Source organism: Cinclus cinclus, chromosome 3 (assembly GCF_963662255.1).
Source record: "Cinclus cinclus chromosome 3, bCinCin1.1, whole genome shotgun sequence".
Classification (NCBI taxonomy): domain Eukaryota; kingdom Metazoa; phylum Chordata; class Aves; order Passeriformes; family Cinclidae; genus Cinclus; species Cinclus cinclus.
This window is the reverse complement of record NC_085048.1, coordinates 44,995,763-45,056,710: the sequence shown is the minus strand read 5'-3', so window position 1 is coordinate 45,056,710 and position 60,948 is coordinate 44,995,763. Positions and strand designations below refer to the sequence as shown.

The following is a 60,948-nucleotide window of genomic DNA, read 5'->3' as shown; positions in this document are numbered from 1 at the left end:
TCTACAGTTTTTTAACTCGGTAGTTGCACGGGAACAAGGCTGGTCAATATCCAGTTACCAGCAGGATGGTGCTTGTGCAAACAGTGCATGGAGTTTTTCAGGCACACAAGGCTGCTGGGATGGGAAAGTAACCAGGAACAGTGCAGTTAGTCCATGCTGTTGTGTGACAGTGGAATTACTCCCTAATTCAGCATTACAGACTTGGCCTAAAAACACTTAAGCTTCCTGTTCACTCACAAGGGCCTAACTTGTGTAACTCACTCTTTGAAAGACCAGAACTTCTTGCAGCCAAACAACCCAAAACCCACAAAACCAACCCTTTCCTTCCATCTTAACCATCTGGGATTGTCTCAGCTTCTATTCTGCTGTCAATTAAGGCAATTACTCCTTTGCTATCCTTTGTAATAGTTGAGCAGTGATTGGATTTACAGTAAACAATATAGTACAATTCAAAATGCAATTAAAGACTGATCAATGGGATAAACATGCCTTTATTTTTATGCACCCAAAAAAGAGAGCAGACAGGGCATCAAAAGGTTATTTATCCCTCCTGCTGCAAACTTGCCTTAGTTTTAAATGAATACTGCAAGAGAATGGGAATATCTGAACACTGATACGACTGCACATTAAAATACCAAATGGTAGGAAATATTTTATATGGACACTGCAAGACAGAAAAAATGAATAAAGATTAGCAGAGTTTTTATAAAAAGATTTATTAAAAATAAGTTCTTTAAAGAGAAAAAAGTGTGACATATATACATTAAATTGTCAAAACCTTAATGGGGCTTATAATACAAACTATTCCAAACAAAACAAGAGACAGTCACTTTTTTTTTTAATATGTCATGCTTATTGGAACAGAATAGCATATGGGAAGACAAAAAAGCAACACACAGCACAAAACAATTATGAGGAAAACCCTGAAAAGGAAGACTACTTGCAAAGGTGAGAGTGATCCTCATGATTCTACAGACAGAAACTAAGACTGTGAATGGCATTCTCTGTTGAAAGAGTTCACCTGACAATTGCTAGCTTCGAATTAATTCTTCATTTCCACTGTGAATTAGCAAATCTCAGCAAGTGAATTTGTGCTTATCTTTTCCAGCTCTATTGCAGTAGGTACCAAAGATTTCTTCTTAGGAAGAAAACTACACAATTGCTGGTTTTCTCTTTAAACTCTCTGACAGCCAGAACCACAAAGTAGTTTTTCTTAAAATTATTTTATTTTACAAGACTGTTTTGCACAAGCAGAGGCAAGACAAACTGGCACACAATTCTGCATGCTTCAGATGACCTCAACTTCTCATTCCCAGATTCCATATTTAGAACTATAACCTTTCACTTGAGTCTTCTGAATTTCCTGGTGTTTAGTGCATATATACAGTGATCTGAGAACTGCAGTATTACACATGACTAGCCATCCTTACAGGAGAATGCACCCTAATCTCAGATGTATGCAGGACTTGCACCTTTAGGTCTCTGTAGCATCCTCTTTAGTCCCACAGTTTAATCAGACCATCCCAGCCGCATGTGATGACTTTGGAAGTTTCGTGTGGATGCCACACTGCACCGATACAGACTTTGTCATGTGCTTTTAACCTGCTATAGAGTTTTGTAGTCTTCCAGTCCCAGATGTTTAGCTTCCCATCTGCATCTCCAGATATCACATAGCTGTATTAACAGGAATAAAATGAAAGTTGTATCATGTGTGCAGACTGCTTGTATGCTATTACAAGTAGCAACTGAGCAACAGAAAAGAGCTTCCCCCAGGGAGCTTCCCATCTGATACAGCCTGCAAACATTCCTACCAAGGAATTAGCATTCATGCTGTGCTCTAAGAGCACACAAGTCCTGCAGAAGGTGATTCATAACTGCAAGGTAAATGTGCTAAGCAGTGTGATTATACCCTGCACTGTGTTACTGGAACCCAAGAGAAAGTGCCACAAGTTTCCCAGTTATTATAGTAACTCATCTCTCATGTACATAAAGTGCTAAAGGTACGGGCATATTACTAAGCCAACAGGAAGAGAGAGATGATTCTCAAACAGCAAACGAGGATACCCACACCAGACCTACAAATTGGGGAAACTGGATGAGTTCAAATCCCAGATACTCTAGACAAGTGCACAGTGTAGGAACAGACTCTGCACTGCACACCATGTGCAAAAAGTTGGGAGTCAGATGTGGAAGCCTCTCCTGGTCCTACTGGATGCTAAGAGTAAACTTCCTGTTCTGCTGCTTGGCAAGGGAGCTCTGCCTGATGTTGAGCTAACAGGATGACTGTGCATTCATGAATGTTGCAGGGGATTCAAGAAGAAATTTAGTGTCTGTACTTGCAAGTTTTAAGATGAAGTTCATTCCCAGAAAAACTTACCTCATATCAGGTGAAAAATCCACTTGACAAGCATAGCCAGCTACCATGTGACCTTTGAAAATTTTCTTTTTGTTTAATCTGAATCTGTTCTGAGCTCCAAAAATCAAGATTTGGTTATCCATTGACTGGCAAGCCAACCATTTCCCTGTAAATGCAGTAAACAAAGGTGGTGTCAGGGTGATGCATCTGAAGAAACAGACCCAACTGGGATGTTTTTAGAGATTTTGGCAATTTTTCTTGCACTGTCTTAATCCAGATTTTCATTATGTAGCAGGGTTCTGGGCAACAGTTGATACTGCTTCTGCCTGGTACAACTGCCAACAATTGAAACATGTTTGACAGGATTTGAGATGCCTACTCCTACAAAATGCACTCAGGACTCTACTAAAGCTCTGACTGTTCCAGCTATGTGCTGCATCAACCCCCCTGAATTGTTAAGTTTTTAAGATACTGTGTAATCTTGCTGGTGCACATAATCATGTAACTCAGAAAGGGGGAAAAAAATCCATCTGGCGGCACTCTACTTGATCACCTGTTTTGTGGGTACTCTAAGACAGTCACCCCCACTTTTCTTAATTGGAAAATAGGGCTAAGATAGACTGAGGAGTTTGCAACTACATAGCATTCTCTGCCTTAATGGAATGCAATTAATAAAGATATTTTAGTGAAAGAAAAATCTAGACTTTTCTAATCATAACTTCATCTTGTTTTGCATCTTGGCAGTGCATTAACCCCTGCCTGAGAATCCAGTGAAGATGATGTCCTACGGAACACCCAGAACAGAGACCTCTGTCCTGAGCTCTGCCTATTGTCACTGCCTTTAAAGTGTTTTATGCAGTGACAACATAACATTGGCTGTGCAACAAGTTCAACAGCCTCTACTCAGCGTAATGGAACTGTTAACAGCAAATCTGGCAACATTGTAATAATGCTAACACTAAAGCTATTTAAATTTGGCCAAAAGAGATAACAGAAATTTTGTCCTATTGGAAGGACTTTCACTGATTACTTGAGGTACAGAACAATTATCCTTCTTCAGCATGATTCTAATTGAGGAATGTAAACACCAGTGAAACATTAACATAAAGAAACAGTGAGATAATTTGGGATTTCTCTTATGCAAGAATTATTTGGACTACATTCATAACAGAATGGAACAAGATCGCGTACAACGTTTCTCTTTTAACAGTAGCACCACAAGGACTGCTGGACTTACTTAACACTTTGCCACCATTGTCAGTTCCCTTTATTGCTTCTCTTAATATTTTAAATATAGCAAAGAGCACATGGTAACTCTATGGAGAGTCCTTTTGCTTTGTCTGGATGAAGGCCTGATTTAAAACTGATACAGTTACCCTGATATAAATCCTCGTTTTGACATACTTGTTCTTTAGAACTTTAAATCAAAACAAGATTCAGTCCAATCTTGGAATAAGTGCAGAGTGACTGGGGGAGGGGATTAGTCTGAGATGAAATGAGGATGCAACACAGCAACATCATAAAGATACAATCAGTAAGAGGTGCCTATGTAAAATAGGTCTAAGAAGGCAGTAAAGTGTTAACCTACCATTTGGAGACAAAGTCACAGCTGGCATGGAATGCATACTTGGCTCAGCGATGTACTTGAAGTCTACAGGAATGTCCCTGCAAAAGGAAGAAGTATGTGTTTTATGAAGACATGGAGATGTTCCAAAAGCTGCTTCAAGTCAGCTGATTTATGTGGCAACTGAACCATGGAGAATGTATGGTGGCATCCAAAGGAAGAATAGGCAAAAGCTCAAAAATATTATGAATGTCCACCCAAGAACTCCAGATGTGGAGCCATCTACAGCATAACCTCTGAGAGTGTGAATTTACCCCAATCAAATGAGCCAGAGTCTAAATTAGAGTCATAATTTTAATTGTTAAGAGCTAAACTGTAACACAGTTCCTTTATTGCCTCCAATATAACTGCAGCTCTTACAAAGTTCCTCTTTAGGTAGCAAGAACGTACTGACAATATGCATGGAGCTTACTGGAACATATTATTGACTTGAGTTTGTTTTAACTCAAATATTTCTGCCTTTTTAAAAATTCTAATTATTTTTACTTTTTTTTAAAGGAAAAGAAAACAGGATTTTCTCTCTCTCTCATCTCTCTGACATGCCCTTTTCCTCCCAATCTCCCCAGCTGGGATGCCAACCAATTCCAAATATTCAGAGCTGAACTGAACACTGAACTCCCCAGCTCAATTGCATAAAGACTGTGCCAGTGCATATTCTTAACATACACTGTCCTGTACAAAGGCCTAGGGTAAAAACAAGGACAGTCTAATCCTTACTCTGCAGAACTGCCATTTGGCTTTGACTATATAAATTGAATTACTAACGGTGTGTGCATATTCACAGTATTCCTCATATCCTGCACTGGAAGACTGGAAAAAAGGGAAGGCATGGACATGGCTTTCTCATTAAGCAAAAGAAACCTCCAGCAGAAAATAGATTTGATTAATGCATTCTGCAGAAAACACATGCAAAATGTTCTATAGCAACATTAATTAAATAATTAATACAAAGGGGATGTTTATGACTTCATTGTCTAATTCACAGAGCAGAAGGGCTGCTGGGATGCTCTCGGAGCAGAGAGCGTGGGTGGCTGCCTCGTCCCAGCTGCCCAAGCCTTGTTGGATGGCAATAGAGTCAGCATTAGCAAGGTAATTACCATCCTGCTTTATTGTGGAGGAAGTTATTTCCCATCATCTTCAGTTAAGCAACACACACAGGGGCAAGCAGGGTGAGAAGCTGCCTGTTATCAGGAAGCGACACAAATGCTCCTGTGAGTTAAAATCATTTATTCCTCAGAATAAGAAGGGCAACCCACTTAATAAACTCCATGGATAAAAGTAGCACTTTAGGCCAGGAATAATGAGCTTCCAAACAGGCAGACCTGAGACTGCTGTTGGGCAGCAAATCTGTGAAGAAGTAACTAAAAATCCACATCATCTCTGAGGCTGATCAACACAACAGCACGGGAAGTGCAGCCCCTGTGCCACATCCTACCCAAAGAGCTTCCAGCTCCATTTGCAACAGGACACAAGGTTATTGCTGCAGAAAGGCCAGGCCCTGATCTACTCCCACCACCCAACACTCCTGCAGACCAACAACCTTCTGGAGTCCTCAGTGCCAGGTACAACCAATCCCACTGGAAGCCCCATTAAAGTCTCATCTCAGAAGATGCATCTCCAGCACTGAATTTACTGCAGACAGAAATTTTAATGCAGCACCGGTTGTTTTGCCTTCTTTTCCTTTTACAAATGAAGGCAGGCTCACCTACTAGAATTTATTCACAACAGCTCTGCTTTCTGTTGATACCTATCAGGCACACTTAGGACAGCAGCAGGATATGCTGCATTAAACTGTTAGGATGAATGAAGAGATGCATTTTGCGTTTCACACTTGATTCCAGTCAAATTGCTAAATAAGTAATGTCAGCCTGCTCTCTTAAAAAAATTACCAACACAGATACTATCATGGTTGCCCAACCTCAAAACTCATGCAATATATTTGTTTTTTTGTGACAAATATTTAAAATGTAAATATTTTAAAGTCCTTTCCCCACTTCATAATATTTCAAAAGCCAACCAGTTTTAAATACCAGAAGTGATAACTGCTAGCCAAGATTTAGAAGTGTTATACACTGGGGTTCTGATGCAACTTCTTCCCCAGGCAAGAAGTAGAAAAATCTTTTTAATGGAAGAAGGGAAAAAAAAAACAAGCCAGTCCAATCCAGTTTTGGGACCTACACATCATGAAGATGTCTCTCAGAAGACTACACTATCTCTACCAGGAGCCATAGGCAAAAAGGCCCACTGAAGGGCACAGCTTTACAGAGATGACAAGCTTCCCAAGCCTGTCAGCATAACAGCTAAACTACCACTGCACAGTTCTTGCTTTGCCGGCTGACTTGGAGGTAGAAAGAAATAATGGCCTCCAAAGTTAAATGCCCAAATAATTTCACTGCTTATCCAAGCAGGATCAGATGCATACAAAGCAAAGACAAAATAACATTTTGCATTTCTAGAAGAGAGAACACAGCATATGACACCCATGTCAACTTTAATATCCCAATCACATGAAATGCAAAAGCAGGCAGATTTTCAAGTGCTCCCATTAATATTCCTAAATAAACTATGTAATCTACAAGAGTCTGTACTATACTTGAAGCCCGAACTTTCAGCAATCAACCAACTGCAATTCTATGTACAGCCCAGTGAAATCTGTGTCGGGATGAATTCTTGGGGAAAGGAGATTTAAGTTCTCAGGAGTTCCTCACTGTGATGAAGTCTGATGGGCCATCCCATTACCAACTCTGGCCTAGACAAAGTGTTTACAAAACATGCTAGAGAATTCCTCTAGACAATTGAAATTAAGGAATTAGACCAACTTCTAATTACTACCTTTTAAGGCCATACTCGGGTCATAATTACTTCCACTTTGTTTCTGTAGGATACTGAAGAAACATTGTGCTGAAGAACATATGAAGAAAAGTGCCAAAAGGTGCAGTAACCAAATCACTGCTAAGTAACTAATAATTTTTCTTATCAACTTAAGAAAAAGGGATTTGAGAAATCATTTGCCATGGAAGTTTCTGAGTTCAGAAATCTTCCATAATTAATGCATTAACCTAGTTTTAAGGCACTTCAAAAATCTGGATCTTGAAATTATAGAAATACGCTTACAGACCAATGAATATATATCATGACAGGTTATGGGGATTTTCAAGTTATGCCCAGGAAGATGGCATTACATTTGCTCTTTATAAAACCAAAGAATTTCCCAACAACTGTATTACAAAATATTGCTTAGAGTCAAGTTCCCTACAATTTCAACAAGGGAAGTCTTTCTTCAGTATACAACAAGCTATTACAATTTTTTTTTCTTCATAAGGAAAAAAACTTCTGTTACTGAAACAATCAGGTTGCGATGTTCCCATGCCAGAACCTTTTTGCCTTTCCTGCTTTTCTCCACAGCCTGACTAAATCCACCCACTTCACTATTTATTTCAGCCATCACACAAAGCTCATAAAACAAGGGCAATCCAATCTCAAGGAAATAACAGATTTGTGTGAGCAAGATCATCCTCCCACTCAGCAAAGAGGAGACATTCCTTAGCAGAAATGGTATTGTAAAGATTTTCCTTTAAGGAGCTCAGTAACTGCATGGGTTTACTTATGAAATACTAAACAGAGGCTTTCTTGGAGTGGCATATGGTGACAGCATTTTATGTCTAGCCTAAGCCTGGGTTCCCAGACTTTGGTCATTCCCACTGCTACTGGCAATGACATCAGCCGATCACAGACAAGCTGAGGATTTAGCTGGCTGCTTGGGTAACATTCCAATACCACAGACTGGAGTCTCTTGTCTAGGCTGCAGGAAAAAAAAAAAAACAACAAAAATAAAAACCAACCAAAAAAAAAAAAAAGAAAAGCAAGCAGCTAGGAAGGAACTGATTAGTCACAGAACTGTTGTACTAGTTGTCTGTATTATGCAACACAGCTTTGTATGTGGGAACAGCAAAAGGAAATTAATACCTCAAGATATTAGACTGATTATTTCAAAAAGAAATTCTCAAATCCTAGAGAAATTTGAAAGTATTAAGTTCGAGATCTTAGTACCTAGAATTTTGCAAAAAACATTTCAGATAGGAGTGGTCTGTTTTCTCTACAGGTTAAATGTTAAAACTTGGAAGCCATTTCAAATATTTGGTGTTATTTTTTCTTGGAAAGACTCTCCTTTTTCTGTCATCTATTGTATTCATACTGTGTGTATCAATTATTGCCAAAAAGCCAGACTAACAGAAAACCTTAAAAAAAGCAACACAACTCACTGAACCATTTCAAACATGGGCCAAGTCATACTTGGGACATCCAACTTCAAAGCACTCAAAACCAACACACCCCAGTTGTAATACAGAAGCCTTTGCTTTAAGAGTTAGTTTAAGGACTAATATACCCTTGGGGAAAGGGGAGAGAGCAGAGACCACTAACAGAGTGCACTGTACTTCAGGCTGACAGCGCTGTCTTATCTTTTTTCTTTGGGGAAGAGGAAATCAATGAAGTGTCACAGGCATTAACTCAGAACAAGGTTTTAAAGCTTTTCCTGAGCTAGCTAGAACTCAGTACACTTCAGTGGCCTGTGTGGACTTTTAGAAATGAACTCTCTTTTCAGTTTCCTTACAATATACTTTGAGGTAAAATTCAAAATTTTAAACTTACCATTCCCAGACTCTTAAACTCTTGTCATCAGATGTACTCACAAACCTTCTATTTTCGTCCACAAACACTATGGTGTTGACAGCTCCCAAATGTCTATCATATTCCTGCACAATCTCACCACTTCGAATATCCCACTACAATTAAAAGAGCCAGAATAAGAACGTGTTTTTTACTAAATACCAGTACTTTTAGAGAAATAAATGTTGAGTAGACATACCTGCACAATTTTCTTATCTGACATGCCTGCAACAAACAGATTTTGTTTATCTTCATCAGGATTGAATTTGACACAATAAGGAACCTTCCTGTTGGTGAATCTTGAAATACATTGCCCTGCAACAGAAAACCATTTATAGTGTTATCAGGTTGGAAGTGCTATGGGCTGACTGGTTGTTTGCAGATGCTGAAAAAAGCACTTTACTAAGAGCAGACAACACTTCTTTTAAAGACCTTGAGAGAATTAGAGGACAGAATTTGCCCTGCTCTTTGATTAAACCTTCTTTCACATTTGTGTGTGTGCACCTGCATAAACATGCACACACACAAACTGTTCTGTTAAGTTTGCTACAGCTTCCCAAACAATACAACTGTATACATATCCTGTATGCCACCAGGACATAACAAGAACATAAGGACTGGTTCAGGATATCAGAATATCTTTGCAAAACATCACCTCCTTAGGATCAGAGGTCTTCTCAACAAGAGATAGAAACTTGGGCAAGAACTCAAGACTAACCTTAGAAAAGGGTAACAGTAAAACTGCAAAATAAAGCCCTGACCTCCCTCTTAGCTCCAGCTACAAATTCCCTGATTACACGTTATCCATAATTTATAAGAACCATGATAATCCAAAAGCTCTGTCTAAATAACTGAGTTCAGACTCAAGTTCAAACACAACACTGGAGAATCAGATTTACACCTTTCTGGCTATCACCTGTATAAGATTAGTGACACTGCTAACCCAGAAAGCTAAGAATTTTTTCAAACATGGGGGCTTCCTGTCTTAGGAAGAGACCCAGGTTTAAAAGAATACTGACAAAATCTATCCTGTATTTTTTTTAACTGAACAAACTATTTGTAGTGGAATGTTACAGAACATCTCCCAGGTATGAGAGCAACAGACCTGCCCTTCAACTCTCTATACCAGCAACTCAGTTACCACCTTTTCCAATTTGGAGTGCTCTTCAAGTTCAGGTTAAGCAAAAGACCAACTGAGATAATTTTTCTAAATTAAGCATATTTAGGTGTAAGGAGTAATTTTATGCCTGTAAATGTAAACATGCATTTAAATGATTTGGCAAGATGTCTTTTTGCTGAAAATTGTTCTAGCATTACAAATAACTATCAAACTTCTCAAACAAAAAGGTATATGAAAAGACAGGTAGTGTCAATTGGATGATTACTGATAATAACAAAACATATGTGAAAAAAGACTAATTATCCTGCAATGAAAGCCTAAACAGTGAACTACAAGACAATATGAAGGACAACTGGAAACAACCTGAATGCTAAGACATCTTTATAGTTACTGTTAATTAAAAATAGTGCCAAATAACAGCACCTACAAATACAAGCCTACCTGTTTCAGTGTCCCAGAGTTTTAGATAGCGGTCATATGCAGCACTAAGGAACTGAGTCCCTGCATTGTTAAAACAGATGTCACGAACAGCTTTACTGTGACCTACAAAATAGAAAAAAGTGCAATGGTAAAATTTCATCCATTCATACTTAGAACTAATGTGTTGTGTTTTTTAAAAAAAAACAAACCTAACCCATATATTCAGGTTAAATGCTCTAACAGTGCAAAGAGAGAAAGCAAATCACTCATTGAAGTTCTTCATGAGAACTAGTAAAGAATAATTCAAGAAAGAAAGAAAAAGTAACTCCTAAAGAATGATGAGAATAAAACCCCGTAACACCCTTACACCTCTAAGACACTGGGGGAGAGAAACAAAAGCCTTGCACAAACCAACTTGATAAACAAGTATTAACTTGTATAAACAGATACACAAGCAGAACTTCAGAAGATATTTAAAACACTCTAATAAATGGCAACATGTAATGAAAAAGAGGAGAGACAAACAATACATGAGACTCATTTAATGGGGAAGCATTTAAAATTAGAAAACAGGCACAAAATATGGGAAATATTAAATGAGAAAACTAAGAATGCTTTCATCTGATGTTAATCTTGCTACCCCTCAGCCTCAATATGTTTATCTGATCACCACATCAGACTTGCAGTTCTTTTTAGTTTATTGATACAGTAATAGAAATATAGCAAAATGGCAGCCAAATCTGGTTGATAATAAGAACCTTTTGAGAAAAAACAGTCACACTGTTCAGAGAGAGCAGTCTATTGAGAGAGAAACTTTTTTGAGCTGTCATCTTTGCCACACTGTTGTCATCAGAAATAATCAGTGAAAAAAGACTTCTCTCTTGTTACTCAACATATATTCACTCAGTGTTCTAGAAATGTTCCTATTTCAATAGCAGAATCAGCTACTTTTGTCCTGCATTCAAGGCTGCTAAGAAGTTTGAATTTCTCTCTCAGCTATCTGCTTTAAAAAGCACCTGTTAGATGAACAAAGACCGCACCTGAACCTAAAAAAGATTTCCCATGCTTTTGCACTAAAAACTCAGCCCAAATGGAATGACCTATTTAAGGAGGGATCACACCACAAGATGCTGTCACTGGTTAAATAGAGAGGGTTGCTGTTTTCAACATGAAGATGGGGCAATTTCATGTCAAAATTTTGCCTTTGAAAAGGAGTCTTTCATAAAGCATTGATGTTTGTATTACACTAATGTCATTTTAAGGGTCGTAAGGTGTTACACATCAACATTAAAATTCTTGGAATAATGACAAAGTTCTTCAAGAAACATGCATCTTTTTCATTTCTAACTGCCAAGATTATTCCAAACATTGCCTTGAATGCACACAAATCCTCTCTGTGACAAATAAACAAGCTAACCTAAATCATGTTCTTCAAGGAAACTGTTCTAGACATAAATGAGTTTCAAAAAAGAGTATTACCAATAAATGTTCGTAGACATCTTCGATCACCATATACTTCCCATAGCTAGGAATAAAGGATAGAGGAGGAGAATATGTCAATTGTTAAACAATAATGATGTTGAAATTAATATATGGCAACATTTTTAAAGAAATTAATTACAAACATGTACCGATTAATCATAATCTATCCAGAAATTCACCAGGATGCTGTCACCTTCCTGTTAGCAAAATCCCCTTAGAAAAACTAAACCTCCCATATCATATACCAAATTTAATGACTTAAGGTTTTTTGCTACTAAAAAAAACATACCCAAAACATCACCTTTCTGTTGATATATGCTGGACTGAATTGAGATTAGTTCACACCACAACTGCTTCATCAGAAGCCTACTGTTAGTTGTAAAACTAGGCTTCACAGAAAATGAATTAATATAACAACAAAGGCAACAATGTGAGAAACTTGTGACCTTCTAAATGCTATTAAAAAACAACTAACACTGTTCTAACAGCCACCGTCTTGTGTACTATTTTTATCTTTGCTACAATGAATTTGTAATTTAAAAATTAAGTGAGAAAAATAAAGCAACACAGACAAAAGGTATTTAGTAGAAGTACCAAATGTTTATGTATCCTAAAATGCAACGTCTGTACTCCAGGATGGTATAAAATGCATACGTGAAAACAGAAAAATAACTCACCTTAATTTTGCAATCCATAGAGCAAGACAGCAGTATATGCCCAGACAGAGGAAACAATCTGACTGCACTGACACCCTTTAAATAAGAACGTAAGTTAACAGTAAGTGGATCATCTAGATGTTTCCTCAGTTCATTTACTCTCTTTTCCAAGCAAAAAGCTAAAGTTTATCTTCATAAAATATAAAGATACTGTACCTTGAAAAGAAATAACCTGCCCACATTCCATTTTAGAAAAGTGATGTATTTTGAACAAATGTTATTGGAAAAAAGTTGATTCGCTATAATGGCTGTATATATAGCCTCCTTCAACATCCACACCATTACTGTGGCAAACACAGCAAATAAATACAAACTGGGAGTTGGGGGACTGCCTTTGCATAAGAAGCCTATTCAGATAGAGCAGATACTGAATTTAAAAAAAAAAAAAGTTTTCAGCCAGTTCAATTTCTTATATTTACTACCAGCACCTTTTACCCACTGAACTCTGATTTCCTGGGCACAGCATCTTCACAACTATCTGTATTCCAGGTACTTCTTTCTGGGAAGTCCAAAGAACCCCCAAGTACTCGCAGTTTTAATGTCCCTCCTTTCCATTTCATGTTGATTACTCTATTCATATGCCATCCAGTTCCTCCCTCCCACCCCTGGTTGGAGCTGGGTACTTTATCCTCCCTAATACTGTCTACTTATATTCCCCAGTTTTTCTAAATTTGACAGCCCATTTTTCTTTTGCCTCTCTCATCGATATCATTATTCATCTTGTTTGAAGGAAAAAGCTGTTTTACACATCTGTCTTTTGTAGCAGGATAATAGGCAGAGGAGGGACTAGAGCTTTGGGGAGGAGATGTCATTCTGGAAAGCCCTGATAGCTGCAGCTATTAGCGTTGATACAGCAATCATTTAAGAAGAGCTCAGAGACGTGACTCAACTGAAAAAAAGGGTAAAACCTAAAAACGTTCTCTGTGTCCTCCTTTCTTCCATCTTCCAAATATTATTAAGGTGACATCCATTGCAGTGCAGCATATTCTTCCTCAAGCAATACTTAAAATTAGTGGCAAAAGAAGCAGCAAACTGAGTATATGCTATACAACCCTGAGTAGTGAAACACTTTTTTAATACCAGAAGTGTGTATATTGTTTTGGTATCTGACACAAGAAGGAACTGTGGATGTTAAGCAGCATCAAAGAAATCTCTTACCAAGACACACCTCTCAAAGGTATAAGCTATATTTGGGAAACCTGTAATGCTGATGTACCATAATCACAAAACCTAGATAACTTTACCTAAGTTTGATAAGAAATAGTCTTTAAGTACTCTTACTACAAAAAAACCCTCAAATATTCTCAGGAATCTCTAGAATTAGCCTTATTGTTTAGCACATTGTAGTTTAGGAAATAACTTCAAATCCCTCAGAAGTCACTGAATAATACTTTTCCCTTTAAGGTAGGTCAGGAAGTCACTCTGTTAACACAAAAGTATATGCAGCTAGACAACTGCAACTGAGCAGGCAAACACCTTGTGTGAGCACGTAATTCAACTAATTATACGCAGAGTACGGTAAAGAAGAAAATACTCTTTCATTCTACTGATTCTTCGGTTTCATAGAAATTCCTAGCCTCAGACAGAAAGTTAAATGGGTTGTCACACTGTATGCTCACAAACATTCCTACCTTTGTATGCCCGGACCACACATGGATTTGTTTCTTTGGAAGATAGCACTTCTCAGGTGGTACTGTAGAACGGAGATTAACTCCAACATCTTGAGGGACATGAAGATAAGATCTCCCCTGATAGTCGTACATTTCTTTAACTGAAAAGGTAAACACAGAATTCTAAGAATTCATATTTTTAAGAGGTTATGATCTTGGAAAGGCTCAACAACTCACACAATTATGGTTTTCTCAACACAGCTGCTCTGCTGTAGGAGAGGTGAGAGAGGGGGTATAAGAAGAAACAGCTTCTTCACACAGATGTGAAATCTTAATTTACATCAGTTAAACTCAAATTAAGTAATTTCAGTGAAGTCTGCTTGGAATCTTACAAACCAAACATTAACATAATCTTTTTCCTATCTATTTTACTCATCATCAAACAGCAAGACAGTTTCCCTGACAAAAAAAGACTTTGCTTACACTGACTTGACATAGATTAAACTGTGTAACTCTAAACCTGACATTTGCTTGCAACTCACATTCTGGCCAGCTCTGTGCTGTATCAGTCACATCAACAGAATTACAAATCAAGGAAAAAAAGATTCATTTGGCCAGCATGAACCATTATTGGTCAGCAGCAGCCAATAGCTGCTCTTTAACTACATTTAAGAAGTTATTTGACAGTCAGAAACACAGGGATGCATTGTGCATGAGAATGGACTATTTCAGAGTAGCCATATGCTGGGTAGTCATGACAATAAACTGTGCACTGATTAAATTAATTTCTCAGTTTCTGGAATGTTGTTATGGCAGTTTTGGTTGCACTCTTGCAAGTATACATGCTTACACACCTCTTCAAGATTGAGTATTTCTGGAATGTTTGCATGAGAGAAGATCACAGTTTATAAGGCAAGGTCCTTCACGGTGAAATTTCAGGTAGAGAGCATGATAACTTGAATACCAAATAATTAGTCCGTAGGAGGCTCAGTGGCTAAAAATTCATGTTTGTTATGCTTACTGCTGTTCAATAAATACCATCATGATCTACTAGACATAAACAGAACAATGTTGTAACATCAGCGATGCTTATCTCACAGCCACCACTTCTCCCTCAACACACATTAGAAAGGATGCTCACAGCTCATGTGTATGAGCCTGGCTCTAGAAACTGGTGCACAAAGAGTGACCCTGTCTACCAAACTACCTGCACCAAGCAGTGTAACTCAGGGATGTTCTATATGCAGACAGCTGAAGTAACAGTTTTAAAAAATTACTGAATTTTATTTAATTACCAAATCATTTTCTTTGAAGGTACGACACACTACAGGCTTCTGTAGAGTAATTAATTTATACACAATTATTCATAGTATGATGGCAAGAAATTTACATTAAAAATTGAGGAAGAGTAAAGTCCAAGTGATTTTCTAAATTGTTCATAAGCCATAACTCAAAGCACCTGCTGATGAAAATATTGACAAATAAAACTACAGTTAATTCTGAAGCTGAAACTAAGCCAAACTCATAACTTTGATATGTTTGCTCTATGAAACAGGAAAGAGATACGTGTATCTAGTAACATTGAAAATAAATAAATAAATCAAACCAGTACTCTGAAAAATTCCACACTGCTCTTTCACAGTATGAAGTGGAATTAGTCCAAGTTTATCTCTTCTCCCTGTCCTTTATGCTTTTGCCTGTGAGTGCTGTTATCTCCAATACAGAAACATCAAGGTGCTGAGGCTGTCTGCCATTCTTACTAATTAACACAGCAGGCAAGAAAACACTGAGCTAGAAAATGAGAACAGCCAGGAAGATGCCATTACCATGTAATATAGTCTTCTCCTCTCCAGGTTTATCATCTTCCAGTTTTCCTCTCTTCTGCCTTTTAGCTGTTATTTCATCCAATTCCTTCTGCTCTTCCTGGAAAAAATAAAACATGATCTCTTAAAAAAATCAGCATTCAGAATCACATATCCAGAACCAGACTATTGTTTACTCACTATTAAGAATATATTTATTTGCTAAATGAGATTAGAAATATTTTTAAACATCAATAAAGAGAATACCCAATCAAAACCATAAAAGCTTGGAAAGCTATGTACACTGAAAAGAACTATTATCTTTTTATTCATGGACTAAAGCTAAGCATTGACTGGGTAAGAAGGATATCTATTGGATGGTCTAGTTGCCAGCTTTTTTTCAAAGAAGCATTGAAAACTTTCATTTCCCCCCCTGCCCCAAGATGTTTCTTTCAATCAGACTCTACACACAGATTGAATTAACTTTATTTCCAAAAAGTGCTCTAAATAATTGAATGCAGAATATCTAGAACATCTTATTTGGACATACCACCTAAAATGTTTCTATTACTCCAAAGCATAGCATGGATCTTCTGCTTGGACAAGCACTACTGCAGCTGGATCTCTGTTGAAACCACTGCCATGTACTGACAATTTGTATCCATTTTGTTAAAGCAGTACTTACTTCTGATGGTTTGGCTACTTCTTTTTCATCAACATACTTTGCCCATGGTCCCAGAAAACCATCAATATTAGATGCATCATTCTCCTTGAATTTCTTCCTTTTTTCAATTTTCCTCTGTCCTGTTTCAAACACTGTTAAACCTGAAGGAGGAAAACAATATACTGACTAACTGCTAACACAGAATACATGAGAGGTTACACCATAGTCAGTTTAAAAGAAAAATGCCACCACCACTGCTCCTTTCAGTATAAAGGACAATACAGAAAAAGTATTTGAGTAAAACTGGCCAAACCATTGCTCTCTTTTCCACCTATGAACACTGCTAACTATGCACAGTAACAGAGTCATCTCTTTAAGTGTGTATCCTTGCTTGTTAGAATATTTAACCATGCATGTTCCATAAATTTTTAACAGTAAGTCTACAGACTGTATGAATACATCAATTTTCATGCTTTAAATAGTGTCGTTTTTAAAAGTAAAGTCTTCTTGGCTTCTAATCCCTCTTGGTTTTAAAAAAAACAGCCCCAAAATGAAAGTAAGTGTCCAAAAACTCCAGCCACAACTGTGTATTTTTATTTAGAAAAAATTCATAGAATTATAGAATGGTTTGGGTTGAAAGTGACCTTTAAAGGTCATCTACTCCAACCACCTTGTAGTGAGCAGCAACATCTTCAACTAGATCAGGTTGGTCAGAGCCCTGCCTAACCTGAACTTGAACATTTTGAGGGATGGAGCACCCACTACCTGTTTGGACAACTTGTTCTAGTATTTCACCAACCATATTGTAAAAAAATTCTTCCTTATAACTTAGTCTGAATCTATCCTCTTATTGTTCAAAATCATTACCCTTGTCCTATTGCCACAGGCCCTCCTAAAAAGTCTGTCACTATTGACAGAGTCATTTCCCTCCAACCACTATCTTGTGTTTTCATAGAAATACAAGCTTTTCACAAATATTGCACCCACAGAATTTCATATGTCAAAACCACTATAGAATATAGATATGGGAGGAAAAAAAAAACCCTGTAAGTAATTATTTTAACATATTTTAAGTTCTTCAAGCTTGTATATACAATTATGTTCAATTTTTAAACAATGATTTTCTGCAGCAGCAGAAACACTCATTTAGTGCAAAAGAGACAAAAGAAACTACACAAACAAGGGGAAAATAGACAATGTAAAAAGTTAAGTAGTGAACAGAAGGAATTGCACATTAATCAAGGGTTTTCTTAAAATGCAGTACGAAATTCCATTATGAAAAGGGTTTTTTAAAAACTCTTTTAAACGGCCTCATCTTAGTAATTTCCTTCTTTGGAAGGAAAGAGTGAAATAAGATTGGATATATTCTGAGGAAGAGGACACAGAAATAAAGATTCTTTTCACCGATGTGAATAGCATATTTGAAAAAGACATGCAAGGGAAAGCATAACCATGACGTTTACACAGGTAGTTTTCCAATGCCAACAAGTCTCTCTGAGTGTTAAATATGTTGTATCAAAGTATTAATTACAAACCCCATGCCTCTGGTAGTCAATCCTCCCAGTGGCATGACATGCTGCTACCATTTGGCAACCTTCCAGTGGTTTTTCTTTTTCAAATAGCCCAAAGAGCTTAACTTTTCTAAGCAGAGATAACATGCAGCTCCCAACAAGAGTGCCAGAGGTAGTGCAGTTTGCTCCTGAGGAGCAGTTATGGTGATTAGTTCAACATACAGGTATCCTAATGCAAGACACGTGACAATGTTAGCCAAGACAGAATTTAGGAGGACCAAAAAAAGCTGTTTCAAATTGTACAGACTGTATTCACGCAATGGCACATTGCAAATTCTATTCTGAAATTTGTCATGACAACTTGAAACATTTTCTACTTTCAAGAAAACAAAACACTCCAATATCTCTCTTTCCCCCTACATTAAAATTGCAACACATTTCTTCTTCATTGTGTTTTCTGACATAGGTAAGTCTCTCATAATACCTTCCTCTGCTAATACCTATTCCATTTCTTAGTAAAGAAAAATGAAAACAGTTAAGAGATGCAAGTAATTTATATGAGATTCTGAATTAATTACCTTGATTTTTTTCAGCTTCTTCTACAGAACCAATATATTTAGTAGCAGCTTCAGGGTTATCTACAGAGGGATCTAATGCATAGCCTGGAACAAGAGGGAAAAAATACTGTTATTTCAAGCTTTCCAGTTCTGTACAGCTTTTACTACTCTGTCCCTCTTCAAATTCTTTCCTGTTAACGCCAAATGAGCTGGGGATGAGGAAGGATTGAAACTTTGGAATCCCATTAACTTTTCACTTGGCCTGAGTATAAAGATTACTATGAAGTAGTACCATGAGGCCCTCGAGTATATATTGCTATCAGAATGCTTAAATTTGCACAGCACAGAGAAACAAATAAATGCAATAGGAACAGTTAACAACCTGAGATACATAAGATACAAAGGGGAGGTAATCACAAGAAGCCAAGTCACAGAATCTGGTGGGAAGGGACCCCAGGACGCCCTGCTCCAAGCGAGGTCAATGCTGAATTCAAACCAGTTTGTTGGAAAAGGAAACATCAGATTTTGAAATCCCACAGCAACCTCTTCTTATAGGAACATGGCACAAGGAAAAGATTAGCTCAAAATCTTATGTCAGAGACACAGGATGCTAAATGAATGCTGCTTTAGTGCAGGGCATTGCTAATTGGTCTGCAAAGCCAGTAAGTCACGTGGAAATCAGCCAGTGGCTGCTGCATACACAGAGCCCTCTGGCTTCAGCAGCAGCCTTCTGCTCCCCTCACTATTTCTGCTGGGTCAAAGACAGTGCTACTCATCTTTGGCAGTCTTGGGGTGGCATCAGCTGGAAGGCAGAAGACACAGGTGGGGGAAAAAATAAATCAAATTACATTTTCTAGGGCTTGGTGTATATTCTGTCTCCCAGAGCAAAAATTTCTAAATCCTCCTCCTGCCAGAACTGGGAAAGTCTCAACTTGAAAGGAGTTGCTTTAACTAGTGTAGGTGGTACCAGAAACAGCAGTCATGGCCTTCAATTTTTAAAATAATTAAGTATTCACATCTTCATTTCCTGACTACAGCTATTGACCCTCAATTAAAAAAAAACAAAAAACCAAAAAAAAACAAACAAAAAACCAAAAAAACCCCAAACAAACAAAACAACCCAAACCACAGCAAAATCTGCTGCATTTACTCTCATAAATAATTTATAAAATGAACCAACATTTCATAGCTATTCAGGATATTTACAATTTTAATAAATATATCCAACTCCTTTTCCCCATTTCTTCTGAAGTGGATATAGCATGATCTTATAAGATAGACAAATAAATTCATTTGGTTTCTAAGGAACAGGTGGTGCACTGAATATTTACTGACCACCATGACTATTTTATTTTTGGGAAAGACTGCACCCTGGTGGACATGACACAAATTTTTATTAAATATTAAAGTGACAAAATGTCTCTTGAGGACTCAATGAGAATTTCTCTGTATCAAGGATGGGGGAAAAAAAAAGAGAAAAAGATATTAAACTATCAGTAAAAGTAACCACACACACATAAAGAAATAAATCCGACAGCATACAATCCAATTCCTGTATTTTTGTTCATTCACAGAGAAGATCATGACCGGGGGAGATTATCGAGTCCATTCGGGAGACCAATGGCTCATAAAGGCATGTACAAATTGAGAACCTATCAACATCATTCCTACAGCCAAAGGAGAGGTTGTGTCTCCCCAAACATTTTTCAGAAAGACTACTCTCTTAGAACATGGTCCAGTTAATTTCTTTTTGCTGGGGAAAAAAAAACAAAAAAAAACAACTATTGAAATTAGTAGAAAAGCTATTCCAAGAACATAGCAAATATTCCTATCCAAACAGAGCAATCCACCTGCTGGCCAGCCTTCTAGTTTCAAATCTGGTAAGACCCAGCTGTGGAACAATGTATGTCCAGATGATCCATGAATACGATCCAGAGAGAGAAATATACGCCAAATAATGTTACAAAATATACCTTCCCACTATATCTAGGTTAAACAATAAAAATTAAATTATTCTAGACTCTTAGTAGGATTTACTTCCACGGACAACCAAACTGAGCCAACACTGCAATCAGACTTCCCCTAATTTAGCTGCCTGCTCTTACTAAGCCACTATTTTAATGAGTTCTCTTCCAGCTATAAGGTTTCTGTTAACAGTAGAGAGATATTACTTTGGATTTCTGTCAAAATCAATACAGTGGTTTACTTGTCCTCCAACTATATTGACACCATCTCCGGGACTCTATTTGCTTGGTACTTGTCAAAGAGGGACAGTATTCCTATGAATAGGGCCCCTGGGCCAAGCACAGCTTCCCGTGGAAGTGGAGACTTCTTACAGTTGAGTTGAAATTGGTCCAGCATCATTCTCATAGAAAAGCTCTGAACAATTTCTACTTTCTAGTGGATATGTGAAAGGGAATATTTTCTTTCTGGCTGGGACTCCTAAACACAGCTGCAAAAGACAGCTTGCTTTTATCCTACTCAGCTGGTATCCCACATAATGTGCCCTGACTTCTATGTCTCCTTCAGTTTTAGTTAGAAGGTAGGTATTTCCCACAACATTTTAGCAACGAAAGATACAATTCCACATACATCCATAATTTCAGTGCACCTGAAAATGGTTGGTTAAATAATTAGACTTTGATGTGCATTCCAGAAGGAGAGCTCATTAAAGCCTGTTTACACTGCACTGTGCAATGCAGCACACAGAGACTCAAAGTAGCTCAGGTATGAAGAAAAATACAGCTGTACTAACCCACTCTGCACTGGCATCTCTGTAGAATCAAAGTAATCAGAGAATAAAATGCCTACAACTGTTAACAGGTAATAATAACTGTAGGTGTTGCATGTAACATGAGTAGATTAAAAAAAAAACAAAAACACAAGTGTTATTTCCAAGTCAGTTATTTTAGGCTCTTAAAGTATCAGTGTTAGTGATGACATAATCCTGCTATAACCAAGTTACTGAGTACTCATAAAGAGCTTTGAGATTCATGGAGAGAAGACTATTTCTTATTAGAAAGGACATTAATATCTTGTGAAGAAGAGATTTAAAAATACCAAATGTTGCATGAATGAAGCAGTCCACTTTTAGGATGAGCACTGATGCTCAAATAGCTATCAAACAGCTAAAGTATTCATGAACAGTTTTGTGTGCAGCATGTAAAAATAATCTGTAATTCCAAAAATGTATATGTGCTCATATATTGACTTAATGATCAATACTCAAAAAAGGAACTTTCAAGAAAAGAGACTCCTTCAGCTGGGAGCACAGATGCAGAAGAATAAACGTGTGCTCTATGTTAGGATTTCCTAGTCTTTTTTGACACACTCCAAGGAATACTACATTGAAAAAATAATGCTAGTTAAGCATTTTAAATCATAATGTGAAGGGGAATCTTATTTTCTAGAGAGACAGCCTTCATTCGATAGTTGAAATTAGAATAAGAACACCACCTTACATCAATGAAATCAAACTAGGGTAGATTACCTAGGACTGCAGATGCAAAACTGGTTACTAATTTAAAAACTCAGATTCCCACAGAGCAATTATAAATGGCTTTCCATTACACTTGGAGAGGACTTTTCACAAGATCACGAAATGCCTACTTGGACTATTTTATTCAATGTTTTTTCTGGATTATGCCATCAGCATACTCCTTTCAGGTAGCTGTAAAGGGCAATAAGGTCTCCCCCCCAGGGCTCCTTTTTTTTCCAAGATAAACAGTCCCAGCTCTCTCAGCCACTGCAGATTTTAACCCTAACGTGGAAAACATCTCCAGTGCCTGTGACAACTTCACTTCCCCAAATTCCTGGAATAAAGGGAACTTTACTGAGATGGGTAGGACTCATTTAAATTAAAAAGCAGATGGTACTGAGGAGGTTGAAAGAGTACTTTTGATAAAATAGCTGGGGCACTTAAAGAAAAATAAGCTATTTACAATGACACACAATCTTTAGAAACCCATATCCTCAAGGAAAAGGTAGCACAGAAATCTGAGATCTCAGGTAACAGGGATAGTAATAATCACAGAATCCTATTTAAACAGAAGGCAGGGAAATGGAAAACCCAAGCACACATGCAAAATGACAGAAGCTAAAGATAATACACAGTAGCACTGAAACATCTTGTTTTAAAATAATAAACTAACATAATTGGTAGGACAGTTCTGATGTAATTGGATAGAATATATGCTTTACCAGGTAGAAAGAATACAGGCACAAGATGGTCATGCCAGTGGGGAAAAACATGCTCTATGCCATAGGAAGCTTAAAGACAAATCAGATTATCAAGCTAACAGTGTTAATGAGCATTAAATGATCTTGTGGACTGAAACTCCAGGTCTAAGTGGTGGTAAGTACAGTTGCCAGAACTCCCAGAGTGACCATTAAGACAGAAAATGCAGTAACCATGAAATGATAACAGAGATGGTGCCAGGGAAAGAAGCACAATAACAATGACGTATTTTAGTCATCTCCTTGTAGCAGACTGCACAAATCTCACATCAAGATGTGATGATTTTTACACAATGTAATTGTACCATTAAGTAGTCATTATAGAGATTCACATTAAAAAAGCCAGTTTAGCAGTGCAGGAAACTTGATGTTCATATATTCTTCCTAAGGACATGAATTTTAATGAAGACCATAATGAGGTATAAAACTAACATTGTTGACAAAGCAAAGGAAGATATAAAAACATTTACGACAATTATTTCAATCTCAAAACAGGAGGGCTATATTAAGAAAAGATTTTTAAAAGGAACAGAAAGTGAGCACCAAAGGTAAAGCCTTTTTCAAATGCAGGGGCACTTCAAAGACACCACGTAGGAGAAAAAAAACTAATGCCTGCCAGCTAATAAAAGACAACTTTAAAGCAACCAGAAGCAAGTGAGCACAGCTGAATAGTAAGTAAAGAGAAACTATTAGAAATAATAAACTATTGTTCAAAGAGTTGAATTTGCATCCAAATGTGGAAAATACAAAGACCAAACTCCAGCAGACAAAGTAAACACAACATTAAGGCAGTCTGCCCGCAAAAGTGAGGGAAATCTTGTAAGATATAAAAACTAACACTTGTCCTTTGTCAAAACTGGCAGGGGCAGAAAGTGTACCCAACAATGTGTAAGCCAACAGATGATCAAGGACTGAATAGATCATCTGTGAGGGTTGTATTAAACACATGTTGATTAGGGTGGAGCTTGGGTAGACTCCTGCGCCAGAACTTTCTTTATGGGCAATATGACACCATATCTACTGTAGAGGAGACTAATCCCTCTGCAGATATCCCTGTGAGGGCCCCCTGGCACTTACTTTGAGATAAGAAAAACTACTTGCTTAGAATGACTCATGTTAGAAAAATGTAAGCTCTTCTTCCTATCTTTTTAGAATATTATTGGTTGTTTGATTCTTTATAATTGGTTGTCCAAAACAAAGAAAGATAATGTAGTTGGCCAAATGTATTAATCTTGTTTTCCATTGGTTTACTTGTGATCCCCCCCAAACCCTATAAAGGTACATGTGTGATCCCCCATCTCTGGATTTGCAGCCTGACCCCTTCACAGACGATAATAAAGTCTGTGGAAAGTCTGAGCTGCTCTCCCAGTCTTTTTATGCCAGCTGGAAACTACAGGTTTCTGTGAGGAACCATGAAGCTAAGTGCCTGAAAGGTCAGAGCTCACAAATCTCCTAACTTTCCCCTGCTCGACAACAACAGGGCAGGGGACACAAGAAAATGTTACAATCTACCTCAAGTGAAACGCCAGGAAACTAAAGAGTCAAATAAGTGGCAACAAAACACCAGGATCAGAGGCAGTCACCCAAGTGATCTAAAGGCAAGTCACAGTGCAGATACTTTTACCTAATATCACCTCAATATGACAGAAAAGGAATGTATCAAATACAATGCAGTCTTTCAAAAGACAATTCAGAGGAGATAGGGAGACCAACCTGCCAGACATTTGTACAGTTAGAAGATTCAAGGAGTAGAAACTACAATAAAGAAAATGAGTATGCACTTGGACGAGCGTTATATATTGCAGGAGAGCAGACATGACAATTTCCTCTACAGGTAAATTACAATGACAAAACCTCCAGAATGTTTCTGAGGTGGCAATCCTGCAATTGAGCAAAGCTTAGTTGATCTTGGATACCTTTACAAAACCAAGTTAGACTGATTACAGGGTGCCTCAAAGACACTTTAAAAAACCTATAGGCCCTTACATGGTCAACTGATGAAAAGTTATTAAAACACTGTCAAGAATAAATGGTTTGCATAGCACAGGAAAGTTGCTGGTGGATTCATGCTCAGGCCTATGACATTCAATATACTGATAAATGATCTGGAAAAATGGAGCAAGTAGCTTTGAGCAAGTTACTCACAGAACAAATTCACAGTGAGATTAACATGTAGCCACTGTGCACAGCTTTGCTCTCCATCTTATGAGCAATACAGTGGAACTAAAACAGATACAGAAGACAGACAGGGACAGCCATAGGCATGAAAAGGCTGCAACTGAGGAACAAGAAGATTGATCAGATCTATCCAGGTGGAAAAAATAAAAAAGGAGACTGAGAAGAAGCTTTGACCAAGATCTATAAAATAAGAAATCACACACAAATGGTGAATAAGAAATGATTGCTCATTTAGTTTTCTAGCAGAAGAGACTAGGGGATATGAAGCCAAACTAGAAAGCTGTTAAGTTCCCCAAGTTCAAAACAGAGCTAAGCTGCAGAGCTGCCTGAAAGAGGTTACTGTACAAAGAGAAATTATACGGGTTCAAGAAGCAGCTGGAAAAGTTTGTCAAAAACAGAAAAGCAGAAAACCCTCAACAAATTGCCTGAAAATTAATAAATATATAAGCATTGCCCTTGGTTGACAGACTGTGTATTGAAAAGAAGTACGCAGATGTATCAGTACTTTCTTGCTTCCTCCAACTCTTCACTAGATGCCCACTGCTGGCCTCTTGTCTAATAGAATAAAGGGCTGGAAGGACCTTCAGTCCATGACAGCATGGATGTTCTCAGCTATCCAGGCATCACAAGAAAAAAGTACCTTTAAGAGTAAATATTTACTGCACAAGAAGTAGATAAGAAAGACTAATTGCCAAAAAATACTTGGGTTTTGTTTGTGATTAATATACAGGTTTCTCAATGAATATGTATTAACTTTCAGGACTATACATATTATAAAGCTGTCTTTTTTTTTTTTTGTGAAAGACACTGAGACAGTTGAGCTGTTTTGGATACAGGATCTCATTTACTACCCTCGTCCTTCATTTTGTCACTGCTTATCTACTTGCCAGCTATTGCAGATTTCTTTGAGACCTCCTGCCTTAGTGCAATGGTGCCGAACAGAGTAACAGAGCAGAAGTCTCAAGATCTGCAGCTTTTAAAAGAGGTTTACTCCTATCCTTCTAATAGGTTATGACTCAGTCTTGGAAAAGATATATAGCTTGGGTTTATGCCTATCAATTTTACTTGCATTTTTATATGTGGCCTTTTCTGAGAAGATATTTATTACATCCCTCCAAATGGAAAAAGAGAGCAATGAAAATGTTAATAGATAACAATGACAATGTTATTGTCATTGAAAATGTTTCTGACAATGTAAAGGACTGCTGTTTTTAACAGATCTTCTACTGAGACAGAATATCATGCTCACTTACTGCATCTTCTAGCTTGAACTTCAGCTTCTCAGCGCTGGTTCACTCTTGCTGTTTAAATTGCCTGTATCTCAGCCTTTTCATAGTTCCATTGTCACTGTATCCAGATCATTATCTACTGAACATTTGCACAATTGCCAGTGACACAAAGTTTAAAAATACATTTTTATATACACTTTTAACACAGTTTTCAAGACAGTTGCTATACAATGATAACATAACCAAAAGAAGTAGTTTTGAGTAACTTGCTAGCTTTATCTTTCTCCAAATGAAACTTTTCAAATAAAAAAAATCTCTAACTAAACAATATATGCCAACAGGCACTTTTTCCCAGTATCTATTTTACACACAAAATGTTACATTTAATTCCACAGAACAAAATCTAATCTGTCTATTCAGATCTTGAATAGAGGCTTCAATTGTCTGTCAAGTTCTAATATCAAAATTACAGTCAAGTAAGTTAAAATTATGCTATGAAACTAGATACCATTTCTTAATATTGTCATTTTGCTTATATTCCACATCCTAACAACTCAGTGAAAAGTACCTATTAGCTAAAACAATATAAGAGAACAACTCTGTCATTAATTTATTTCAATTTTTAACATTTACATGAAAGCTTCTAACAAAACTCAAGTAAAAAGAAAAATTGAATGTGGGATAGTCTGATGTCAGACACTTTCTTCCACTGTAATACCTAACTACCACAGATGTTAGCAACAAAGTCCCAGTCTCATGCATCACAGAATGCAGTAAGTGAATTCAGGCATGCATAAAGCCCTAATGAAACTAAGGATATTTCTTTAGGAAGTTGATTTTTGAGGCAAAACAGTTTGCAAGAAGTAGTATTTTGAACGTAAATATGAATAAAGAAAGATGCAAATCTGTTGTGCAAAAAGTTGAGTGTTGTGATATTAAGTTAACACAGGAAGTATCAGATCTTGCCTAAAAAACTGAATTTCAAGTATATAAAGGATGCTTCATCTGAACAAGCACTTGTGATCATACTTAAAACAGAAATGAAAGCTTACAATGAAGCACAGGAAAAAATTAACCACTGTTATATGTAAATACATGGCAGCTTTGCTCTCTCAAACGTGTGCAAAAGAATGTTTAGAATCCATAGTATTTCCAAATTTTTCCAACCAAAAAAAAAAAACCAAAACCAATTTTTCTTACAATTCATGTCTACTTGAACCTCAAGCTTCCCCAAGACTCAAATGTTTTACTTTTCAAGTACCACTATTTACAAGGGAAAATGTTATTCAAGATAAGAAAGCAGTCACTACACTGACCACCAACACAGTTCTTTGGGTCTGTCCTTGCTAAGACTGTTTCAGCAATGCATTCCCATTCTCTGCAATTCTGATCGATTCCGTTTGTATCAAGAGGCAACAACTGAAGAACCTGACAACTCAGTAAGGCTTCTTTATGGTTTTGAGGCAGAATCACACAAAATAATCTATCTGCATAGCAGATCTACAGTTAGTCATGTGAGAGGTGTGAAATTTTGATTTTTGTTTTCTACACTTGATGCAACTAATGGAAGGATTAATTAAGAGGGGCTTGCTAGGAGATCATACACTGGATTCCAGCTCAAAAGGGAATTTACAATGTGAGTTTTCCCAAATAAATACTATGATCTCTATTCATATGGATTCTTATTCAAAAGCCTTTCCCCATTTTCTTAATTCTGATAAAAAGCAATTTCCAGAAGTTTCTGTCCTATTAATTGTTCTGTAAAGACCATCATAACTTGTCCAACTTTGGTATGATAAAGATGGAGAATGAATTCCACTGTTAGGGACTTACCATAGGTTGCAAATGTTCTTCTTTGTTGTTCAAACATGAAATCATTGATATGAGCTGGTTCTGCATATCCAGAAAGCATGTTTCTCGGTGCAGCCATTTGCTGAGTCCTAAATGGGTTTTCTGGTCCAAACTTCATCAGAAGCATTAAAACAAGGTGGAGCAGAATTAGTAATTTGTTATTTTTGTATTTTTATTTTTTCAGAAGAAAAACACAGGAAATAAAGAGACCTGTCCTTCAATAACGGCAATGCAAAATCACTTCTTTGTGAATACAGAATAAGCTTCTTCATCTGTCATTTCACACAGTAATCAGGTAGTTGTTCTGAACAGTTGCTTTCAGGATTGAACTTTCTGGCCTGTTTTACTGGCACGGAGCTCAGGTTGATATGGATTACTTGACTTGTTGATACTTTATAGAACCAACACATAATGTCATTCAGTATGGGACCAGTACAAGCACTCAGAAGACAAAACCCAAGGCTGTCCCACATTAGGTTTCCCTAACTAAAACATTTACACACAGCAGCACTGAAGCAAGTTAAAAGCAGTACTTTTGTTCACACACGTCATGGCTTTGATATGCTGCAAGGTCGCTATGAAAAGGCCAATTTATGTGGTTTTGCAAAAGGTTTTCTAAACATAAAGTGTAACTAATGTAGAAACTTGAGAATGATGCAGTATTTGTCTACCTAGGAGGCTACCGTGGCTGAAGAGAAGACAAACTGTACAAAGAACTTAAATATGGAAAAAAGTGAAATGCTTGAACAGCTATTTTTATCTTTCAGACAGCCTGTCAGGTATAACACAATGGAAACTGGTTCACGTGGCACTAGACAGTCTAAATTCAGTCTTCAAAGGTTATTCACTATACAAATTTAGCATGGCAAAAGTTACTAAAATTCTTAATATTGATATGAATGATCAAACTGAAAATATTTTGGTTTTAATGTTAAATCCTCCTCTTAAAAGTCTTATATCTGCAAGTCTTACAAATGTTAATTCTGCCCTAATGAGCACAATAAGTAAATAGCAAAAATGTGAAAATAGTAAACAACCACTTCAATGCAGCTCATGTTTAACTCAACATCTTTATAATGCAATTTTCCCAGCTTAATTTTATTTTTTTGTAGCTATAATTCTGATAAACATTTTAATACTCTTCCTAGAAGAGCTTTATGCAGAGTATTAAAATTCAAGCACTAAAAATACCAACACACTTGTGTAGAATCTATTTTTAGTTTGCTCAAACTATAATCAAAAATGCAGCAAGCATCCAAAGAAGTCATCTTATAGTAAATTCACACAAAATTGATACAACCTCTGCCCTTTAAGCCAAAGGCTTTTCTGCTCTGAAAGCCAACATTGTTACTTACCTCAGGTGCAAACATAGTTTCATAAGTGGGATTGTATTGAACTTCCTTGATGGCAGGATCAAGGTGGACTCCTGTTTCCACATCTTCCTGAAATAAAACAGACCTATTAATAATCTATTTTACATGCAAAGACATTTAAATATTTTACATTACTTTCTTTCAGTCTAAATTAGGCTTATAGTTCAAGTCGACACTTTCAGCATTATGAAAGAGAAGACCACCTTGGCCAAAGTTTCTATTTTTAAAAATTACTGATTGCAAAACCAACGTCAGGTGGTCACTGAGAAACTCACCTAAAACACTTGAAGATTATTTATTTTTATTTAGAGAGTTCATGTAAACATTTTAAAAACAGCAGCAAGATTGAAGGAAGGCTTTTTTTTAGGAAGTTTGAAAACCAGACTTGTAAAGAACCAACTAAAATGGTCATGAATTTAAAATAAAGGTATGGAAGCTAGAACTCTATAAAAAGATAGAAGGCAGAAATCACAAGTAACTATTCTGAAAGACAGTTGCAAAGAAAAAAAATTACATATCAACATTACATACAAACATTAAGTACAACAACGATTTTCACAGAATCCAATAATCCCTTACTTCCAAAACGTATATATTTTTATACTGAAAAGTATAAATGTAATTAATCTTTAGTACTTGAACACATTTGCAAGTCTGTTGTGATGAAAATTTGATAGATGAAGGGACAAGAAAGAGGGACTAACCAAAAGAGTAACTTCAAGCAACTCACAGGGAAAAATACAGAAGGGCACATGCAGCTGAAATAGAAGACAGAGAAGAAAGAAAATGGCTGATAAGGCAGCAGTGCCCAAAAAGACCAGGTTTCAGAGCTTTATGAAGACAGAACCCCTACCCTCATCAAGACCCCAGTTAATGAAGCAGAATGTTATTTTGCAGAATTATTACTATCATTGCTTCCTGTATCTTTATTCTAGAAAAAACAGCAATTGAAAAAGGACCCAGGATGTGCTGGTATACTGATAAAATCCCTAGCAATCATACTGAAAAAGCTATCTTAGCATCATTGCTTAGTCAGTGCTTACCTACAATAGGATCCCAAAGCCTTTGTGACTTACAAAAGAAAGTGGCACAAGAGGGAATAAATTTTAGCAGTTGCTTCATTAATAGAAAATTATCTCAAATAAACTCAATCTTGCTTTATATAATGGTATCTTGAAAGAACCAGATAGCACATTCTTAACTTGTTTAATACTGTTAGCTAGGCTCTTACATGCTACGCCCAGAAGCTTTTTTTCTTCCCAATTTAACAGCAGCTCAATTACAAATTTGCTCATGCATACAAGATTTAAAAGACTTTTAAACCTGATTTTCTAGAATACAGAAAAAAAAACAGTACCTAAAGATCTTTGGCTTGTTACCTGGTTATATTTGATTTAAACTGCTCAACAAAGGAAAATAAAAGCATGTTAAAAAAAAACAACAAAAAACTCAAAACAACACAAAAACATGACATCAGCAAATGCCATTAATTGTTTTTCTATTAAGGCCACTGTCTTAGTAGAATTGTTAAATCCAACTAGAAAGCTTTACTCTCACCACAACTGTTATCAATTATTTTAACAGGCAGGTCCACCCACTGCACTGATCTTGCCTGAACCCTCAGCACCACCAGTTCTCAGCCTGACCTCATTTCTCTCATCACACAACTTTTCTGATTCACTGGGCTTGGATGTCAACAGCTACTAGTACATTCACTGCCCCGACCTTCACACACCATGAACTCGCCTGCAAACAGCACAGCAGGCCTAATCCTGCCATTCAGCAGAAAACCCACAAGTCCCCAGTTAGAACAGGAGCGTACCAAAACCACTTCCTAACCTGTGTTACCTACAAACTTACACTTCCTTCCACTGTTCCACGCTGTGAGGGTATTTTCCACAGACAACTTTTTCAAGTCACATCATACAACTTACTCTTACAGCTACACTTCACATCTTCTCCACAGAACTCAAAATTTGAGAAAAAAAAAAATTGATAATAGGGCAAAATTTATCCGATCAATGGTTAGTGCCATTTAAACAGTGATCAGCTTACTTGAAATTAAGACAGTTTTTTCCTGCTCTTTAATCTGAAAAAGCAAAAAAATCCATGTTTGCAAAAATGCCAAGCATTTTTTTAGTTCTGCTATTTTTCCTTCTCTTTTCTTCCTGTGAAGTTCTATTATATGCTGCTTGGCAATTGAGAAATGAAACAGATTGTGCCATAAAAGCTGATCCTCTGCTGGAGGATTATAGCAATTCTGGTTCTACTTCGCTGCTGGTGGAACAGTGCTGAGTCACTCGAAAGCCACACAATATGTTCACTCCTAGACCACCACAGGCACATTCTTTCTGTGTGAAAACCACCGAGCCTTGAAATTGAAGCACATGTTATATTTATCAGAGCTATTCTCAAGACCTCCAGACTTATTCATGTTTTTCATATATTAGGGCATCAAATGTCAATCTCATAACATGCTGGCAAAGATAACCACATAATGGTTTTATCTTTTCATAACGTCATTTTGCTTTAAACTGTGTAATAATTTGAATGTGGTCCAACCACCCACTTTACTTTCTCAGTATTTTAAAAAATTAAATCTTGATAGAAATATATATATTGGCACAACAGTTTGCCAAATGTTAGTGTATGGCAAGAGTTCAAATTGCAGCAAATTACCCTTTGGTCAGCATCTGGTAAGTGCCATTTTATACAGCGTTATGAGACTCTAGCAGGTAGCAGAAACATTAAAAGTATTAACCTAGCCCATATTTCACCAACTGCCAAGCTATCTGCATTGGGGAATTTTAGTTGTGGTTTTATTTTTTTTTTTTCTGGACGAGAGGAAAGAACTCATTGGCAATCTCTGCACATGGTGTAGATCTCTGGGCACAACTGCATGAATTACCAGAAGACCATTTCAGCAGAACTCATCTTTCTAGGACCCAGAAAGCAAGAAAAGGCAATACAGGTCTCACAACACTGTCCCTTCATGCTGGCAACAGTCTTAACTGCAAGCATTCCAGATGCATTCGCCACAGCTCTAGCTAACAGGGAAGGGATCACAAGAGCAGCAGCCTGGCAGAGTTGTGACTGAGATAAGGTAATCTAAGAGATCGCCTCTCTGCTGCGCTGTAGCTTTTCCTTTGGTCACAGGAATGATTTCTCTAAAAGCCTAAGGTGAGCAATCCATCATGTAACTTATGTGACAAGTGTGACACAAGTGGCTCTGTGGGATGGGAGATGATCAGTAGTTAAACTGAAAGAGGAGGGCATCTGTGATTTCAGTGAAGAGCTAAGTATTACCCTAGATCACTTCCACTCTCAAAGGCACAGGAACCATAAAAAAGGAGGGGGGGGTCAAAAAGCTCTCAAACAGTGTTCCTCTGGAGAAAGAGAAAAGTTCAGCTGTATGACTGGCAGAGAAGCAGCTGGTGTTTGCTGCAGCTCAGAAATTGTATTAATATGGGCTTTATGGCATGCTGTAATATCTTTAAAGGGCTGTACACCCCATATAACCTGGAACAAAACAATTGTGTTTTACTGAATATGGCCATCTTGAAAAACATATTTGAAAGAAGCTGCAAACTTAGCTCTATATGTCACCTCTCTGCTTTTCTTGGCACTAGTAACAAGCATCCAACTGAAATACAGTGCCTATACTGGGCACCACATGTCAGGTAAGACAAATGCTACTCAAAAGCGTTCAAAAGGAAAAAACCCATGACTGAAGGCCCAAGAAAATATGACCTGAATAGAAAACTTGAGCAACCTAATTCAGCACAGAGGAGATTCAGATTACACAACTTTTCAGAAATAAGGACAATCAAAAACTGAAAATGCTTGCTCCATAGATCCACTGAGGTTTGGTAGGCAGGTTGAATGAATGTCTGTGAAGAGAGATGCAAGCATCACTGCTGATACAAGGTAAAAAGAGGCAGATGTCATTTCACCAAACTACTTACTGTGTTGTGCCGTTTTGGTTTTTTTTAATACATGTGAGGACTATTTACTTGCAATATCAGGTTGCTTTACAGTTCAGAGATGGTTTGATGAGGTAAAAAAATTCTTTTGATAGTTAAATGCTGTCCTTTTGCACCTTTTGTTTAACAAAACACAATCACACTACTATAGGGGAACTGCACACAAGGCTGTACTCTGGAGTATTAGCATTGCCTAAGGAATCTATCTTGAGACAAAAAGAAGCTTTTGATGCTAAGTGAAGACAAGGGAGTACTTCACTGTAACTCCCCAGAGATCACCAAATGTCTGGTTCCTTCCAAGGCATGCTCCTGCATTCCTACCATAAAGCTTGCCCAGTTCAAAGCATAAGAAAGAGGACAGGAAATAGAAAGGATTTTAGACTACAAATACAGTAAATCAGATTAACTTTCTTCCTTAACAGGTTCCTTAAAAATGCCACAGTTTTACTTCAAAAAATTCCTTCCCAAATGCCACAGAACAACAGTGTTACTTTCTATGAAAATCCCTTGATTTACAGAATAAAAAACAGTTCAATAATAAAAAACTTATGTTAAAAAGGCTTGCTAGAACTTCCTTTATGTGCACGCAAGACAAAAACATTTCTTTAATTAAACAGTGGCAAAATCCCTGTAATAGGCAACAAAGCGAAGCTTTAAATAAAAGACCAAAGTGCACCGTGTACTGCAACAGTGCATGATAATTCTGTTCCTTAGAAAGAATATAACGTGGCTTATGTTTCCCAGCTTCATCTCATGCAAGCAGAGAGTTCTGATGTCGATATGTTGGGGTTCTTTTCTTTTTCTTTCTGGACATTTCAGATAATAAACCTACAACATTCCCTTTCCCCAGGTAAAGTCATTACTAGTTAGTCAAATAGCTAAAAAGGGCAGGTTGCTTTGCCTAACATTTAATTAGTTCTAATTATCTATCACATTAAAATGTGGTAAATTAAGACTGCATCCCATGAGCCACTGGGACTTAAGCAATTTGCCACTTATCAATTTTTGCCTAGACCACTTGGGCTGTCAAATGCACATTATCTCATTCTAAAGATTTACAAATTTATTACCAAGAGATAAATAGCATTTGCAGTGAAGCTCCAACATTAACACATGGCTGTTATCAGCTTTTATTCTTCCTACCCATTCATGCACTCCTAACAGTAAATGACTGCCTCACTGACTTCAACAGAATAAAAACAAAAGAGCAAGAAAAGAAACGCAAAATGGTTTTCTTGAACTATGCCTGGATTCCCAGGATCTTGCAGGATGACAAGTTCTAAACATCTACTTTCCACAAGATATTTTGTGTCAAGGAAAGCTGGAAAACCTACCATGTCAAAGAAGACAAACATTCCTAACAAGTAACACTTCCCAAGTCTACTAATTCTCAATCGCTGCTACAGAATTGTCACATGCCACTTTGTATCATTCTTTTCTCCATAGCTGGCAGGATTAGGTTTTAAAAAACATTAAGAAGTGTTACTAAAGTCTATTTCCTCCCCTTATGTAAAACTCTCCTGGAAACCTGCATAGTGCCAAAGGTAAACTAGATTCAAAGGGGACTGACGCTTCTGTTCCCTTCTCACATTAAAGGCAACACAGATCCTCCAGCTCCTGTACTGGGCTGGGCCAGCCTAGTTATTTTAACCCAGTTAAATGTCCTCTCCTCAAGACCACTGAAGGGCATACTGTAGAGAAGTATCATAAAATCTGCTCCGATCTGAGTCTTATCCTGGACAGAGATCAAAAAATAATTGTTCTCTCAAAAGCAAAGCATACAGCTGCAATGTTCCCTGTGATTTCTTCACAGAAAGTGCAATTTCCTGAATTTCCTTCTACATTTATAATTCAAAAGTGAAGGTAAAACTATCAGCAATGTTAGGGTGATTTTATCATAAAAGTATAAAGTGTATCAAAAGTAATTATAAATGGGTTTGACAATGGCCTAGTTGTTGGTCTCTGGGCTCCCTTCCCTTTCTTGAACAGCCTCTCTTTACAACACAGTCATGTTTACCTATTGCTTGATGATGTATTTGGAGAAAGAAAATATCTTGATTAACCTGTCCACTGTTCCCACAAAAGTCCAGCTTATAGAAACTTGGTATCTAGGGGAGAGTAAGAGCAGAGCAAGGGTATTTGATGATACTTCTGTACTCTCCTAACAGTCAAATATTTCCTGGTCTTGGTGAGACTTGAGGAAATCTGTGCATTTATTGACACTTCATCCTTCAATGGATCTCTTCCAAGTACTTGTCCAGACTCTCCTTGTAACAATGCAAAATTCTTCAACACACAGGACTTCTTGGCATGACAATAAGCCCTGCTACACACTGCACGAAGAGCTGCATCCTTTTATTTGAACCTATTTGAACCTAACTCCTACTAGACAGCTTATGGTTGCTGTAATGGAAGAGACAGCGAGTATTTAACTCTCTGTGAGGGAGTTAAATAATTTTACAATTTTGTAGGTATCTTTACATACTTATCATACTTTACACCTCAGCTGTCTCTTTTGGCCTTCTCAGTACCTCCTCAAACAGAAGCAGAACCTTTCTTCAATCTCGCTGTCCCTCTCTGAATGTCCTGCAGTTACAATCTATCTTTTTCTGCATGAAGGGACCAGAAGCACAAACTTTCATCCTCTGTTGTCTTTCCTCAAGTGATTTTAGTGGTGCTAAAAACAGTAAAAGAAACATGCAACTTTTTCACAGTGAGCTCTTCAGTTTAGAATGAGAGTAGAAGTATTACTGGATTGGAGTCACCAGTAATTATCACCAGTTATCTATTATGATCTATTTAACATCAAGATCAGCAATAGGCCTATTTCAAGAAGAAGACTGTAAGAAGAGGGTGTAACAAAAAGCCAGCCCCTCAAACCTTTAAAACATAGTTACCAACCATTAGCACAGCTTTCAATTACAGAATAATTATTTTCACAGAAATGTGACTTTATGTAAGTACAATGTATTTTGAAACGAGGACTCAGCAGATTTCCATAGAAAAATTAAGTACATATTGAAGTAACATTTTAGGATTATATTTGATATGCTCACTCCAGTAGCCCAGATACTGTCAGCTGAATATGCTAACAACAATGCCTGTATTAAAGAGAGTGAGGACCTATTCCTGCTTAAAGCATACATAAGTGTAAGGTCTATACCAGTTAACAGGCCAAAATTCTGAACCAGAAACAAGTAAAACAGTTAGAATGCAGAACATCAGTCATTTAGGTTTTGCACTCTCAACTGCCAAAAATGCAAGCTGTCATACATATTTATTGTATGACTAACCCTCCTAAACTCCTTTCTCACCATCAGCTTTTGTTACCCATTCCTGGCCCTTTGTGCAATAAATACCTACGCACTTAAGAGTACTTGATCCTTACTCATGTCAAAACAGCATTTGCACAAGTGAAGTGATATTACTGAACTTTGCTTTCTTACTTACTTAGTTCCCTGTTTTTCCAGGCCTGTACTTAGAGAGGACTTGTGACTTACACTCAAAACACCATGTCTTTCACATTTGTTCAGTAAGGGCTTTCCGATTCTAAAGAATCAGGGTTACTTCCTGAGGGGTGTCTGGCAAGCTTCCCCTGCTGACCAGTGGGACACTATAACTTTTAGACATGGAAGGTGTTGAGAACACGTGGCACGTGCGACTGGCAGTTATTTATTGAACCCTAAAAGTCTGAAAAGAAAGCCTAATATAATTCTACAAAGAAATAACCTGTTGCTACTCAGAGTAGGTTGTGGTGCTAAAAGAAGCTCGAGTATGCTGCGTTCTGAGTCTCAGCTTGAAATTGTTGCTATTTGCAGTTATGTGCACCCCATCTATGTTCACAAGTAAAAGTTATAGACAACATTATAATCAAACATCTTGATACTGAAAAGCCCCACACCCTTTTCATCTTAGTTAGCAGAGGCAGGCCTACGTGTGCTGGTGGATACCCCTTCCAAAACACAGCCTGGCAAACAGCTTTGAACTGAACATGCTGCTGACACCTAACTCTTTTCTCCACCTGCTTGTTTCTGCACTGGCACTAGAGATGTATCTGCACCAGCACAGCATTTGTGCAAACCAGATCAAGGAATGGATCTGAGGATAAATAACTTCACCAGAGTTTTGATTTTAAAAAATTCAGATTAGTTCCCTGACATGCGTCCCTGAGCAACTACATAAACCTTTGTGCTGGCTTGGCAAAGGGAAAACCTGTTGCTGCAGGCCTAAGGGTGGTAGAAAGCACATCAAGTGCTACTTGCCACTTATCACTAACACTCATGAAATATTATAGATGATAATTATAATTTCTTTTGAAATGTGCACAAGACAATTGCTGGATGCTGCAACTTGAGAAGCCAGATTTCCAAGCCTCTAATAGAAGAGATAAACAAATGCAGTCACTATATACAATATAACATCTACACAAAATTATGATAAATTGTGATAGAATATGAATTAACCATTGCAAACAAAGTGAATTAGTCCATCCACCTTTTGGTCACTAGGCAAGAAACTTCTCTGAGCATGTGGTAGCAGGACAGTAACAACGACAGTTATCACAGCAAGATGCCTGCTTTTGACTAGAAATTTGTTGCCTGGACAAAAAATCCCAAAGCTAAACCAGCACCCACTCCCCTCCCTTTCTGGCATCACAAAAGTGAGCCAATGCGATACTGAACTTAGAAAATAAAGGTTTCCCCACTAATAACGAAATAGAAATACCCACCAGCTTTCAGGCTGCCCTTTAGAACAGGATTCGGTAGCAGCTGCCCTATCAAGTATCTACTTCACCCCATCACCCGGGAAAACCACCCAGGAAAACACCGTATACTGGGAACAGTAAACAAGTACCTAAGGAACTGTAATCAAGGAACGCCTTGAAATAAAGCTAACACGCTTTAATAAACAAAACCCCCGCAGCTGGAATCCACGGAAGCTCCCGGACACACGCCCTCTCCTCCACAGCTCCGACACCCACACCTCAAGGCAAAGCAGGGCATGGACAGGCGGCAGCAACGCACCCCTGCCGGCACCGCGTCCCTTCCGCCCCACTTCCCCAGCCTGGGGCTGCACCAGGGCTGTCTCCGGCATTATCCCGAGGCCGCGGTGCGGACACAACGCCGGGCAGGCGGGCGGCCCGGGCCTTGGAGGGCTACCTACCTTCACGGCCACTTCCGGGGCCGCATCGACGGGCAGGGCCGGGGGCGCGGCGGGGGGCGCCCGGAGGTGTAGCACGGCATCTCGGCTGGCAAGCACGGCCGCGGAGCGCTGGGAGCCGCCCTCGGTCTCGGGCTCCGAGTCGGGCTCCGAGTCGGAACCGCCGTAGGAGGCGAGCGCGGCGATCGCCGCCGACATCTTGGCGCGGGGGATGACGGGACGGGCAGGTCCTGGCAGCTCCGCAGGGCTCGCGGGGTCCCTTCCCCCGCAGAACCAGCGGGGTGGGGCTGCTTCTTAAAGTTGCGGCTAGTTAAAACAGAAAACACACTCTAAAGGATAAATTGTGGTCTGTTATGGGATGTACAGGCGTTTGATGGGAGAACATACCACTTGGCTGTTGATGGTGCTTAACCTTTCAGGACTCCTTAGCTGGACTACAAGCTCCAGCATGCAACGCGGCGCCGCGCTTGGAATCTTCCACCCGGCGCTCGCCTACACTTTGCTTGGCGGCAAGGGAAAATATTCAGTAGCCCGGGGAGAGCTCCCAGGCACACACCTACCCGCACACAAAGCGTCTGCGCCGTCTATTCGTCAGAGGACAGAGGAGCGAGGAGGCCGGACTGGCAGCACCGCCGATTGTCACGCCCGGGCCCCCACCACCCCGGCCCCGTGCCGTGCCCCGGGGAGCTCCGCCCCCTCACGCTGATTGGCCGCCGGCACACCCGGCTTCTGTTTCGTCACAGCGGCGGGGCCCCGCCCCGTCCGCGCCTGGGAGAGGGAGCCCGGCGGGCTGGACTGTACCACCTGCCCGCCCGCGGGGTAGGGGGCGGCGGCGCATGGACCAGCCCGAGCATCGGGCGGTGGGGGGGGGGCGGCCGGGTTCGGCCGCCGGGTAAACAGCGCTTGCCCCCCCGCTCCCTCCCGCCCGGCTCGGCGCGCCGGGAGAGGCCCCGCCCCCGCGCGCGCACACACGCGCACACACACAGAGACACGCGCGCGCTGCCCGGTGTCTATTGTGAAGCCGCCGGGGACGCTCCGCGCCCGCCGCCGCCCCCCGGAATACGGAGCCGCCAGCTGGGAATGGCCGGCGCCGCCTGAACTTCCAGCGCCCCGGCGGCCGCGGAGGGAGGGGCTGAGGGCAAGCGGCGTGAAGGTGCGCGGCGAGGGCAGGCGAGTAAGTGCTCCCCATCCCCGTGCCTCCCTTCCCTCCCTGTCCCTGGGGCGGACGGGAGGGGACCAGCCCCCGCTCCCCGTCGCCGGCGGGGCTGCGAGACGCGCCTGCCCCACAAAGGGACCGGCGCTCGCCAGGTGTTGGTCCCCTTCTCTTTGTCCGCACCCGCGCGGGGGGCGGCGGCGGGAGGCAGTGATGAGGGAAGGGGGGAAGCACGCCGCGGAGCCGCTTTGCGCCGTCTCCCCGCCGCCCCCGCGAGCAGGGGCATGAGGGGGGCGTGTTACGAGGCGGAGGAGCGGGTTGGGGGACCGCACTTGTGCCGGAGCACGGCTCTTCCCTGTCCTTCTCCCGCTCCCGGCCGCCCCGTGCGCCCGCGGCGGGATCGGCCGGCGGGGAAGGTGCGGCGGAGCAGGGCCGGGGTCAGCGCGCGGGCGGGGGGCGGCGGGGTGACGTCACCGCCGCCAGGTGCGGGGAGAGGCGCCCCCTCCCCTGCCGGCCCCGCCGCGGGCACCGGCGCTGCCGAGGGCAGAGGTGCGGACCGGCGGCGGGACTGCCGGTCGGAGCGCGGGGGGACTCGGTCCGATTCCAGGGCAGAGCTGCCCGCTGGAACACTGCTACCATTGTTAGGAGGGCTTGGAGATCGCGGGGGACGGCCGGGAGCGAGGAGAAGCACGTAGGTTCCAACTTCTCCCAGCCCGCTCCCGAACGCCTTCCTGCGTGCCCGCGGACAGGAGAAATGGGAAGTACGGAGTGCCGGCCAAGGGCTGGCTGTAACGCCAGGTGTGTGCGTTGTACGCTCTTGCACCTGGAGCGGTACAGTGTCATGACTTCCCTTCGAGCTGCATGTGCTTTCCGAATTAAAGTGAGCACACAGTGACATCTAATTGTGGCACAGTGGCATTTAATCTGATTAACTGCTCTACTTTGGATTTTCCACCCTTTTCAGCAGTCTCCGTTTGAAACATTTGTATTCTTAGCTTGAGAAGGTATCACTTGGTTTCATTTGCCTTTAAAAGAAAGGACAGATAAATGTAAGGGGCATATAGAAAGTGTTGATAGCATGCAGTGGAGGAGCAAGGTCTGCACCAAGATCTGTTCTCTTAGACACAGGTGTGCTATGTCTTTGTATCCTAGAATCAGGATTTTAGGTGAAAGTCCCGCACATTTCAACACCAAGACCTTTTGTTTGCATCTCCAACTGCTGAAATATGCCACACTGAGCTAGCATTTCATACGGTAATGAACTGACTTTTTCATCTTAAGTCTATGGATGATGAATCCATAAGTAAAGAAAGCTATGTGACAGCTTCACATGAATCACTGCTTATTAATATCAAAAGTGGTTCTTTCACTGCAATAAATTGGTTTACTTGCAGTAATTGTTAACTGATTCCATATGACTGCATTCCTTTTTCTCTTGGCATGCAGATCAGAGGTATTGTCTGAAGTTGAAAGGTGCGCTTCCTGAAAAGTCAAAAATTTCATGTGCAACCAGTTTGTGATATTTTATCTGGAGAACTGTGTTGAAAATCATTAAGATAGTTCTGCCTTGTTATCCTTGAATTTTAAGTGATTCACAAAGCTTTGGTAGTTGACTTAAGCATGTTCAGCTATGTTGTGTCCAAGCATCGGAGTTCGCTCGTCAGTGGAACGTAATCATCTGGGATTCTAGATGCTTTTGTTGTAGAACCTACGGAAATCACTTATTTAAATATAGCTGCCTTTCTGGTACCAGCAGTAGTAGACAAGCAAATACATGTGAAGGCATTCAGGGCAATACTGTCTGAAGTTTCTCGTTGCTTAAATAGTAGCAAAGATTAATTTTCAGCAAGCAAGCTGATGTCACTTCTGGGTATGAAAAACTGACTTGACTATACTTTAAAAGTGTAGATGGCTAATAGACACCATGATCTGAAATTTGGCGTTCTCAAAAAAGCTGAGGAGTTGCTGCTGGTCATTTGTGTTGAGCTAATACACTGGCTCATCTTGACTATCAACTGCATCTTTGTAATTTCAAGAAGGATTGATCAGTATAAAACAAACTGGAAAAATGATACAGCTTTTCTAAAAAGCTCTGCTCATTGATTACTGTATGCTGTATGTTCTTTTAACTGAGTTCCACAAAATGTGTTATGTGTTGGATGCTGCTGGTTCCGAGGCAGACTGAAGTAGTGGGTGGAGGGTGGTTTGGATTGCTTGGCTTTGCTTTCCATCCAGCTTGTTCACTGCTGCTTTCCCTTGCAGTCACTTTGCTTCTCTTGCTATAATTTTCCAAAGGAAGATAAAACTGTCTCCCTTTGTACAGCACTTTTACATATCAAGAAGGTCTTTTGACACCTGTTTGTTATTTCTCCTTGTGGTAAATACTGCACCAAGTATTACTATGTCTTTTCCCCTGGTGAAAGGGAGATGAAGAAGCATTTAAAAAGAGTGGTTCCTTGAGCAGTAGAAGCCTGGCTTTTACTCTTTTCCTTCTTTTTTTTTTTTTTTTGTGTGGGTTTGTTCAGGTTTTTTTTTTTTTAATCTTGAGAGTGGTTGTAAGCTCTAATGGAGTTTTTTTTAGTACAGTCTCTTCCTTTTGTGGGTCGTCTAATGTCTGACAGGGTGTAAATGCATTCTGAATCCTTTCCCTTGGTCAGGACAATCACAGCATCTTGATTCCATGAACTTAGCATTTTATAGGTATCCTTGAGTATTCCACACCTCTGACAAATTTGGTTGGATTCAGCCAGCCAGTTTCAAAGTGGAGGAACACCCCTTTGGGGTACAATATATTAAATTTTAACTCAACATTTCACAAATTTTCCTTCACATCAGTCTTTTTCTTCCCTATAGTTGATCATGAAATCTGTTTCCCTCTGCTTTTATTGTGTTCTAGCTTACTTTCTTTTCTCTTTACTTGCTATTTCATAGGGGGTTTTTTGGTTGCTTTCCATGATGGATGTGCTTTATCTCATACCCTTGTGCTTTTGGCTGGTTTTTCTTCTCCACAGAAAATTATGTATCTAATCCTGCTTATTCTAGGGTTTTTTTCTCTATGTTTTTTAATACTCTTAAATTGCAATCAACCCACTTGCATATACACTCACTTCTCATCCACCAAGATCTTTAAGTCTGCAGTTTGGAGGAATGGGGAAAAAAAAAGCATGATACTTATCAGACAGAGGATTGAACTAAAATATGAAGTTCTATTGTCTGTGGGAAATACAGCATTTGGAAGAAAATGAGGGTTTTTGCCTTTGTTCATATGCTTTCGGCTGCTGAGAAAAGGTGTAATGATGTAAGTCAGATCAGGTTACTCCCACTGCATTTGGATTGGGCCCTTTTATAAGCACCTGCTTGTGTGTCTGCTGCATCTCAGCCTACTCTAATTTAGCTGCTTGGAGTCTGAAGCACATTTTATAACTCGTGCTCTGCTGTTTCTACCACCTTGGAGTCTCTGAGTGCTGCAAGGGTGATAATACCTCTTTTCTAGTTTTTGCTATTTTGGACTATGTCCCGGATTCTGAAAGATACCAAGGCGCCAGATTGCAAAACGAGTTCTCTGTTCCAGTACATCTGTGAATCAGTCTCTTTAAGTTTTTTGGAAGGGATCTCGAGGTTGTCTGACACAGATTACATGCTACATATTTCATGTTTACAAGGTTTCAAAGAAAGAATGATATGGGATAAGATGGCATAACTTAGACTCTTGTACTTATTTCAGATGACTTTCTGAAGTCAAGCTAAATAATATTTGTTGCAGAGCCATCTCTTCCCTAGAGGATGGAAGCTGCTGTACAGCTTCTTTGAACTACTCAGCTATATATGCAGTGCTGTGAACTGCGTCTTGCTGCACAAGCTGAACGAGTACTGCGTCGGAGAGGCAGCAAAACTAATTATAAACTTCCAGGAATATAAACTTAATTAGCATAATTGCAAATTGATATTGCTTTTCTTAATTCTCTGAAAAATGTCGTTTTTTAAAATCAGTTAAATCAGTTTTCATTTTCAGAAAATGTTGTCAAAAGTGTATATGTTTCTGAAAATACATGCCTGTATTTTTGGGGGAAGCTTGACAGCTTGCTTATACTAGTCTGTGGGTGTAATAAATTACCTTATACATTCAAATAACTACAGAATAACAAACAAATATACTTACATTTCAGCAGAGCACTTAACAAAGAGAAGAAATAATGGTTAATTTTCAATGAGTTTATACTTTTTTGTTGGTTGACTTTTCAGTTAGATGCTATGGTTGCGACATGAATTTAGTCTTCTGACAGGCGACTCCACGCAGAAGTAACACATTATAAATGCCCTAACAATATAACATTTAAAACTTGTTAGAAAACAGAAATCTATTCTAAAGCCAGGTGTAGGTTTTTGGCATATAATAAAAGGCATTAAATTCTGTTGAAGCTGCTTTTTTTTTTATATAGCTAAGGCATTTGTACTGTCTTTTTTCCCTTTTTTTCTGCTCTGTGGTAAGCTGTATTCATTTTCTGCAAGTATCATTAGTGTCTGTTCTCTGTTTGTATCTTGTTTTCACCAATTTGAAAAATAAATTTGGTAGAAAATTGGTCAATAGATTTTAAGTTACTGAAGAAGAGTTTCCAAGAAATACTACCATCAGCCTTTACAGTCACAACTGCCTGTAGATAGATGTATGTGACGACAGCAAAGTCTGATGGTAGACTCAGTAGTACTCACTGAAATCACAAGTAGTGCTTCTGCAATGACGAATGTGCCTCACTAATATACCAGGGGTTTTGATTGCAATAGTAGCATAGTGGATTAAATTTTAATATAGTTCTAATTTGCATACACTTTTAAAAGGTGTAATTGAAGGTTTCTCACACTAGGCTATTAAATGTAAAAGCCATGATATGAGAGGTAAAATATTTTCATGGATCACAAAAATCTGAGAGGAATTAACAGAAATAATTACTTAAAAGAGACCTAATTTTTTTCTCTTAAATATTGAACAGGAGCTGTACAATGTGTTTTATTAATCATCTGTAGAATTTGATTAATAAAGTAGAATTATTTATGAAGGATTTAGAACAATTTGATCAAATTCACAAATATTAGAAAGGTCATGTGAGAAGTCTAAGCAAGCTTTGTGAAAGGACACCAGGATGACAGATAGAACTGCTTGTTGGTATATGTAAACCAGTGTGTTTTGTAAGCAGAAGATAAGTTTCCATTAGTATTTCTGAAGATTTTCTAAATTAACAGTATTAATATAGCAAAAAATTTGAGGATTATTACGGTTTAATAAGGTACTGTTATCCAAATTACGGCTGTAATCAGAAATGGGCAAAAGAACAGAGAAGGAACTGCCATTGTATACAAATTAATTAATTTTTATCTGCTATTTAAAGTGTATTATTAACTGTCAATTAGTTTAAAAGAGATAAATCACAGTATTGTAAAGAATTTGATATGATGGATATGGCAGAGTTTTTCAAGGGAATGAAAAGATTGGAATTATTTACCCAAGGAAATGAAAGAAAGTGAGGGGTGGGCTATAAAATGCATGTGAATTTAAGCTCTCCAATAGCAGATGTAAAAGAAAAAAACCCTTCAGTCCGTAAAAAGCAATTTATTGAAGCCATACATTTTTTGTGAGAAGGGAATTGAGACCTTTTCCCTGTGTCCACTAAATGTACCTGTGTTTCTCTCAATATATGTATGTATCTGTATTTCTATCTGTCATTCACTCTTAGACTATTTCTCTTGAACACACAGAACCAGCTTAAACTCCTTGCTTTACTTGCTTCAGACCACTAATTTGAATTTTGTTCTTTCTCATCAGAGGTGAGTGCTCAAATAAATTAATACGCATTGCAATGTGGTATTCTCAGTTTTCTATAGCTGAAATAAATGTTGTAATTTCTGGGTTTTGGAGTAATTTGTTGGCTGTTTGATGTAATGACCTATTTTACACAAAAATAAAGCAATCCAACAGAGGGATACCAAGTAAAACTCCTACATAAAATATTTCCATTGAATATGGAAATGGCTTGTAGCACGGGGATGGGAAGTTTGAAAAATTATGAATAAAAGTTGATGTATGAAGGGAAGCTGTCTAAGACTAGTCCCGCAAGTTTATGAGAGACCTTATTGGGTGTGGAGTCTTCTTTCAGAGTGGCTCTTGTCTAGTATCTGCACTGCCTAATAGATGTGTGGGTTATGGAGAACTGAAGAGGGATTGACACTAAGATACTTTACTGGTTATATTGATGCTAAATACTATATTGAAGTGGCTAGTCCAGCAGCTCCCAGTTGCCAGTTCTGATGTAATGGCTACAGAGTGGCCAAAATTAGAGTTGCTAAGTATATTTCCAACATGATATTGTTCATGATTTGAGAATCTTTTACCTTCCAGGCACATTCAGGTTCACATAGATTGTCTGACAGATCAGCTGTACCAGATAAATGGTTTTCTACAAAAAGTTCTTATTATCATGAAACAAAACTGCACCTGATTTTGGGACAGGCCTTCAAGTAATTAAAAAAAAATGGGAAAATCACAAGTCATTTATGTCTCAATAATATGTGGGAACTTAAGTAGTTCAACCAGCACTTGTAAAAGTGGCATGCAGAGTCAGCTTTTCTGTAAAAAAAGGAAATGCTTAACTTGTTAAATCTTGTTCAGCCACTAGCCACTGAATGTCTGTGCAGAAATGCTTAGAGAGGTCTTTTTAACTCTCAACTGCTTCTGCCTTTTGTTGATATTAAAGGAGAATGCTGTGATTGTCAAACTTTCCCAACTGTGCTTCCATGTGTAGTTGTGAAACTTAGTGAGCTTGAGAACACAAGTGAAAATACAATTGAGTTTGTCATAGATGCTCTTTCTTTGGAAGCCTCTCTTCAGGAACAAGGGCTTTACAAGAAATTGTCTAATTTGTGGGGAAGGAAATTTCACTTTTATATCACCCAGCTACCCAGTATGGCAAATGTTGGTCTCTGGTGGTAATATAGGATAGTGGTGTTTGTTACATCTTAATACTCTGAGCAAACTGCTCTGCTCATCTTGTTTTGGGCAACCTTGAATGTCCTATGATTAGATGATCTTCACAATAAGAGGAAAAATTATCTTACAGTTAATTCAGGAGACGTGATAGGTGGCTTGGACTGCTGTAGAGATGGTAATGAAAGTTTCTGGCATTGCAGTTTGGTCTGAATTTGCCTTTGTGAAAACAGATCAAACTCTATACAACATGTATGTGGTGTTGCAGGGCCCTACGCTGTAGCTGAGGAATGGCATTATATGGCAGAATACATGCACGTATCAGTAATATGCAGAGTGAACTGATGTTACTCCACAGTCTTGAAGATTCAGGACTGTTGTGCCATGGAAGCTTCCAGCGTGGCACCCGTGGGAAGCGGCGCTGTCTGTGTCCCCAGGCAAGACAGCAGGATGCATTCTGTGACTCTAGCTAGCATGAGTGGTCTACTAAAAAAAAATTAAAATCCCTGAATGAAAAAGAAGTTAACAGTTTTTTTTCCCACGGAAATGAACTTCAAGCAAATCTGCCTTCAGCAAGTTCCATGCTACTGGGTGAGAGTCTGTATAATTCAGTCCAAAAATAATATATTGTCTACAATCTATGATGTTTCCAGTAATTAAAGTCAGATATTAGGAATTATCTGTGTCTAGCCAATTTAGCTAGACTTTTATTCTTCTAACTTTTCTTCTTCTTTTATACTTCTAACTATAAAGATTGTACTTCTTTGTCTAGAAAATGAGTGAAGTCTTATTAGCAAGGAGAAATATTTTAGTTTATACTATTGGTCTAAAAGAGGTCCAGTGTTTATGGGAGGAGAATTGGACCTCTCTTTCATACCTGTCACTACTCAGCTGGTCAACACATTTTATTCTGGGATGACAAGTGAAGTACATGTCTTTAAGCTCTGAACAGGTTTGTATTCCTCCTATATGGTCATCTGTTCTATCTGTAGGAAAGTTGAGAGTGGTGCTTCGTGGCGCAACTCTTCAAGTGCTGGCAGTATTCATAAAAAAATTGATGGTAATTATATTACATTGAAAGGGAAAAGAAACCGATTGAGGTGGGTGAGATTGATTCTTGAGATCTATAATATTTTATAGATTCTTAAAGCACTAACATATTTATAGGCTGTCTTCAAAAAAGCTATGGGTTCCTCATAAGTTTACTATCTTTTTATTCATTAGAGATTTGATCAGTGTTGGAAAAAGTTCAAAACCTGTGGACTATTCCTTTGAGCGTCTGATGATTTGCTTAATACAGCATAGCATAAAATACTTGGAATGACCTCATGATAGTTTGCTGTGGCCCAATGATGGAACATCTTAGCAAATGTATGTAAATTTGTGACCTAAAATTTTTATTAATTCTGAACTTTTCTCAGCTTCTGACACCATGCTCTCTGCCTAGATATTAGAGAGTTTCCATGGGAAATAGCTGCTAAATGATCAGTGCTGTCCTAAAATAATACTTGGTAAGAAGTTTCATGTAGAATAACTTACTGGTACAGAAAAATCCTTGTTAGTTCTAATATTTTCAGTCTCTTGCCCTGTCACATAAAATAGTCCCTTAATTTTATCTTTCATTGTTTCTGGGAATAAATTGAAAAACAAAGCCATCTGTATATAGAAGCAATCAAAATGGGTCATCTTCTGTGTCTGAGCATTTTCAGAAATATAAGTGCTTTCCAGTGGCTTGGTGCTTATATATGGAGCACTGGCTACCAAGGCTGATTTTTGAGCCTGAACGTGGTAAGAAGTAAGTGTTTCAGATTCTTGGAATCTTAAGCCATATGCTGATGATCGATATTCTAGTCTATCCTTGATTATAATGAGCCTCTTCAGTAAGAATAACTTTTTTATTTGAAACTTTCTGTCATTACAGAAAGAGTCTGTTTAGAAAAAAAAAAGATAAATTTTATTAAACAAAGAGATAACGATGTGGTTTTAAAGTGGAGACAATTGGAAAAAAAGCTTTTAAAAGCTGTGTAATGTAGTCATAAAACATGCTGGATGTTGAGGTACTGTTCTGGTTTTTGGTCAATTTGTTTTGGTACATGTTTGCTAGAGAGAGCTAAGAAGTAGTCTTGATGTAACTTTCTAGAAGGCTGAGAGACTTTAAGGACAGATTTTTTTCTTATGTCTCCTTTTTTCAGGAATTCATGAGATCATGTTGCAACACTCTCAAACATGCACTATAAGACCTTTTTACTTAAATTTCCCACCTTCCTCAGAAGTCTGACTTCCAGCACGAAGCTTTTTATGTTTTGGGTTTATTTTCCTCGCAACTTGCATGTATGCCATTTTTGCAGGTTAGCAGTTTAGCTTAATTTCCAAGATATTATGTCCATTTAGATCCCAAGACACATCTGTTAGCTTTATTTTTAGAGTGCTCAGCTACCTCTTAGCTGGAGTTGCAGACAAAATGATAGATGGCTTTGATTTCATGTTGAAACAAGAGCAACCATTCAGACACTGTTGTTGAAAGGATTGTAGAGAAGCCTGATTCACCTGTACTTGGGAACAGTACTTTGATTCAAAAGAAACACTTTAGAAAAATATATGTTGCATTTGGCTGTTGGAATGTTGAAATATCTGGAGCCTTGTAGAAAGAAAATGCATGTTAAGTGCACAGTTTTGGCTCCTCAAAAAGTAGAAACATTTTCAAATGCTTAAAACAGATAACACTTAGATATGATTATAATAATCATATTGTTGTTCGGATTGGTGTGGAGTTTTTTTCTGAGCTTTCTCAAAGAAAAATTTTATCTGGTACATGGTGCTCTCAGTGCATGTATGAATTTTGGCTAGAATTATGCAAACCTTGGCAATAAAGTTTAATAAGTGACGTGCAGATCTATTTTAAAAATATAAAATCTGGAGGATGTATTGTGTATCATAACTGCTGAGTCATACACTAATGTTTGATCTTTTTCTCCTCTTGAATTGTTTTGTGCTTTGTGGAACAATGGCAAAGGGAAGGTGAATAGTATTCCAATTTGTGTTTGTCTATAATTTTTTTTTAATATGTGTGTTGTACCCCACAGGAGGTAGGAGGTATGTTTTTGAACTCCCAGAAAACCAAGGAAAATGTTTCTGCTTTGTAGGGGACAGACGTAATATCAAAGATGGGTACCTTGTCTCCTGGCCACATTTTGTAAGAGAAAGTAAGGACAGCTGCTTCATTTTTTAAAGGAATGAATGTAAGTAGCTGTGTTCATCTTCAGTCGATAGAGAAGGTTGCCTGTAGGTTTAAATCTGACAAATGAAAACTAGAAAAGGGATGGAATATAAAGTTTTCATGTATTTACTGTCATTCATAGATTTTAGATTCATCTCATACTATATGTTAGTAGTCTGGAAGAGGTTAAAAGAGGTTTCTTCTTTGTAAGGCAGTCCATACTGTGGTGGGCAATATGATGGGGCTGAGGCAGTGCTGGCTCATTTCCAGACATGAATAGATAGCTGCCTTCAGCTGTCTATATAGGTGTCCTGTTAATGCTGTATTAGATCTAGGCTTTAACAGTGTGGTCAGATTTGACCAAACTGTATGTAATGAAAAATTGCTTGACACAACATGTAAATAAAAGCAAGGTGTGGGGTGGTTTTTTTACGTTTTCTTTGTTTCGGTGCTTTTGTTGTTGTTTGGAGTTTTCTGTAAAAATAAAGTTGTCTGTGCAGTACTGAAAAAATATGTCCTTTACATAAAAGCTAATATGCTTAGGTCTGAGGAAATGGAGTCAATGTCTCTTAGTGTATTTATTAGAAAAACTAAGTATGCATCAAACTAAACACTACTGGTGGTTTGATTTTTTTTTTAATACCTTCCCTCCTCCTAATATTTCAATGTGGAGTAGTTAGGTGCACTTTGGGTAATTTAATTTTTTTAATAGCATATTAATAGTCTTGAATGCTGTTTGGGGCCAGACAAAAATTAAGCTGACCAGTAACTGTCCTATCATGACTTGGTGGGGAAATGAGAAATGATAGACTGTGGAACCATGATTCATTGTGATTACAAACTTCTCTCCTTTACCCAAACTCCAGTCTCAACAGGATCATGTTCTTCTCTGTATGTATTGAGTTTAAAGTCACAGTATTTTCCTCTCACTCTTTTAAATATGGCATGCCTGTAAGTGCTGATTTACTGTCAGTTTCTTTATTGCAATGGAGCATGAATTTATGAAGGTGATCTATTTCCACAGGCAACAGAGAGACTTTGATCAAAAAAATTCAACACCTATGAGTGTTTTTTCCCCATTTTTAGTGCCTGATATGCTTAAGCACCTCTTCCTGAATCTGGTGGTGTGCTGCAAACCTTCACTGTGATGCAGTTAATTAGATCTTATATTGAACTTTTTCTAAAGCAAGTGTTTTCAAACCTTTTTCCTTGAAGTTGCTGAGTATCTGTTTGCTGCAGTTTGAGAGACACTGCCTTGTTTTTACTATCCCTGCTCATTTGTACCTCTTTGCATACCTGCAGAACAGAGCTGAGAACATGGAATTCAGAGAGGCAATAGGTTCACTGTCTTTCCGTGGAGAAAGGAAGGTACCCAAAACTGCTGCTTTGCTAAAGGGCAGTGATGACCTTCCCTTAGAGAATGCCATCTAATGCCTTTCTTCTCACCTCAGTGTTTGCCATCCATGGTCTGTCACATCTACCCAAAATGGCCCCAGAGAGAGCCTAATCTGTAAGGGGACATTATGTTTCAGTGCAACATTAAAAGCCTGTCAGATTGACAGCTGATGTCATGGAGAAAGAGATCTCTGCAGATGTTGTGTGACTGCTGCTTTTTAGTAGCTGAAGAGCCTTGGGTCACTTTAATGGTGTGTTGTGATGTGTATATAATGGATATTTCATGGAATTCTTAAGTTGCTCTTTGTCAGAACATTTTGAACTTAAGGTATTAGAAACTAATTGAAGTGAACATTTCACTTCAGCCCTTGCTGACCTCTGCAATTCACGTAACTGCTTGAAATAGTAGTTGCAGTCACTCAGCCATTAAACAACTTCTAGAGCTGTACTCTGATCTCAAGAGTATAGCTCTCTTAATTTTTTTTTAAGTTGGCTATAAAAGAAAGACAACAGCTATCGTCAGAAGTAGTAAACAGTAGTGTGCAATGTGAACAGGCTAGTTTAACTCACTCCTAAATATAATTCTTCTAAAGAGCTGTACTCCAAACAATAAAAACTGACATAAGTTGACAGCATGTTTTTGCAGACATTGACAAAATGTTGACTTTTAATTTTTGAGCTTTTAGATTAAAAATGTAAGCCAAAAAAAAAATTAAAAATTTTAACTCTTCTCACTGTCATTGTCTGGTTTTTATGTCAGGTAAACACAAAAAGCATTTCATTAGTCTTCTGATTTTTTTTTTGTTTGTTTTCCCTCATCTCACCATTGTCTTCTCCTTTTTTCTACAAAGTGGTGATGCTTACTGAGGCTCTAGTTTGAGCAAGAGTAAAGATCTTCAGGTGTAGAGTAAGTTACTGTTCACAGTTCTTACCCTTTTGTTCCTTGCTTAGTGAGGTAGTAAATAAAATGCTTTGCCCTCTTTTTGTGGTACAGGCAAGTGTTGTCTGCATGATAAAGTAGAATAATGACATGCAGGAGTTTCTTTAACATGTAGATAACATACACAAGGCTAGGCAAGTGAATGTATTACAGCTGGTGTCAAGTTATGCTTGATTAAATTGGTGGGTCACTTCCATGGATGTGGAAGGATTAATCATTTTAACATCCTAAATAATGAGCTGTAAATTACAGTTATTGATTGAATTTTTTTTCCTAATTGCTCTAAATATTAATAAAGAATTTCTGTCCATTGTTATTCTAGTTATGAGGCTTATCACTCTTTCAAATATTTTAAAGGTTGGACTGCTGAAATCATGTGTTATACTGTGCTTATTTTCATGAGTTCTTCATTATGTACCTAAGCAAAAAACTACATTCAATAGGAGTTGAATTTTAAACTGAAAGCTAGAAATTTGTATCAAGATAAAGAAGACAGAAAAAGAATAATGTGTGGCCAGTAAATTCTAGAATGTCAAGATTGTAAACATTTTGGTTTATTTGTAATAATTAGTATAATTTAAAGAGCTACTGATAAGGCACATTGTGTGATTCTTGGGGCTGCCCTGTGCAGAGCCTGGACTTGGACTTTGATGATTCTAGTGGGTCCCTTCCAACTCAAAATATTCTGTTATCTATGACTTGGTGATATGAAGAGAAGGTAAAATTTGTTGTCAGTATTTTTAAATCTTATTTCTCTTTTTTCTGTTTTTTTTTAATTATTAAAAATGCTGATACATATGGGAGTTTTGTGAGGAGCGTTTTTATATCATGGTATGTAAAACTTGCTCAGGAAAGAAATTTTTAGCTAACTCAATTAATTTGTTTATACCTAGGGCAGGAAAAATATCCTTCTAACAAAACTTTGCAGTTACTGTTTAAAAGATTTTTTATCCTTTCATTGTAGTCAGAACTGTATTTGGAGAGAACAAAATAAAACCATAATCCTGAGTGATTTTTTTTTTTGTTGTAACAATTTTATTAAAATGAAGATTCACAGGGTCAGACAAGTCATCTTCAGTTATAGGTGATTTATCTGTGAAATCCTAAAGGATTGCTGTGTAGCCATTCACAACTATAATAATTATAAATGTCATGTCACATCTCATGGCTTTTATAATTGTTATAATGAAAGCCAAACAGAACTTTCAGAGTTTTTCTGCTTTCTTTACCGTCTGGTCAGCAGTGTTATTAAGGAAGGAAACTATTTGGTTTCATCTTATTATTGTCTCAAGATTGGAAGAAACCAATAACTACAAATGAGGTTTAAGAGGTGAAAAATAGGATTTAGAAAAGTATAAGAAATTACTAACAAGAACAGCGAGCAGCCTCAGGATCATGTTGGCAGTCAAGTTCTGAAAAAATTTTGCTCAGGTTCCCAACTGAGTCTTAAAAATTCTGCCACCAAATTAAAGGAAGCCTCGAGTGTTGTCTGCAATAATAGTCTCATTTCTGGATATTGCTAAATCACCATTATAACACAATTTATGTGGACATCTCGGGAAAACATTTTTAAAAGTATTACAGGTTTTTGTAATGAGCCAGATTTAGCAAAATAAAATACTCTCTTGAAATCTGCTAAGAGGATTTGCAAACTAACCTCTTTACTTGGTTTGTTCTATGTCAATTGACATGTTCAAGTGAAATCTTGATTCTTTCAATAAACTTGTGTTTTTTACACACAATGCAAAATTTTCATGAAAAAGCAAGCTTTATATTTGTCTGCTTCTCAATAAATTTGATTTTTTTTCCCATTGGTAGTTACTAGAAAACATCAAAGTGGAAAGTCAGAATCTAAACCTTGTAATGTTCCTTTTCATTCCAGTTACAGACTATGGATAGAGAAGTTTTGCAGCAAGAAGAGAAGGTTTGGTTTAAGGGCCTCTTTCTTGTGTTAATGCAACAATTTAGATGGGCTGTGGGTGGGGATGAGATGGACAGATTTCAAAGTTCTTTTGCCAAGCCTAGTCTGGCTAGAAACCAGATGAATACTATGAAGAAAAAAACAAACCACTAAGTAAGAGGTGAGTGAAAACTTGTAGCTAAAAATATGTCAGCAAATGTCCCCTCTCTTTCACCTACAAGGCTGAAACAAGAACACAGACTAGTCAGTCTTAATTTGAATTTACTAATTTGACCTTCTGTTTGTTTTCAAAGTGTGTTCTTTCTATTTAATTTCTATCTCTCCATGGAAAAAAAGCTGAGCCTGACAAATGATGAGAAAGGGATGACAACGCTTCTGCAGACATGAGCTGTTGTGGTCAGTCTGCCACATGTGAAAAAGAGAAAGGTTTGTGGTTTTTTTTTTGTTTGTTTGTTTGTTTTTGTTTTGTTTTTTGGGGTTTTTTTGGGTTGTGTTTTTTTTTTCCCTTCAGCATGGAATGAGAATTATGATGTTAGTAGTTTTTTGTGATCACATCCTGCTGTGATGAAGCTTCCAGACATATGGATGAGTGGGATCAATATATGACATTATCTGTGAAGGCACTGAAGTTTAATCATTGAGTTAAGATGGGTGAAGCAGTGCAGCAAGAAACTGTAGGGAGGAGTCAGATGGAGTAGAAAAAGCCCAAGCATTAGTGGATTTTTTCAAATGCCTACTGAATTTGAAGGGCGTTGGAGGCTTCTGTATGATTTCTCCCCTAGGAAAATTAACTTTTAAAACTGCTAATTTTTCTCTTAAATTATTTAAAGCCCCCACCCTTTTGAAATTGGTAGTGAAATTCTCAAGGTTTTCTTTAATCATGTATTAAATGTTGATAGCTTTATATATATATGCATATAGATTGTTTGCACTGTGAAGGAAGTGGAAAGAGTGGAGAGGGATTGAAGGAATGAAGATATGCTGCAAGGAAGAAATTAATCTGGGAGCTGGAAAAGGGAGAAAGGAAGATAAATGTGGTGTGTTGATAAACAATTTAAGAAAAAAAGAGGTGAAGGAGCTTTGGAAGAGAGCTCAAGCATGCAGATATGTACATTTAAGAAGAAATAGAAAATAGCAGTTAGGGAAAGGAAAATAGCTTTCCTTATGGGAAACAAAATTCTGTATACAACTATATTCAGTGGAAAATATGATTGGAAACAAAGTTGAAGGAGAAAAGCAAGCAGAGAAAGGTAACAAAGGTACTTAAGATGCAGAGGATCAAAATGCAAATCCTTCCTAAATCAGGGTCTTATTTAGGAAAATAAAAACACCTGAATTTAGAATCTTACAAAAATGTGACAGGAGGAAGAGGGTTATGGGATACAAAACTAGATTAAATCGCAACCTGAGGCTTGAAACCCTATCCAGAACTGAAAGGCCTGTAGGTATTAGTAGAGCTTGTTTATAAGCAATACTTATTTTATTTGAAGAACTTCTAAACAGTCTAATATCTTGTTAACCATTGTCATTCATCCTGCAGCCTTAGAATATCAGTTAGGTTCTCTTACCTCCTGACAGATGCTTTTTTCCTTAAAGATAGCGACACAAGGTTTTGCAGAGCCAGTTATTTAAGTGTTGGTATGAGGCTTTCAGTGCCTTATGGTAACAATCTACACAAAGCCTGAGCAATGTCTGGTTTTAAGAACATTATGTAATCTGAACGTTTATGACTAACTTAGGCTAATATCTTGTATAAAATTCTTGCACTGTGGACACTGAACCTGAGGCAGAAAACCTGTCTCTGTTTCACTTCAACGTCTGTATCTTGAAAAAAATATGGATGTTATGTAGATATAATATTTTAATTGTAATATATAATATATATAGGCAATATTTTTATTTTAATATCTCTAAGAGTCATTGATTTTCAGAAATATGCTTGTTAGAATGTAGATTGTCAAGAAATTCTTGAGGTACAAATTTCATTAAGCAGTCCCTACTGATTATTCTTGCATTCAAGGCACCCTGCAGTTGTGTAGTCTTACAGTAAGCAGGATTGGTTACTCATTCAGGTCTTTTTGGTTTTTTATTTTTGGGGTTTGTGTAGTTTTTTTGTTGTTGTTGTTTTTATGTTGGTTTTTTGCCCTTTTGTTTTTTGGGGTTTTTTTTCTGGTATTAATACTCTCTTCAGAAAATTTTACCTGCATGCTTGAAGTAGAAACACAGGGGTAGAAACTACAGGATTTCTTTCTGTACTGATTAAAAAGTGGTTATTAAATTATTATCAAAGTATTCATTGCAGATTTATGCAAAAGTTTTCCAAGAATTCTTGTCAAATCTTTTTCTGCACTTGTGAAATCAAGGAGGCTTTGTAATTTATTTCACCAGAATCAGGCTTCTTATTAAAAGAAGCAGGAAAAGCTGAGTGGCTGCAGGGAGTTCCTGAAGTTTCTCTTTAAAGACAGAAGCTGTCTTTTTCATCCTCATCACAGTATGCTTAATTTTAAAGCAGCAAGGTCAGAAAATAAAATAAGGCATCTGTGTAGATTTGGAACTGGACTTTACAGTTGGGCTTTTGTCAGAAATAATGGTGATGAGTGTTCTACACAGAACATTCTTTCTAAAATCTCAGCTGTAACTGGTCCTTATTCTTCTTAAACTTGGACTGGTTTTTCAGAGGAAAATAATTCTTGTAAATATGTTATTTCAAACTGAAGACACCATGTTCTGCGCATACTTTCAATTAACTTCTTAATTGTAAATGAGACATTATTGATGGGGAAACTTTATTAATGAACTTGAGGATGAGAGAGTTTGAAATAAAATAGTCAATAACAGTGACAGTTCAAATGAAATAAGATTTTATGCTGTTAGTTCTGTAAGATGATAGAGATTATTCTAAAATCTAATTAACAGTTTGTATGCATAAGTTAGTTATCAGTAATCTGATGCCATGCCAGACAGGCATCTGTAATTGTTTATTTTTCCAGAAGAAATGAATGCATAGTTTAAAATAAAACATTAAAGTAGTGCTGGAGGGAGGGAGGAAGGCAGGGAGTTTATTTTGCACTATATTCTTCTCAGAAAGTAATCCTTTGCTACTTCATCAGGATTCATTTAATTCAGACAATTTCTTCATATGCTATATGGCTCAGCTGAAGGGACGTGCTTTATTTTAGTAGTAATGCCAGTGTTCCTTCCTGTTTTATTTTGTATTGAAACAAACTTCTCTAAGGGAAGATAGTCCTACAAGTCTAAGATAATTACTATAACACTAGGAAAACTTGGCTGATTTTTACATATATGCCTTTCCCTATTCTTTTAATCCCTTTGCAGTTCTCAGCCCTTTTACCATCCAGGAGGGCCCTGTCCAGTTTCCTAATAGTCTTTTTGAAGCTGGAACCCCAAAATGAGTATTCTAGGTTTTCCTCTAACTGAGTTAGAGGCAGAATGGTAACTTTTCTTTTGTTTATTCTTGTTTCTGGCTTGTTTTCTTTTCTTCCTAGTACAGCCCAGTGTGCCATTTACCTTATTTGTGATGAAAAGGCGTTGTCTCTTCTTCAGCTGAAGGTCTAGGTCTGATGCAACCCTCAGGTCCTTCTCAGCAGGACTGCCACTTGTCCTGGCAGCTGTCATCTCCTTGTACTTAGACTGTTTCAGATGATTCATTCCTCAAGTACCTCTATGTCATTCCTTCCACTATCCTACAGTGAGTTTGGGTATGGGATTTTGTTTGGATTTTGTTTGTCTAGGGTTTTGTGGGATTTTTTTTTCCATACCAAAACAGGATCAGAACTATATGTCCACCACTTCTTAAAATATGAGATAATTTAAAGATGATTCAGGAATCAAGGACTCGGAAGAGTGAAAGAAATATGGTCCTGAATATCTTGAAGGCCCAGTCCCCAAAGGGCTTCCTTAGATTTATGTCTTGGAGAAGAAAGCTGAATTTCCAAACTTGTAAACTACAAAAAGGAATATGCATCTCTTAATTTTCATCTTTGCAGTGATGAGAATTTATTTCTACTGAACAGTTGTATAGTGTTGAAAATTCTGGAATTTCATAGTAGTAGTCCCAGCAGTGGTTAAACAGTCACTTTAATTGAGTATAATTCTCTGTTGGCCTCTGAGGATGTCATCCCAGTAGAGACTGTCCATCCATATACTACTTGTTGGGTCTTTTTAATAGACAAATACTTCCTTTTTGGGGATGTGAATACCAGCAGCTTTCAGATGAGGAAAAAATGAACAGATATATCAAAAATGACATTACAGTCACATTATGAATATTGGCAATAAAACCTGCTTTATACTCATTTCAAATATATTTGTCATCATAATTTGTTTTGATTAATATAGCTAACATTTGGGATTATTTTACATAAATAATGAGATCAAACTAAACCTCTTAAGTATTTCTTTTGAAGATACAATTTGAACAGAGAGTGGAGGAATGAGGTCTGATAGAGCTGTGTGTGAAGAAATTAATTTTGTTAATCTTCTGTTCATGGAAATTTTAAAAGACACTTTCTGACAACCTAATCTAGTAGTTTATTTTTCCTTAATATTGCAGCTAAAATTAAAGTCATCCATCATAATGATGTAGATAAATAAAGAAAATATTCCTCACAAAGGTGTTACTACAGGCTAATGTTCATCTAGTAATGACACAGATAATAAAGAATAATTTGAATAATGTGCTTACAGAAAGTTACTGTGACTGAGATAAAGAATGCAAGAGTGTTTTGGTCTCAAAAACAGACACTAAGATGTTACAAATAAAACTTTCCTGTGTTTCTGATGATTTTGTTACTGTTTTGCTAATTAATATTGCAAGATTAGGACCAAAAGTGCTGTAGACATATGACAAACACTGCTAGTAGCAAAGAAAGCCTCCTGCCCACACACCAAATGCTGTTACTTGCTTTCAATTCACATTTAACATAGTCACTTTAAGGATGTGAAAGGAAGCTGGGTGTTCCTTTCCTTCTGCAAACTCAAAGGTTATTTTCCATCTTCAACAGTGCTTTATTTTGTGTTTTAAATTGAAGGTGCATAGATATGACTGGTCTCTTCTCTTGCCTTCTGAGAAACTTTCTGATACTTACAGAGTTCAACAAGGCCAAGTGCAAGGTTGGGGCAATACCAGTCCATGCAGGCTGGACAGTGATTCAGTTGAGAGCACCTCTGAGGAGAAGGGCTTGGGGTGTTGGTGAAAGAGAAGCTCAACATGACCCAGCAATGTGAGCTGTGTGTGCTCACAGCCCAGAGAGTCAGCTCTCTCCTTTGTGCATCCAAAGCAGCATGGCCAAAACATTGAGAGAGGTGATTCTGCCCTTCTGCTCTGCTCTCCTGAGACCCACCTGGAGCACTGCATCCAGCTCTGGACTTGCCCTAATGTAGGAAGGACATGGACCTGTTGGAGCAAGTCCAGAGGAAGCCATGAAGATGCTCAGAGTAGACTGGGGCACCTCTTCTATGGGACAGGCTGAGAGAACTGGGCTTGTTCAGTCTGGAGAAGAAGAGGTGTCAGAGAGACCTTAGAGCACCTTCCAGTACTTAAAAGGGGCTGCAAGAGAACTGGAGAGGGATATTTTTCAAGGTGACAGAACAACGGGGAATGGCTTCACACTGAAAGAGGGTGAGGAAGAAAATCTTCACTGGTGGTGAGGCACTGGTACAGTTTTTCTGGAGAAGGTGTGTATGCCCCATCCTTGAGAGTTTTTAGAGCTGGGTTGGACAGGGCTTTGACCAGCCTGGTCTAGTGGAAAGTGTCCCTTTCCCTAAAAAGGCAGGGGGGTTGGACACAGTAATCTTTAGAGGTCTCTACCAACCCAGACCATTCTGTGAATTTATGGTGCATGTAAAGTGCACTTTGTTTTTTTATTGGAAAACAAAGGTCTGTTGTGATTTCACTGCACTTCTACTGGAACTCCACATTCAATTTTTTTCCCTGTGTGCTTTGTTGCAGAAGTAGCATATTAGAATCAAAAGACTAGTATTGTGCTTCTGGTTTCTGAGCAGGGGATATTTTTGATAGATACTAAACTTGATTTTGTTCAGTTCCCTTTCTCAGCTGGAAATATAGCGTCCACATGTGTAAAATCTCAGAATGGAGTGCTGAATTCCCAATAAATTAGTTGATCTCAAAGAGGGACCCCCAGGAGGAGTTACCAATCCATCTTATGTTTCTTACCTATTATTTTGCCATGAGCTGACTAATTCAGGCAAAATTGTAATCCCGATGGGTATGATGACAATCCAAACAATAGTGACTCTGGAAATAGATTGTAGGATATTATGTTCCTGTATTTCTTAAATTTTACTTCAGGACAAACGAATATATATAAATATATATTTTTTGGCTCACAATGAGTACACCTGCTGAAATACAAGACCTCTGCTCAAGACTATTGCTCTGTGCCAACAGCATTATTATAACTGTATTTTTTTCATTCAGAAGAGCAGTAGGAGGAATAATGCATTTAAATATACCTAGTCATATTTAATTTGTTGCTTAGCAGCCAAAGCAAATTATGGAAATCTTTGAGACAGATCGAAGATTGCTGTAGTATAGGGATTTCAGATCATCTTGCCTATTTTTTTGTTGTTACTTAATACTACACTAAAGTTTAGAGGTTGGTGGGAGAGAGGTCTCTTTTCCTAGTTACAAATGTTCTCCTTAGCAAAAATTTTGTTGAAACCTAAAGTGGCATCAGGAGGAGGGCATAAGTGACCGTTGGAAAAAAAAGGAGAGTGGGGATATAAGAGTACAGGCAAAAAGAAAAACAATTCTGCCTTTTGAT

General features: G+C 38.2%; 1 protein-coding gene across 2 annotated transcripts; it reads right to left on the bottom strand.

Moving 5' to 3' along the window:
* Positions 1–707: 707 nt before the first annotated feature.
* Positions 708–39,176, bottom strand: CDC40 (cell division cycle 40). 2 transcript variants are annotated; one of them, XM_062489938.1, is made up of 16 exons: positions 38,928–39,176; positions 38,544–38,846; positions 29,380–29,466; positions 28,007–28,136; positions 18,552–18,635; positions 16,484–16,623; positions 15,823–15,919; positions 14,018–14,157; positions 12,348–12,422; positions 11,668–11,713; positions 10,210–10,311; positions 8,848–8,963; positions 8,631–8,764; positions 3,945–4,021; positions 2,378–2,522; positions 708–1,674 (listed from the first exon to the last, which is right to left on the bottom strand). In XM_062489938.1, the coding sequence occupies exons 2-16, from the start codon at positions 38,736–38,738 to the stop codon at positions 1,497–1,499; spliced, it is 1,746 nt and encodes a 581-aa protein (XP_062345922.1). In that variant the 5' UTR covers positions 38,739–38,846; positions 38,928–39,176; the 3' UTR covers positions 708–1,496. The 2 variants fall into 2 exon arrangements, with proteins under 2 accessions (XP_062345922.1, XP_062345923.1); XM_062489939.1 differs by lacking the exon at positions 38,928–39,176 and having other exon boundaries at positions 38,544–38,857.
* Positions 39,177–60,948: the final 21,772 nt, after the last annotated feature.

What these genes read in the sequence shown, in the direction of transcription:
- CDC40 (XM_062489938.1), bottom strand. Translation starts at nt 38,738, where the DNA reads ATGTCGGCGGCGATCGCCGCGCTCGCCTCCTACGGCGGTTCCGACTCG. An exon ending in AAACTATGTTTGCACCTGAG is followed by an intron (nt 28,137 to 29,379) that starts GTAAGTAACAAT and finishes CTTCTGATGAAG; the next exon opens with TTTGGACCAGAAAACCCATT. An exon ending in AGAAGCTGAAAAAAATCAAG is followed by an intron (nt 16,624 to 18,551) that starts GTAATTAATTCA and finishes TTCCTCCTTCAG; the next exon opens with GTTTAACAGTGTTTGAAACA.